The following is a 72,089-nucleotide window of genomic DNA, read 5'->3' on the forward strand; positions in this document are numbered from 1 at the left end:
ATTTGTAAGATAAGGCCTGTATAAGTGGACTAAAAGGCAGGTGGGGAATTGACTCAATTGGTGGACCTGAACAGCTGTGATCAGTGGTGCAAAGTCCAGCTAATGGTCAGTAATTAATGAGGTCCCTCAGAGGTCAATAATGGGACCAATACTGCTTAAAGTCTTCAGTAACAACCCAGATCATGGGACAGAGTGCATCCTTAGCAAGTTTGTGGACAACACAAAGTTGGAGAAAGCAATCAACATCCTGAAGGGCAGGGCTGCTACTCAGAGGGACCTGGACAAGCTGAAAAAATGGGTTGCAAGGAACATCATGAAGTTCAGCAAGAGAAAGGTATTACATGTAGGATGGAGTAACATCATGTAACATTACAGGCTGGGGTCCAACCATCTAGGAAGCAGCTCTGCAGAAAAGGACAGGGGGGTCCTTGTGGACAAGAAGTTGATCACAAGCCAGCAGCATGTGCTTGCAGCAGAGGGCTGCATTAGGAAAAGGGTCACCAGCAGGTCAAGGGAAGTGATCCTTCCACTTTATTCAGTGCTTTTAAGACCACATCTGGAGTACTGCATCCTGTTTTGGGCTCCCCAGAGGAAGATAAGTATTGATATACTGGAGTGAGTCCAGCAGAGGCCACCAAGCTGGTCAAGGATCAGGAGCACAGGCCATATGAGAAAAGGCTGAAAAAGCTGGATTTGTTCAGCTTGGAGAAAAGAAGCTGAAGGGCAGACTGTACTGCTGTCTACAACTACATGATCAGAGGATGATATAGAGTCTCCTCTAATGTACATAGTGATAGGATGGGAGCAAGTTGCAATATGGGAGATTCTAAATAGATACTAGGGGAAAAAATACACCACGAAGGTGATCAAATACTGATGTAGGATGTCCAGAGATCTTGTGTCCATCCTTGCAGGCATTCAAAGCTGACTGAGCATGGACCTGAACAACTTGATCTATTTAGATCTGTTTTGAGCAAGGAATTGGGTAATTTGACTTCTAGACGTCCTTCCAAACCTAAACTATGATTCTGGGATTCTGACAGTGTTATTGAGATTGTGAGAGAAAATTTACAGCTACTCATATACTGATTACTACACAGATGTGAACATTCCAAGCCAGAGATAATCTTTATTTTAAAGTATCTTAAAAACAGTTGTGAGGGTTTTTATTCCCTTTTTGTTAATAACTGTTCAAAACAAAAAAGGTGCTGACATTGAAAGCAAGAGGCTATGAGAGAGGTGGTTCTTCCTGGAAAAGCTTTTTTTGTCAGTTGTAGAGACTACTTAAGGCTCCTCAGCCATTTAAGCAAATTGTTCTCCTTAAAGCTGGGGAAACAAGGCTGGACCAAGATGCTCCTGACATGAAAAAGGGAACAGCATGAGAAAGAGGTACAAATGCAGTAAAGAGTCAAAAAATAGAACTCTGGAAATTTGCTGTCAGCAGGGGATGGGAAGGAGGGGACAGTGACAGTATCTTCTAGAGGAACCACATTTATATTAACAATAGTTGTGATCTTATAAAAGGTTTTATTAGCCATTCTGAAGAGCAACAGGATTTTCAGAATGCTTCCTTTGCCTGGCATAACCCTGTGCTTCTTTTGTGTTCACAATAATCAGGCAAACTCTGTTTTGTGGACAAAATAAAAAGCACTGAAATTCATCATTGTTCAGTCTTCCACATTTTGTTCTCATATTATTCTATGTGTGTCTTCAGTGTCTTATGGGGACTTCTGAAAGTTAGGAATTGCAAAATGTGTGTTTCTACAGTAGAGTGTCTTTTGCCTTAGAACAAGACTAGATCATTTTATTTTTTGGATTTTTGCAAAGCCTTTTGAATTTTTTTCCAGGATGAAATGGTTACATTTACACTAAATACTTGCAAACAGGTGATTTGCCACAATCTTTCTTTGTGAAGTAATTTAAAAGTATGGTCACATGACTTGCTTTCACAGTTTTTTTTTGTTTCCTTTTTTCTTTTCTAAGGACAAAACCTCATTGTTCATTGGTTTGTAATTAAAAAACCACAGATGGCATCAACGGACTTCACTTATCATTGCCTATAATATCAGTTGGCATGCATTTAGTTGATTTTATCACATGACTAGGTAAAAGGGAACCTCAGTAAGTTTACAGACAAGTAAAATTTGTTGGTATGTATTTCAGACATAAAATATGATTTTTAAAATGCCGTTACTGTGGCCAGCTCTTCTTTATTCTCACAAAGAAAGATTCTTTATATAGCAATTTCAAGACTTCATTCGGCAACTGTTGAACTGGTTGGAGTTTTGCCTGCACAATGACATGAGGTCAACTTGTTGTGTGAGTGGACACCAACAATACTCCATAGGAACTTCCCAGCTATCCCCAAGGACTAAAGCCCTCAGGGTTGAACACAAAAGTCTCTACAGTTAGTGAATGTGACAGTCCCACCTCGGTGACCGGGTCCAGTGGGACACACAGTGGGTCACGTTCTTTGTGGTTTCAACCTCCAACTCCAGTTGTTAAATTCAGAGTATTTGTTTTTTGACAATGCATTTAATGTGATTCTTACCCCAGAGTAAATTTATGCCACAAAAATATTTATAAAAATATAGATTTAAAAAATATCTTTAGTAATTTTTTTCTCACTACAGCTGGAGGTGTTACTAACAAGACGATGAACAGGAATTAATTATGTGTTCTACAACTGACAACTATAGTGGTCTCTTTGCATGCTCATTATAAATTGAGGCAAAATATTGATATATATTGATATATATGATATATATTGATATATATGATCCTTGAGGTCCCTTCCAACTTGGTATTCTATGATTGATTTATTGTTATAGACCACGTGTGCAAGATCCAGTTAAAATAGCAACATGACTGAACATGAACATTTTACATGACGGAAAATAGTCTCCCGCATTTTCCATTAAATACGTAAATGCCTTTAAATGCAAGAAATTGTTCTGATGACCCAAATTGTGTTATATACATATTAAGAAATATATACAATCTTCTATAGATATTTATTCATCAACAAATTCCCAGACTTGTGCAGTTCTTTAAAAATACAATTGGGAAATAAAAGTAATCATTTTTATCTAAATGTGTTCTTAAAGGAAGAAGTGGAGAGACAGAAGTGCATTTCTGCCCCTGATAATGAGCCGGGCAGAATTATTCTATTCAGTCAATAATTTGGTGTGAAAATCTGATCTCACTGAAGTCAACAGTAATAGGACTGAATCTTTAGTTTTAATTCTTCCTTCAGAATGAAATTTTCACTTGCACAAAGAGGCAGGATAAGGCTAATGCATCACATCAGTCTCATTTAGACTTTACCACGCCTCCACTTCCCTCTTTACTGAAATAGAATTTACAAGTGATCTTCACCCATCTATGTGAGGGTAAGCTGTTTTCTAATGAGAGTTTTATTGTAAGAACAATTCTAGAATACATTTATTTCTTCTAATAAACAGAAAATACAACATTTCTTAATCAAGATAACATTAAATGCTTGAAATCACTCCAAATTTTCTGGAAACAGACTTTGTCCCTGAGGCTCTAGTTTTGTCTTCACTAGTTACCTTGTGCAGAGCACAGGGGGTCTACCTGACTTTCTTTCTCCTTCTTAAAATGTTTATATCTGATATGTTGGTATAAATACTTTTGTATAACAGAAATAATAATTTCCTCAAAGATGCATAAATCTGTACAGAGTTGATAGGTTCGTCCTGACTGTTCTTTAAAATCATGTTATAACTGTATCAACTATCTTGATGGTTAGTTACATTTTAAATTGCATTTATAATTTTTTCTTCAAATGTAAATTGAGGGAAAAAGGATTTTGAATTTATAATAAAAGAAGGGAGAAAATAAATTTAAGGCTTTTGATCTAGGTAGATGGATACATTACTATATGGAAAAATAAAATATTGCTACATGAAGAGATTTCACCATGCAAGAGCTGCATTTAGTCATCTAAATGAATATAAAATCTATGTATTTGATTAATTTCCAGGTAAATTTAAATTTTGTGAATTTGAATGGTTTCTAGGTCAACTCAAATGCTATGCTTTGTGGTAATACATGGTATAAAAATTTACTTTAACAGGCATGAGTTATTGTCCATACATCAAGACTTAACAAGTACCTGTCACACTAAATAGCTCCTTTAGTTTTGCAGACACCATGCAGAGCAGGATCCCATTCAGGAAATGTTGTGGTGGTAGAATCCACACCTAATAATTTAATGCTGTTCCAAACAATTTCCATCATTTGTGAGGAAGGATCAAATTTTGGAACACTTCTTTCTTTGAAAAATGCATTACTATGTTCAAGTATTGTGTTCAATTCTGGGGTCCCTGGTGTAAGAAAGACATGGACCGGCTCGAGCAGGTCCAGAGGAGGCCATGAAGATGATCAGGGGGCTGGAGCACCTCCCCTATGAGGACAGGCTGAGAGAGCTGGGGTTGTTCAGCCTAGAGAAGAGAAGGCTCTGGGGAGACCTTGTAGTGGCCCTCCAGTACAAAAGGGGGCTACAGGAAAGCTGGGGAGGGACTCTTTAACAGGGAGTGTAATGATAGGATGAGGGGTAATGGTTTTAAACTGAAAGAGGGTAGATTTAGATTAGATATAAGGAATCTGTTCTTCCCTGTGAGGGTGGTGAGACATTGGAACAGGTTGCCCAGAGAAGTTGTAGATGTCCCCTCCCTGGCAGTGTTCAAGGCCAGGTTGGACGGGGCTTTGAGCAACCTGATCTAATGTAAGGTGTCCCTGCCCATGGCAGGGGGATTGGAACTGGATGATCTTTAAGGTCCCTTCCAGCCCAAACCATTCTATGATTCTATATGCCATAATTTCCAGCTTGTTACAAATGTGTAAGATGTGTTAAAGTGCATCAAATTACCTTGAATGTATATATTTAGGTAAATAAACAGAGTGCAATGAAAATTCAATCCTCTCTAAAGGAAGAATATTGCATAAAGTAAATGTGTAAGAAATGAACCATTTGTATTATATTATCTGCCATAAAATCCACCACAAAAGATGAACAGAGTAAATATACTGTATCCCCAATCTCAGTGTATGCAAATATGAATAAGCTGTGAGGAAAGGCTCTAATGTTAATATTTGCTTTTACACAAATATTTTTCTCTCCAATTTACAAGTTTGATTTAAAGATATTACTATTGCCACCAGTACATGCACAGAAATGTGATGTTTGGCTTATGTGTGGAAAATAGAGTATCTTCTTCACCCTCTTTGTTGAGATACAAGAGGGAGGAATTTATCATTCCATGGCCTTGATGAGCTGCTGTGCCTATAGACAAGTTCCTTCTTTCACTATATCTTCTAAGAAATGAATCCTGATCTTCCATAAAGAATGCAAAACTCCCACTGAAGTAAAAAAATGCCTCATTCATGTGTCTGGGAGAAGAATTCAGGTCACAACTAAAACAGCTTGCTCTCACCTGCTGCTTTAATTCCATAATGCATTTTCAATTGATATCTTGTATAAATCATGATTTGAGAACAATGTGGTTTATCAGGAAGACATCATTCCAGTCACAAAGTGCCATCCAAATGAAAAGCCCCCAAAGGTAAGCAAGAATGACCAAAACATTACAACTATACTCTTGGGTTTCTCTATGACAAACTCTTGCATGGACTATTACACATTTACAAGCTATCAGTTTTCATTTTGTCATTGTTGTTTAAAGCAGGAGAAGGCTTGCTCTTCTGACCATCAGTTCCTCCTTTGGATGTGTCCTGGAAGAAAAGTCTTGGCATCCACAGTGACATTAAAATTCGTTTGTATTCATTCCGAAAATTCTGGTTAAGAAGTCCGTATATTATTGCATTAAGGCAGCTGTTGAAATAGGCCATGAAATAACTTACAATGAATAACCATTCAGGAACTTTTGGTGCCATTTCCATAGGATCAATAGCTACAGCCATTCCAATGAAGTTTAGAGGTGCCCAGCAAAAGGCAAAAATCACAAAAACCACAAACATGGTAAGAAAGTTTCTGAAGTCACTTGGCTTCAGTCTTGGCTTTGTTTCTGACTTGACTCGTCTTCTAACTTGAAGCACTAAAACCCAAATTCGAAGGTAGCAGAAGCTCACAATGGTGATAGGGACGATGAAGTGAATTACCACCACAGATATTGTATAGTAGGAGCTTGCAGTCTGAACAAATGTGCATGAATAAATGCGTGGATCATACTTTAAAGAGCCAACAAAAAAATTTGGCACAGTTGCAATTACTGTTAATACCCAGACTAAGCAGACATACAGCATTGTGTTCCAACAGCTATACACTTTGTCATAGACAAAACTATGACATATATAGCAATATCGGTTTATTGCAATTGCAGTGATGTTGAAAATAGAGCCTATTACACTTAGTCCCATCACAAAGCCACTCACTTTACAGTGCATTTCACCCAAAGTCCATCCATTGTGGAAAATAGCTAAGAGTACCAGTGGGTATGGATACAAAGCCACCACCAAATCAGCCAGAGCTAGGCTCACCACAAATGCATTACCTGGGGAAAAAGAAAAATACATAGACATAAGTCTGAAAGCAAGCATAGTTGTGAACAAGAAGAAAATATGATATATTATCTTGGATATCAGTAATGCTAAATTATTGATGATGTCAGCAAGCAACAGGTGTATAGGACCAATAGGTCAGTATTGGAAATAATTTTACAATTCAGCTTAGAAAACCTATAGAAATATCTGCAGCAATATGATGTTTCAAATTTGATGGTGACTGAATTATACCCTCCTTTCTATTTTAATCTTTAATAAACATAACCATCAGCGAGCCATTACATAAGCACATGTTGTTTGAGTGTAGCTAACTCCACAGCTGGATTGAATAAGGTGTAAAAGAAAAAAAATCTAAATTGGGCCAGGTAGGCAAGCCATTATGCCGTTCTGACATATCACTGGAATACTAACAAGCTTGACAAGTATCAAGGGGAAGGATATACAAAGTCTAGGTCTATAGGGATTAGAAGGATGTGTTGGTTTATGCATATTCTAAATTGCTACACAATAGTCTGTAATATAGATATTTTCTGCATGAATGGCCTACCCATACTGCAGTTATCTTCCCATTGGACTGACTAAGGAACAATGAATTGCCTTCACCACTCGATGTAGAAAGACATATTTAGTTATAAAAAGGAAAAATGCATGAATACAAGAGAAAGTATTCAAATTAATGGAAGGAACCTTTAGATCCTTCTAGAGTTTAGAAACTTTAGTGATATGATTGAGACTTATTGTCTCTCTTTAAACAGTGTCCTTTTCATCAGTTTGAAATTTCTGGGCATTGTATCTAAGGATACTTTAATAAAAGAGTGAGATAGTAAACTATATTCCTGAAAAATGAAATGTAAAACCATTCTCTTGGAACTTCCCAGGAGACAGAAAATAGAGGTACTAACTTTAGATTCTTGGCATTTAGGTAGCATAAACCACATTTCTGGTTTGCATACTCACTTTTTTGCTTAAAGTCCTTCACAGCATGAACAGCTACCCAAGTAGCTTTTAAAATTGTGTGTGGAACATAATTATTTTTTAAAAAGAGTAGTTAGATGCTTAATTCTACAAATTCTGACCTTTCTAGTCCTCATCTAGGAAAGCAGTTCTGTATTTTAAGTACAGCAATAATGCTGTGGATAAGGATGTCATAAGCTGGGAGCCATAAAACCAACAACCGTGTGGGATTAAACTCTTCAAAAAATAGAAGTAGTTCACCTACTGTTTGCTCTACCTGCTCTACATCTGTAGCTTGCTTAACCTGAATTAAGGAATGGGGAGTTGTCTTTCTCCCACACACTTTAGGGGAAGACCGTGGTCGTCAGAATTTACACAACAGCTAGTGAATTTGACAAAAAACAGGATTATCCATCTGTAGCTACATAAACATGGCTCATCTCAAGAGTGGTGTACAAATTGTTTTAGATAGTTCCTTGTTACATGTTTAGCAGCCTGTCTCACACTCTCTCTATACAGGCCACACAAGTGTTTTCATAGCTACTGTTCACTGCATGGTACTGGATGTAAGGCAATTCCATGCTATTTGTTTTAGAAGCCCTCCTAAACTGCAGTCATTCCCTGCTTTAGGGTTGGGGGGGGGGGTCTATTTGTGTATGTTGTTGGACTTGCACAAGAAGGTATTTCCTGCTGGCTTTATATGCACTATACTGAATACAATTCAGTAATGTCATGCTATTGTGAAAGAGGTAAACATAATTTTCAGATGCAAAACCACATAAAGTAATTTTTCTCTCTTACTCAGGATTGCTAAGGCATTAGAAAAATGTCTCCAGTTTGGGGCTTCACACTTCAAAAAAGAAGTAAACTTTAATTAGAGCTAATCCAGAGCAAAGCAAATATCTACTAGTTTTATGATCTGTGAAGGATGATTGAACAAACTAGGGAGATGATTGAGTGGGACATGATAAATCAAATAAGTGAGCAGGAAGGATATAATCCATTCTCATGACTGTGGTGAACATCAACAAGCTTCAGTCACAAAGGAAGTTTCAAATCAGACATTGAGAAAAACATCTTAAAGGCAAGAAGAAAGAAGTGCTGGAACATCTTGCTATGAGTCTGCCATTGGAGGCTGTAAGAAAAGGTTAAATAAGCATTTGTCACTACTGGCTTAGATACAACTGACCCCTGTTTTGAGCATAGGAAGGATGAGATGACTTTGAAGGCTTCTTCTACCTATATAATAAATAGGATAAGAGACAAGACTAACAAGGGAGCAGGGGCATCTTTATCAGAATGTATTTACATAATAGCAACAAGAATTTATCTTGTATTTTTCATCACTGTATCTGACATTAGAAGATAGAGAAGTCAGGAGAAAGAAAGAAAGAAAGAAAGAAAGAAAGACAGACTTTTTTCAGTTTTAAAATGCCTTTTGGAGAAAGATAGTGTTTAGTCGGGAATGTGTGTTAAAATTAATCTAATCTCTAAGGCCTCCCAGCATCAGTTTATACTAGAAAAGTAATTGTTCAGTTAAATCAAGTGGGCATTCTGGTCTTTTTCTGGTCTTTCAGTCATAAGGTGTATGCACTGTAAGGTGCATTTGACAAGAAAATTTCAAAATTTTGTGTGCAACTTAGGACTTCCTGAAAATTTCAGCTGCAATGAATAAGGGCAGTTAGCAATGAACTTGTCAAATGCATAATATTCCACTTTACAACACAGAAGAAATATGGTGCAATATCTATAAAGGCCTCAAGAGATTTGTCACTTTTATGGCTGTTTACAAGGTCAAGTGTTCACACTGTGCACTTCAAAGTAAGGCCAAATGCGTTTTTTCTTTCTTTGTATGTGGCTGACTGCGGAATGAAGTTTAATATTATATTACTGCAATGAATAATCTACAAAAATAGAGAAAATTTATAATTCATAAAAAATACATCATCAACATTTTGAGAAATCAAAGGTTTTAGATGGCTTTTAAGTGCTTGGAAAAAGTAAATGTTCCTTGATACACTTAAGACACAGCATTTGAAGTGACTGCAATTACATTCATAAGATAACCAAAGAGGTAACTTTTTGCTGTCTGTAACAAAATAGAAGCTACAGAATGCTTATCTCATTGGAATTATCATTATTTCCATAATTCACCTGATGGACTTTTTTCCTAGATTTCAATTTCATCAGACAGAAGTTTATATTCATTTATGAGAAACACATTTGCTCACTGGAATGGAAAGACCCCTTAATTACAAGCAGTAGCTACTAAAAGTCAAATATCTAGCCGGGGACTCAAAAAGATACACACCTGTGCTGTTTCAAACACTGATATTTGGCTGCATAAAAAAGAAAGTAAGTTCTGATATTGACCTTGTGTGCCATAGAACCAGATCAACATTTCATGAAGCATTCTTGCATATTGGTTTTGTTACCTGAATTAACAGGAAAAAGGGAACTTTCACAATCTCTTGTAAACTTGACATAACTTGATATTGTAGGAATTTAATCACAGAATATACTTTTTGGTAAGGTCATGACTTTTAAGGGCTAGCATCTGCCTTCTGAAAAGACAATTAACTTCTAATATCTACCAAAACCAGAAGCAATTGCAATCACCAACCATTTTTGAAAGGTTTTGTTTCTTTCTTTGGTTTCAAATTGGCTAAAATGATAAATTATATATCATGACATTTTATTTTTTTTATCAGATGATGTTTTGGTTGTTAAACATCTGTTTAACAAGTTGTTATACATTGAATACAGACATCACCCTCTTAGCTCTCTTTCCCCTGGCTAGTCATGTTTGTCCTTGTGTACGCTTCTTTTGTATCCATTACTCTTGTCTCCTTTAGCATACAAAGGGCTAGCTTCAAGACAGGAAAATTGTTTCTACACAGCCTGTCATGCAGACTGTTGAATTTTTCTCTTCTCCCTCCTCTCCTGCTGTTGAACTTGGGTCACTGTGTAGTGACAAATGTAAGGAGTAGGGACAGGTAAGGCAGAAAGTGAATGAATATGACTATAATGTATTGGCAGATTTTTTTAAATACCAAGGATTGATGACTCAGGGTAGCTATTTTATTATTCCATTTCCATATCCTAACCTTAAGGGAAAACTCAGAGTTACTCTTGCAGATTTCTTACTTCACTATGTGTTCAGTTGGAAAGTAAACTGGAAAGCTCTTTGTTTGGGCTTAAGGCTTAAAAACCCCTCTAATAATCAGTACTGTTTATAATTAAATAGCCTTTTTTACTGGCTGAGAATGATAAGAACTAGAATTTTTCAATGATATCACAAACAACTACCTGTAGGTGTTTATCTGTACTAAAGGAAGAGAAGCAAGATCTTGACTTTAATGAAGTAAATGATTCCTACCATTCTATGAAATGAAGCCAATCATTCCTCTGCAGAGTTCACAGTAATAGACATCCTCAAGAAGTTAGACTGTACTCAAAATGAACTTAAAAAAGAGAGTTCTGGAAGGCTTCCAATAGCTTTATTGTTGTGGTTGGTGTATAAAGACAGAATCTAGGCTCAGTTTCTAGACAGCCTTATAGTCAAAGACACGGGATATCACTTCAGGGACATATGGTGTCATCCATTCTGGAAGTTACTTTTATATAAACACTAAATGTGTTTTTGCTCTAGTTTTTACATTGTTCACAAAATACACAAGGTGAGTTTAATCTTTTAGTTCTTTCATGTAAGTCATTAAAGGAAAAAAAGTTTTACAGTCTCGATCATAATTTCAAATTTCTGCAAGTGATATGCCACTTGCATACAAAATCATCCCTCAGCTGTGACATCACCTCTCTCTAAGAAATGTAACCTTGATCCTGATACTAGGCTTGGTATGGAAGTTGCTGGTGGCTTATAATTTTTAGTTTTGACTACCAGCAATTTGTGGAAACAAAATGTTATTATTATAGTTTTAATCTTAATGTTATTGCCTTTAATGATATGATATGATACAAAATGATATGATATATGACATATTAGTGTAAATTATCTGCCTTTTAGGGCTCTTCAATGACTGCTGAAGTTAATGGGAGAATTGACATAGACTTAAAGGAGACATTAATCAGATATAAGAAAATAAATACCTTTTACTAACAAGAATGTGAAATACTAAAAGCATTTGGTTCATTTAACTAGATTGACAACAATGAAAAAAATTAAACACTTGATTTATATTTGGATGTAAAAGAACAAAAATCAAGGCCTAAACCCCCTTCATAGTTCCCACAACTTTTAAAAGAGCAGATCTTACCTTCAGACAAAGATAAATAGCAGTGCATTAATCCCAAGGCATGTTAGCCAGGATTCACTACAGCAAGTGGTTTATTGGATCTATTGTTTGAGTCAGGACCAACATGAAGATTGAAGAGGCATATATAACAGCTTGAAGAAAGCAATCAGTCCTTCAGTCAAGAAGACTGTTCCTCTTTAATCTCCCCTTGTCTATAATTACTAATTAGTAATAGAAACTATGCAGCTCTGATGAGGTATTGTCTTGAAATTTCTTGTGCAACATCGCCTTTTAAGAACCAGGCTTAAATATAATTTCCAGGCTCCAGACCCTACTGAATCTTCATGAAAGTGAGTCTCAAGGTCTGGACCAGATAAAACAGGAGCATACTCAGCTAAGAGCAACTTGGTATAAAACTGACTTCACGTGTCTATGTCTCCACTCCTGGTTGTATAAGAATAGCCCTAGACTGAAACTAAGGACCAATCTGCCCAGCCAAACATTTTAAGTAGCAGATTATTCAAGTGCCCACCTGAGTGAAAACCTGAGCAAGGTATGAGTGGTTTTCCAGCTCAGGGTTCAGGATTTAGGCAAAATAGATGATTACTGTGATGGAACTGTGCAGCTGGTCCCACTCCTGGAGCTTCTTCATTATATGTATGCCCATGTACACATGGATACTTACTACTTATTCACCTGATTATTTTTGCCAAAATTTGAGTTAGTTTTGGCATGTTTTATGGAAGAACTACATAACAAGATAAGGTGGTGGCTTTTACATTGAAGCCCTGGCCACTTTATTGCTGGTTCTTGATGCTCACAGTGACACCTAGATTTTCTGACCCATCATATTTTCCAATGGGCTTCAGTTCCTATAATTCTTGGAGCTCCTTTCAGGCTTGGTTGTGGGAGTTCTTCTTAGGGTTTGCTCTTCAGTGTGGGAAGGAAACATGACGCTGGAGGGACTGAAGAACGGGCCCCAGGTAGGCAGGTAGAACTAAGTACTGGGTAGGTTTTTGTTTCTCTTTCCAGACTGGCTCAGTGAATATGGCTCAAATGGCATGCAGGGAGACATCAGCTGCTCCTGGAGAAAGGCTGACACTTCTTACTTCCTCACTACTAATTTTTGTCTCTACTTTTGACTTATTAGTGGGTTTTTTACAGCATTTGATCTCTTGTAATTCTTGATTTTTTATTTGAATAGGTAATTTAAAAATCTGTTTAAAATCACCTGTGTCAACTCCTTTCTTCACAATCCATCAGAAAAAATAAAACCTGCTAGCCTAATTCAGATGAAACTCCATTCATGTCAGTAGGAATGAAGACACCAGAAGTGGACACCAGCAACAGGTGGAGCAGAGAATTAAGTCTTTCACACACTGACATTTGAATTCCCTGTGACACTACAAGCCAAGACCTAGGGTAATCTTTGATTTACTGAGACATGTTAATCTAGTATAATGTTCAACAGTGTGTTGCTAACAGCAGGTTTAACATAATGCTCCAAACAAATGCCAGATGGGTTTTTGTTTTCTTTGAATATGACAGTTTAAAAGCAGTGATACGCTCCTTTGTAGTTATGTTTCATGATTTCAGATATTAATGGGATATACTGCGGACTTTGAAGAAAGGGACAGGTAATATATTTTCACTAGAAACACAGTATTTCAGAGACTCTAGCAAAAAATATAACATAAACATTGAATTAAGGCTGGTCCTTGATCAACGGAATGTTCAGATAATTTCTTTTTAGGAAACGTATGTTCTATGAAACTGTTTAAAATATTTGGTGCATATATTTATCCTGTGATATGTATAAGGAAAATTCTGTGCCGTCACTTGGAGTAGAATCCTAGAATCATTTAGGTTGGAAAAGACCCTTAAGATCATCAAGTCCAACCATTAACCTAACACTGCCAAGTCCACCACTAAACCATGTACCCAAGCGCCACATCTACACATCCTTTAAATACCTCCAGGGATGGTGACTCAACCACTTCCCTGGGCAGCTTGTTCCAATGCTTGACAACCCTTTCAGTGAAGAAATGTTTCCTAACATCCAATCGAACTTCCCCTGGCACAACTTGAGGCCATTTCCTCTTGTCTTATCACTTGCTATGTGGGAGAAGAGACCAACACCCACCTCACTGCAACCTCCTTTCAGGTAGTTGTAGAGGGCGATGAAGTCTCCCCTCAGCCTCCTCTTCTCCAGACTAAATAACCCCAGTTCCCTCAGCATCTCCCCATAAGACTTGAGCTCTAGACCCTTCACCAGCTTCACTGCCCTTCTCTGGACACGCTCCAGCACCTCACTGTCTTTCCTGTAGTGAGGGGCCCAAAACTGAACACAGGATTCGAGGTGCAGCCTCACCAGTGCCAAGTACAGGGAGATGATCACTGCCCTAGTCCTGCTGGCCACACTATTTCTGATACAAGCCAGGATGCTGTTGGCCTTCTTGGCCACCTGGGCACACTGCTGGCTCATGTTCAGCCGGCTGTTGACCAACATCCCCAGGTCCTTTTCTGTTGGTCAGCTTTCCAGCCACTCTTTCCCAAGCCTTTGGCGTTGCATGGAGTTGTTGTGACCCAAGTGCAGGACTCAGCACTGAGCCTTGTTGAACCTCATACAATTGGCCTCAGCCCATCACTTTAGCCTGTCCAGATCTCTCTGCAGAGCCTTCCTGCCCTCAAGCAGATCAACACTCCCTCCCAACTTGATGTCATCTGCAAACTTACTGAGGGTGCGCTCGATCCCCTCATCCACATTGTTGATAGAGATATTAAACAGGACTGGCCCCAATAATGAGATCTGGGGAACACCGTTTGTGACCAGCCACCAGCTGGATTTAACCCTGTTCACCTTTGGGCTCAGCCATTCAGCCATTTTTTTATCCAGAGAAGACTATGCCTGTCCAAGTCATAAGCAGCCAGATTCTCCAGGAGAATGCTGTGGGAAATGGTGTCAAAGGTTTTACTAAAGTCTAGTAGACAACATACACAGCCTTTCCCTCATCCACTAAGCGGGTCACCTTGTCACAGAAGATCAGGCTAGTCAAGCAGGACCTGCCTTTCATAAATCCATGACTGGGCCTGATCACCTGGTTGTCCTGTATGTGACGTGAATGGCACTCAATATGATCTCTTCTATAACCTTTCCTGGCACCAAGGTCAGACTGACAGGCCTGTAATTTCCCTGGATCCTCCTTCTTGTAGATGTGTGTCACATTTGCTAACCTTCAGTCAACTGGGACCTCCCTGTTATCCAAGATTGCTGATAAATGATGGAAGGTGTCTCAGTGAGCACTTCCACCAGCTCCTTCGGTACCCTTGCGTGGATCCCATCCCACCCTATAGACTTGTGTGTGTGTCTAAGTGGTGTAGCAGGTCACTAACCATTTCCCCTTGGATTATGGGGATTCTGCTCCTCATGCCTGTCTTCCAGCTCAGGGGGATGGGTACCCAGAGAACAACTGGTCTTACTATTAAAGACTGAGGCAAACAAGACATTAAGTTCCTCAGCCTCTTCCTCATGCTTTGTCACTGTGTTTCCCCCCACATCCAACAGAGGATGAAGACTCTCCTTAGCCCTCTTCTTGTTGCTAATGTATTTATAGAAAGAATTTTTGTTGTCTTTTATGGAAGTAGCCAGATTAAGTTCTAGTTGGGCTTTGGTCCTTCTATTTTCCCAGCATAACCTCATGACAACCTTGTAGTCCTCCTGACTTGCCTGCCCTTTCTTCCCAAGGTCATAAACTCTCCTTTTTTTTCCTGAGTTCCAGCCAAAGCTCTCTGTTCAGCCAGGCTGGTCTTCCCTCATCTTTCAGCACATGGGGACAGCCTGCTTCTGCACCTTTAAGGTTTCCTTGTTGAAGAATGTCCACTCTTCCTGGACGTCTTTGCCCTTCAGGACCATACTACAGGCAGAAGAGAAGAGTAGTATTTACTGTGGCAGTTATCCTTTTTTGTGCAGCTATCCAAAGGCTTTGAGAGAGCTTTCTGTTCAGAAGAAATCCAGGCCTAGACACCCTGAAAGTTAAATGCCTGTGTTTTCATAGAAAAGTCTGGAATCCGGACTAAACAGGTTTTAAACCTTAGTCATCCACTTTCCAGATGAAAGTACTATGCTGTTATGTAGAAGATGAGAAGAGGAACTTTTAGTTTTAAGATGAAACAATATAAACACCCCACTGTGGGGTAGTTTAGTGGAGAATATTCTGTACACCCCTTTTTCAAGCTGTGCTGCAATGCAAAGAATGCAGGATTCACAGGAACAGAAGCTCAGCATGCAAAAACGAGTTTGAGATTGTGTCTTAGTGACTTGCATACTGCTGGACTGGGACAGACTTGGGTTCTTGGTCCTACGTCTGCAGTTGAGTTGGTGCTGGAAGCTACATTTGCAGGAGATGAATTTTAGGCTCATAAGCCTTAGCTCTCAGGTGTCAACATAGTCTTACTGAAAAGAGGCACCTAAACTGCATTATTGATTAATATGTTTTTGAGATCATGATTTTGGCATGCTTGTCAGCTAGATATGAATATAATCCAGTGAGCAAAGCCTCCAGTTTTTCTGTGTGCTTAGGTTTCTTCTTCCTGTGGTTAAATATGGGAGCACTGGTACTTGCCGATTTTGCTGCCATGAATTTCATAATGGACTGCAGGTGCAGAAAATTATTTCTAGTGCTGTGCTGTTAAAAACTTAGTAAAGGTTTGATATTTGTAACTCCTAGGTGTATAATTTTGCTTGCTTGCGGCGTCCTCTGGTACGAGCAGGGACAGTGGTGACTCTCTATTGCCACCTAGTGCACCAGCCACACGGAGACAATACATCGCACCGTCTAGCAGGGCAGAAGGCAAAAGCAAATGGTTGATTCTTCCAGAGCAAAAGCCTGATCTCTAATCAGATAGTACGTTTATGGGGTGATAAATACTTTTCTGGGCTTCTGATACTTTCCGAGATTGCAGGAGCTTTCCTGGTACTGGGTGTTTTCAGAGGGAAAAGGGAAAGCAGAAGAGGCAAGACAGGTTCTTCTAGAGAATTCACTATTGCCTAGTGATTAGGACATCTCCATTTCTTTGAGAAAGGACTTGAGCCTATGTGTCCCATAGTCCCAAGAGAGTGCCCTACTCACCAGCCTTGCTGCTCTTCTGGGGTTAGCCTGATTGTCTCTTTCTAGGTTATGTTCAAGAATTTCACCCTAGAACCAGAATACACAGGTTATCACTTAGATTGTAGAGTGCTCTTGATCAGTATGTTTCAAAGAAAACAAAAATCTCCTTTTAATGATTTAACAGGTGGGAAACAGAAATAGACAGGTGCAGGGACTCCCCCAAGATACAGATTAGGAAGAACACTCTAGGTTCATAAGCCTTGCTCTTCTCTATTAAATAATGCCACCTCTATTAGGCATGCTCTGGAAAAAAATAACAGCGCATGTCCAGCTCGCCGCTCTAAAATGACACCATAGTGCCATACTGGTACAGGTGGAATGGAGCCAGTAAACGAGCTAGAGCTATTCAGCAAAGCTAGACAAATTCAAAGCAAAAAAAAGGGGTGTGGTTGCTATGATAGGTAGTAAACCTGTGGAACTCCTTAACAGATCTTGCAGATGCAAAAATTTTACCTGTATTTAAGGGAAGGCTGGAAAAGTGCTTGAAAGAGGCATCAGTTGAAGGTTACTAAACAATACTAGGTTCAGGAAATCCTCTGAGCTGGAAGGAATCACAAGTTGAGAGAATACAGAAGTATCATATAGGGTTGCTCTGTTTCTTTTTTTTTTTTTTTTTCCCTGAGTGCCTGCTTACATCTACAGTTAAAGGCAGAGTATGAGGCTAGCTATGCCCTTGGTCTGTGCCAATACAACTGCTTTTATGATGAGGACAGTGACACCATTCAGAAGCACAACTCCTCAGGCTCCCCTGTTGTGGTGATCTGAGTGGTACAATGTGACATTCTCATTCTGGTCCTTGTCAGCCACTCCTCTACACAACCAGCCTGATCTGTTGACCCAATGTTTTAAGGGGTAATAACCTTGTTCTGTATGTGTAGCCATCTGCAACTGAGCTGCATTTTGCAGAAGGCTCAGGGGTGAAGATCCCTTATACCAATGCCCTCACACTTGCCTTCAGGGTAGTCTGGGATGGTGAAAGGGCCCTGTTGTTGCAGAGAGAAGGTCTCTGTCTAGGGTACTATTGCTTTTCATGCAGGGAATGAAGCCAAGACATTTACTTTGCTTACTGTTATGGATGCCAGTGACTGCCCAGCTTCAAAAACTCCAGTTGCTGAGCACAATCACTGAATAACAACAAAATCAGACTGTTTTTCCACTAATTCATGAAAGAAGTTGTTTTCTGTATCTGTCAGTACACATCAGCTTAATTTTCTTCACTTGAAGGAATCACAGCTGTTGATTGCTTCAACCAAGGAAGAATAGGAAACCTACATGAACAACTGCAAGAATGAAAACTCATTTACTCCTGACAAAGGGGCTAATATGAAAAGCTGTAAAACACAACAGGTGCAATCTAGTCAGATCCTATAAATAACTAGGCAAACTATTATTGTTAGTAACACTTTTTTTTTTCAGTCTCCCAACACAATATTGCATTCCATAGAAAAAAAAAGTTAAATAAGTAGCACTTTGTAGGATGTTATTTTGTTTAAAAAAAAAAAAAAGAAAAACTAAAACTTGGTTCAGACCAACTATAAAAGACTGGAGTGTGGAAGCAAAGTAAGGACATTTCACTGCTAAAAACTCTTGAGAAAATTTTATTGTTCCCTAGTAGATATCAATTTATATTGTGAGAAAGGCTAGCTCATCTTCTATTACCTTCACTATTACCTTCTATTACCTTAATCTTTGCTACTGTCTTTAGCCTGAATTTCTGTCAAAAGAAATTATATTGGGTTTTTTTTCTCTCTTACAGCAACAAACCAATGTTCAGGTCCTTAGAATAACTTCTTTCACCTTCTTTCAGAAAGGAGGACAGGAAACTGAAGAATTAAAATAATTTTGTGCTCACAAAACCCATATTTTGTTTTGTTAAACTGGTTAATTTGTGTGGGTTTTTTTTTTTTTTTTAATATTCAGTAGCAGATTAGTTGAATTAAAGCAAACAAACAACAAACCCCAGAATATAAAATAATTCTACTTTGAAATATAAGGCTCAAGGTATTACAGAAGATATTAAAAATATCCAGCAGATATATCAAGCGAATAAAATCGGGACTATTGCAGAGTATGGGACATACTCAGCACCAGTTAGCCAAGAGATTTGATTAGCTATGATAAGATGAATCCTGTAGTTTTGCCCTGTAGATCCATCTCAACAGAACAGAGCATTTTAACCAGTACAAATGTTTTGATGTTCTCTTAGGGAAATGAAGACATGCAAGTGGTAATTTCCACAGTGATTTACTCAACTGCTCTGTGGGGCTCCAGACAAAGGACTCACAGCATGTGACAGCTACACAACCAGAAACAAATACATGCAAAGCATGTACATGCAAACTAGTTACAGCTGCAAAAAGAAATCAAATCTAAGCCCATTATTGCTGCTATGTACTTTTAAGGGTTCCTGTGTTCCACTCCCAGACACAGTGAGGGATCCTAAGACAATCCTGGAATTCTATAATATGGGATCTGATACACTGCAGTAAATATAGTATCTAAATAGTATAGTATCTAAATAGTACACTATATAAATATAGTATATGGGAACATTCAAGAACAGTTAGGTTGACAAGTTGCCAATGCTTCTAACATTCTCTGGAGCCCCTTCATTATGATCTTCTTTTCCCTTCTCTTGTTTCCTATTTCTTCAAGGAAGAAAATAGATGATACTTGATGAAAATGGCCGTTACAACCTTTCAGTGAGAAAAAGTCTTACCCTTTTGGTTCTGAGCTTTTGGAAGGCCTCATCACTGTACATGCATAGGGAGATAAATGTCTTCAGAAGCTGTTGTCAGTCTGTGCCATCTGCTTCTTTTGGAAACAATGTCTTAAAGCAAAGTACATTGACATGATTCATTTTATAATGATACTCATAGGTTTGTAAACAGCATGTAAACAGATGAGTAAATAAATTGCTTTTACAGGAAGTGATTGCATATTCTCTTCTAAAGTATTGGCTGGTTTGTGTTTCAACTCAGTACAAAGTCTGTAATGATCATTTCCTGAATTCAGGTCTTTTCTGAGAGCCAGTAAAAGCCCTGCAAAATGACTAGACCTGTTCTGGCTAGGCCTGTTCTGGTTAGGCCTGTGAGTCGTGATATTGGTGAGATAGTTAAATGAAGGGTGATAGGTATAGACATATAACCAATATAACTACAGAATCATTTATGTTAGAATGGATCTCTGGAGATCATCTAGTCCAACCCTCCCATTCAAAGAGGGGTCAACTACAGCAGGTTGCTCAGGGCCTTCTCCAGTCAATCTTGACTATCTCCAGCCATGGAGACTCAGCAGCTTCTCTGGGTGACCTGTTCTGGCAAGGAATGGGTATATGGGATATTTATTGTTTGCACTAGGGAATAGGGGGAAGATGCTGATTTTGCAACAGATGAGGGCTCTATTTGATCTACTAAATAAGAGAGGGTATCTATGATCATACCTGGTACTGTGTAAGTAGAGAAAAGAGATGGTCATTAACAGAGAGCTAGAGTTGGTCAGAAGAACAGGTCCCATTGCAGATTAGAGTGGGTGGGGCTTTGCTTTGTTCATGCTTCTGTCTTCAGATTCCTTCTGGCCGCAGAATCTGAACAGTCTCTGACTAGACATAATGGTCTGAGCCAGAGAATTTGGACCAACACACATTTACAGACCTGGGGGGCAGAGGATGGAGTGTGGTGACAGCTGCACAGAAAGAGGGAAGAAGCACCAGATCCTAGCAAAAACATTTTTGGAAAACAATTCTCCCTGGCTTTACCAAGGGCAGAATTTCCCTCCTTAGCTAGATATTCAGATACTAGATTCAGCTTACCCAGGTTGCAGAATCCTTTTCCACATGTTATTTTGATGATCTTTGAGCACTGTGAACTGCAACTAGCCATTCAGACTCACTCCTTGTGGGAGTCCTAGCTGTAACCAAGTGAGCGACCTGGTGGCCTGTGGTCCAGAAAGAGCAGTGGGTGACTTCTGTCTGCCTGAAGTACCAAGCTACACCTCTTTTACTGGGTGAATACACCTGCAAACTGGGTCAAATCAATGTAATTTTTACTAAGTCTGGCTCAAATGGAAATCACTTTTGCATATAATACATGGGAATGTTGTGTTTGAAGGTCATACACTTCACTATTTTGGTTTCTCTTGATAAACAGATTAGATATTCTTTCTTCATATTTAACCAGGAAGCTGACTGTATATCAAGTTTTACAATCTTTATGGTCCTAGTCTACCAGGTGTTTCATGAGAGTGACTAAAGAGGATTACATTGTTTCGAGATTATTTAACTAAATGCATAGGATCTCAAATTAGTTAATTTGTGCTCAACTTTGAAGTAACAAATGTCCTGTGCTGATATTAGACTCTGGATTGTGTAGTTAATGTTTCATACCTGGGACCATAATCATAGGTAAAATCTTTTAAACTATTTCAACCTGCTTCCCAGTAGATATTTTTTTCCAGGCAAATCACTATGGTTAAACCATCTGTTTACAAGGCTTGCTTCAACACCTGATTAACTGTATTGGGTTGGTGTGACAAGGTTTTAGTAGCAGGGGGGCTACAGGGGTGGCTTTTGTGAGAAGCTGCTAGAAGCTTCCCCCATGTCCGACAGAGACAATGCCAGCTGGCTCCAAGATCGACTCACTGTTGGCTAAGGCCGAGCCCATCAGTGATGGTGGTGGCAACTCTGGGATAACATTTTTAAGAAAGGGAAAAAACACTTGCTGTGCAACAGCAGCCAGAAGACAGGAGTGACAATATGTGAGAGAAACAACTCTGCAGACACCCAGGTCAGTGAAGAAGGAGGGGGAGGAGGTGCTTCAGGCCCCGGAGCAGAGATTCCCCTGCAGCCCGTGGTGCAGCCCATGGTGAGGCAGCTGTGCCCTGCACCCATGGAGGTCCACGGTGGAGCAGAGACCCACCTGCAGCCCGGGGAGGACCCCACACTGCAACAGGTGGATGCCTGAAGGAGGCTGTGAGCCCGTGGGAAGCTCACGCTGGAGCAGGGTTCTGGCAGGACCTGTGTCCCCGTGGAGAGAGGAGCCCACACTGGAGCAGGTTGCTGGCAGGACTTGTGACCCCATGGGGGACCCACGCTGGAGCAGCCTGTTCCTGAAGGGCTGCACCCCGTGGGAGGGACCCACGCTGGAGCAGTTCAGGAGGAACTGCAGCCTGTGGGAAGGACTCATGTTGGAGAAGTTCATGGAGGACTGTTTCCCGTGGGAGGGAGCCCACACTGGAGCAGGGGAAGAGTGTGAGGAGTCCTCCTCCTGAGGAGGAAGGAGCGTCAGAGATGTGTGATGAACTGACCACAACCCCCATTCCCTGTCCCCCTGTGCCGCTCGGGGAGAGGAGGTAGAGAAAATTGGGAGTTAAGTTGAGCCCAGGAAGAAGGGAGGGGTGGGGGGAAGGTGTTTTTTAAGATTTGGTTTTATTTCTCATTATCCTACTGTGATTTGACTGGTAATAAATTAAATTAGTTTTCCCCAAGTCAAGTCTGTTTTGCCTGTGACGGTAACTGGTGAGTGATCTCTCCCTGTCCTTATCTCAACCCATGAACCTTTCATTATATTTTCTCTCCCCTGTCCAGCTGAGGAGAGAACTGATAGAGCGACTTTAGTGGGCACCTGGTGACCAGCCAGGGTCAACCCACCACATTAGCATTTTACACATTTTGTTTTTAATGACTGCAAAACAAAGCATAAAAAATAAAAGGAAAATCCTGCTTAACATGAAAACATATTCAGTAAACAATCTGTTGTCCATGGGTTCTAACCCCACCTGTGAATTTAATAAAAAGTATTTTTGCAGTCACTTTAGAGGTCTCAAAGGTAGGCTTTGTGTCCTTGAGTAGAACTGCTCTATACTACCACAGCACAACAGTCACTTTCTGCCACTATATTTTATGCCAGTAAAATACCTGAAATATGCCAATGTACTACCTGACTTTTGGCAGGGGACTTTGAATTTTAAATTTTCTTTCTCTCATGACCTCTAACATAACAAGACAAAGGCATATAAAGATACTGGTCCCCTATTAACCAAATAATTGTTGCATTATCTAAGTATTAGGCCTTTCTATTTAACAGAAAGTTCTTTACATATAGCATTTTCTGTCAGGTGACTGTGCTGATGCAATTAAAATTGTGAGAAAACGTGCTGCTTTGTTTTCATATTTGGAAAATTATTTTTGTTTCAGCTAAGGGTTGGACCTACTGATGCAGAAGAGTCATGAGAGTTTACCTCTCAGCTGCTTTCAGTATCACTGTATACTGCAAATAGAGTTCTGCCAACACAAACTATTCTTTTCCTATTATTTATCAAAAGACTATCCCTTGCTTAACAGATGACATGCAACCAGAGGCACTAATACTACTGCAAACATATTTCCAACTTCACTTTCCTTTCCCCTGTGATCTTTTCCAAACTGGAGCAATAAAGGAATGAAAAACTAGTGGCTGTAAACAATAAAAGACCACATTAAAGGCACAGGAAGTTTACAACCTTTAAACATATGTGTACTGAAAAAAAAATCAAGCTTTTCAGAAATCAGGGATCTCAGAAGTCAGGATGAGTCAGAGCCTACCTATGTCAGTAAGACAGTGCTGTTAATACAGTTTCAAATAAAAATTTTCCCACCGGTACTTAGGTTAAAATACAAGTTTTTTACAGAAAATTATGGTGTTGTGCTGGAACCTTCAAAACCACTGTATCACAGACTCTTTTAGGTTGGAATGGACCTCTTGAGATCATCTAGTCCAACCCCTTCTGCTCAGGCAGGGTCAGTGTGAGCAGGTTGCCCAGGACTGTGTCCAGTCAGGTTTTCAGTATCTCCAGAGATGGAGACTCCACATCATCTCTGGGCAACCTGTTCCAGTGTTTAACCAACCACACAATGAAGAAAAATTTCTTGTGTTCAGATGGAATTTCACAGGCTTTAATTTGTGCCCATTACCTCTTGTATTCTCAGTGGGCACTACCAAGTCTGGTTGCCTCTTCTTCACTCCCTCCCACCAGGTATTTGTACACATGGATGAGATCCCCCTGAGCTTTTTCTTCTCCAGGCTGAACTGTCACAGGTCTCTCAGCCTCTCCTCATACAGGAGATGCTCAAAGATCCTGATCACTTTAGTGGCCCTATAGTGGACTACACTCCAGTAAGTCCATATCTTTCTTGGACTGGTGAGCCCAGAAATGGGCACAGCACTCCAGGTGTGACCGTGTCAGTGCTCAGGGGAAGGATCACCTTTGTCAGTTTGCTGGCAACACTCTGATGCAGCCCAGGAGGCTGTTAGCCTTCTTTGCTGCAAGGGTGCATTGCTAGCTCACAATCTGCTGCTTGTCCACCAGGAGCCCCAGGTCCTTTTCTGCCAACCTGCTTTTGAGCTGGGTGTCCCTACTGGTGCATGAAGTTGTTCCTCCCCAGGTACAGGACTTCACACTTCCCTTTGTTGAACTTCATGAGGTTCCTGTCAGACCATTTCTCCAGCCTGTCCCCATCCCTCTGAATGGCAGCATGACTTTCTGGCATATTTGCCACTCCTCTCAGTTTTGTGTCATCTGTGAACTTGTTGAGGGTACACTCTGCCGCAACATCCAGGTCATTAATGAAGAAGTTAAACAGTAATGGTCACATTATTGACCAATGAGGCACACTGTTAGTGGCTTGCTCTCCTACTGGACTTTGTGCCACTGATCACAACCCCCCTGGTCCAGTCATTCAGCCAGTTTTCAAACTACCTCACTGTCCACTTATCTAACCACTACTTTGTTGGCTAGTCTATGAGGATGTTATGGGAGACAGTGTCAAAAGCTTTACTAAAGTCAAGGTAAACAACATCCAGTGCCCTCCTCTCATCCACCAAGCTAATCATGTCATTGTAGAAGGCTATCATGTTGGTTAAGCATGATTTTCCATTTGTAAATCCATGCTGATTATTACCAATCACCTTGTCTTTCATGCTTTTTGGAAATGGTACCTTATTAATGAATCAGAAGTGGTACCTTATAGCATCCTGTAATTTTATTGACTGTTTGTCTTCCAACCATTAATTAAGTCAAACTTTGCTTAGGTTATGACATAATTGATCTAAAAAGCAATAGCCAAGAATGAGACACTAATTGGATACATGTCACATATTCTCATAGGTTGAGGCTACCCACAGGCTTGTAATTCTGTCTTGAAAATCAATTATACATGAAATTTCTGGGAGTTGTTGTGGAAGGCATTTCAACTCTTTAGCTAAGTTCTTTTGCTCTCAATGATACTGGCAGTGTTTGGGGGTAAAAGAAGGAATACATAGCTGCATCTCTTACAGTTTCCAAAATACTTCTCTCTGTCCTTTGCAGGTGATTTTTATTTACATTTCATAAGTAAAACACTGGAGATCTGAGAAATCATAGCATTTTACTTAGAAGAGAATGCATGATCATTTTGGTGATGCTTTGAATAGTGCAGTTAGCTGGTTTAGTGTAGTTACCAGTTAGTTACTTGGTTAGTTACCTGGTTTAGTGTAGCTACCATTGAAGTTACAAGTTTTATCTGGTAGTTAGCTACACTTTAATAGTGTAGTTAGCTGATTCCTGTAGGAAAACTTTAGGAAAGATCATCTCTTTGCTTCAGAATGTACACAATTTCCTTGTGTAAAACGATTCACATCTGCTTTTTTGGAATGCTAACTCTGTAGATAATGGAATTAAGAAATTTTGCAGATAGGTGTAAAGTGGGGACTGTTTTTGAACAACCTGATGCCCAAAAGTTCCTCAGCTTGTGAACACTTTGGGAAATCTGTTATTTTCATTTCATGCTTATGTAGAAGTAATAGCATGCTGACTCTTTCTGCATATTTCTGTATTCAGTACAGTGGGTAACACCCACCATTCTTAGCAGCTCTTGGATACATGAAGGATGCAGTCCTTAAGCGTGAACTCAGAATTAATGGCCTCAATGACTGAGGCTAAAAGATGTCCTCAGTGACGAGTGGCTTCACTTCAGAGTGGTGCAGCAGCAGGTACTGTGTAGTTTGCTACATCAGAAGGAGTTTGCTGAGGTGCTTTCAAGAAGATAGAGGAATTAACCTTTACCTGAGGGGCTAAAAAGGATGGCCCTCTGTTTTTAAAGGACAACATGGAAGAAAGTTCAAAGGTGTGTTAAAGTTGCATGTTGTCTTGTATTTGCAGACCAGAAGGTTTGTCTGAGTGAAGCTGGAAATTCCAACTAAGGTGTTGCGTGAAACTTTTCCTCTGTAACAATAAAAAAATTACACCCTGTGCATTCCAGTGAGTAATGCCTGATTTCAAATGGGTTGGCTGGAATGCTCAGTCTCTTGAATATAGATTCCCAAGAGTCTTAAGAACCATAAGTTGTAGTTCACAGAAAAGAGGGATGGGATACATCCCAGCTGAAACATAGTGACTACACCACCTGCATGTCTTTACTTGTCTTGAAGCAAAGCAGCATATTTTAATAGAACATCCTTTTACTTGTCAGTAGAAAAACTGAATAGAGTGGTCTACTTCTAAGAATGTCTTTACAACATCCTAAAGACTACAACACTGATAAACTTCACCATGGGCAGGATCTGCACAGCGTGAGTAGCTTGAATAGACACTTTTTTAAAAAAAAAAAAAATGCAGATAACATTCAGTAAGTAGATTATTTTTACTTGAATTACAAGTAGGAAATAAAAATACCTAGATTGATTAGATTACAAATATTCATGGATGATAACCAGCTGCCTTAAGGTCCTTTTCCCTGTTTGAACTCAAATGAAATGCTGTGTATGCTGAAGTAATTTCAAAAATTGCACTGACTTTAGAATGAGAGGACAGTGAGAATTTCAGGCAGGATTTGAGCAAATCTTAGAGACATAAGGATGCCATTTATAGGTCCCTGCCTTTTTTGCAGTTATATATTTTACAATTTGATGCTAGCTTTGAACTTATAATTAGTTAACATAATTATATTTACAAGGCCGATGTATTAAGCAGATATATTTCCTGCTAGTCAGACTGCTAGCTCCAGTGGCTGTGTGTGATATTTTCTGATAACAATTGTTGCCCTTGTTGTGTCAGTCTAAAACAACAGATGAACAGATGTTGTTCTGTAGCAGAAAGATGACAATGTTTGTGGAAGTGTCATGTAATATTATTATAATAATATTCATATAGGTACTTAAACATTGAAAATGAGACAAATGCATAAAAAGCAGATACTTCCTTTTGAGGAAACTGTTTATCTCCTACATCCCCTGTGATGCAGAATGATACAGAAATTATTTTTCTCATGTTTCTGTACTCCTAAATGCTTCTTTCAATCCCTTTAGGCTGATAATTTTCTTACAAACTTTCTACTTCCAAAATATTTTATAATTCTATATTCTTTAGATTTCTTCTCGTCTGGAACATTCTTAGGTCTCTGATTTTTACTTTTTCCAAATTTACTTGCAAGGTTTACTTCCTTTTGCTGAAGGATACTTCCTTTCGCTGAAGGATACTTCCTTTGTTAAAGTAATTTTCCTAATTTGCAAATGAATAATACTGGCTTTTCACTTTGCTCTTCTACTTTTGGAATTATTAACAGGTCAAAAAAGTTTAAAGTTATTATTTTATAATTGAATATAATTCAAAAACTTTGAAGATTTATTTTCTCAGCTGGTTACTCTTTGAACCAAGTCTCACAGTAAAGAGGATCCAATTGGTGATGAATTTATTCTGTTTCCTCTCCAAGAAGAGAACAGAAATGTAACTAGAAGTATGAGATGAGTCATGGGCACATGACTGAATAATTCTAGAACTTATGTAGAAATACTTGGAGTATTGATCATTTTGAGGTATTCTCTGAGAAGAGGTTTCATATCTTCATGGACAGACTTCATATAAGATTCCAGCTTGCAATCCAAGCAGAATGAATAAAAGAACTTTAAATTGAGAGATGGGAAGGGAGCCTAAGAAGGAATCATGTAGTTTCTTCATTTAACAATCAGGATGGAAGAATCTTGGCTTCAGGAAGGTGGTAGCCACAAATATAGAGGGTAGGAGCTCAAAGATTGAGGAGTTCAACTGGAGTGGTAATAACAAAAGCAGTAGAGTCAGTAAAAGAATGCCAGGAACCTATGCAACAAAATAGGGGATCCAAAACCAATGAGAAATTAAAATCAAATTTTATGGAAAAAATTCTGTTGGAATGGAATTGCACCAATGATCAGAGAAGAGAAATATTAACTGAAAGGTGTATAGTTTTCATAAAAAAAAAAATAAAGAAGAAAAAAAGAGAGAGGATGATATCCCAGTAAAAGCCAAAATTACATGGGGGAAGAGTTGTAAAGACAATGTGCAGGGAAGTACACAGAAACCTGCAGTTGGATGAGATCACTTCTGTTTTAGTAGGGAAATACTAATGGAAACAGCTTAACGATGGGACACAGCAGATCCTCATATGTAAAGGAGATAATAAATGTACTAATGGTTGTTGATTTCTGGACATACATCTGATCAATTTCTTCAAAACAGAGTCTCTTTGCCAGCACAACTCAGCCTTTGTTTTGATAAAGAACAAAGACATCCCTGAAGTGACTGTCATAGAAAATAAGGTTGTACTGAAAGCAGATGAGATTATTTTGTTTAAATTAAATGGAAGAATAAACAAAACAGATAACTAAGAAGGGGGTGTGCACATTTTGATAAATAAAAGAAGCTAATTAAGAAAGTGAAGTCAATTGTATTGAGAAGTTTGGGGACTTGAATGTGGAGGAAACTTGGTATTTTTTCATATTAAAGATACAAAAATATTCTCTGGAACTTGCATCCAAAAGAGGGGAAAAAAATAAGAAAAAGTTCCAGATCTAACTGCAGGAAAAGTCTCAGCAATGATACCAGGGGCAAGGAATGAGGCTAGAAGGAATAGGAAAAGACATGTCCACCAAAGAACACTGCTAGAGAGTGCAAAAATGGATTAAATGGGAACTGACAAAAACGCTAAACTTCACTGGCTTTGCAAAGACTTCTAAAATGAATAAAATGCCCTTTCACCACATTAACAGAAGGAAAAAGGAGTTACTGGGGGAGGGGCTATCTGTAAACCGACTCAAAATGGCTACTGGTCTGAAGAAAGACTTTACTACAGTTTAATAAGGACAATAAAGGTGGGCTTGGGGACAAAGCAGGCTGGCAGGTGAGGAATTAACATATCTACAATAAAGCAAAAATGTCAGAGAGATTGAATATACTTGATGGCAGGAATTTTTTAACATCTGTTATCTCGGAGATAGTGTCATGGGTTCTGAAAGGACGGAATGCTACGTGGGACCTGTAGAAATGGGCCGAATGTGTTCTCTGGTCCTCACTGTCCGTAGGGAAGTTCTGATTTCTCTCAGGCTGTGGCACAGAGCTTGACTCCTACATGCATCCCAAAGAACAGTTTTGCCATGACTCACCTGCAGCTGTGGTGCTCTCACACTTTACTATCCATTTCCTTCTCCCTTACTATGGTGCTGGCACAATTGCTGTTTCTTTTTGCATGAATGGTGTCAGAAAACCAGTTAATCAGGGCATAATAAGAAAATTAAAACAGTGTTGCCACCTCTGGAAGATTCATTTGTCTACCATAGGGTATATGCTAAAATGGCATTTGTATTTAAGGCAGTGAATCAGCTGCAAAGGAAGAATGAATTGAGAAATCTTTGGGCTTCTTAATCTCAGTTGTAGGCAAGGCTGCAGAAGCAAAATTGGAAGGAAAAGAAAATTAAAGATGCAGGTAAAGACAAATGGAATAAAATTCAATGTGACCTTGTCCAAAGTAGATGTAACAACTAATCTGATCATCTTTATTTGATAAAAGCTGGATTTAGACTTTCTGTACCTGGGAGGTTGCTCTAAACTGATCTAGTCTTGGAAGCACACACAGTCTGTTGCTACCACTGCCTGCGTGGTGATGAAAGAAAATTGTTGGACTGGACGGAAATAACCTACATTGAACTAATTTTGTCTGATTCAGAAGTATTATGTCACAAAACACAATGGGAACTAATGAAATTTTGTGATGGTACAAAGTTGAGAGCTCACACTGATACAGGGAAATGTCAAGATCTTTTCTTCCTTGAGGACTAAAAGAGCAGAATGGTTACAGTAAAATAGCATGAGGTATGAGGTCAGGTACTGAAGGAATAATTGTGTGGACTGAAAAAGAAAAAAAAAAAAAAGCACTGCACTAACAAGTGACGGCACCAAGAGTCATCTATATGATGCTATCACATGAAAATGTGTCTCCGAGGCACACCAGGTCCATTTTGCCCATTGATGGAAGGACAGAACATAACAGAATGTTAATATTATTTTCTTGAAGGTATTGGTGGTACTTCACCTACATTACTGTGAACAGTTCAATTTTCTCTTTTTCAGGACTAATTCAGCTGGGATATGTGAACTGAGAGGCATAAAACAATCAGGGAAATTAAAAGCCTGGTTAATTACAGGAATCTAGAAGTATTTGTCTTGTTTACCATGAAAAAACAAAGGTTGAGAGGTAAATATGTGTTTATTCTCCGTTAATACAGCACAAGAGTTCTCACCAGGTAGAGAGATGATCCATCCAAGTTAAATGATAATTATAGTTCTACAAATAAAAATATCTACTGTAAATTAGCAATTAATAAGCACAAAGTTAAAATAAAAAAAAAAAAAAGATTGAACCATAGTCTTATTACAAAGAGATAGAAGAGCTTTAAGTGTTGGGTTCAATGAACTTCTGTGCATCTTGAATATTCCCATTAATTTCTTAGTATTGAGCAGCTTCAAGGCTAGAGGTCCTGAATGTGAGAGAGAATGTGAAGGCCAAACACATACAATCCCAGAGCTAAGAAGTCTGTGGATCCAAGGTTCAAGAAGTCAGTAGTACAAAAGTTGAAACCATAAGAATGGGATCTCATGCTCTGCTCATCAAAATATATTCTTGTCAGCATCACTGCTGATATTAAAAGACACTTTTGCCAAGTGGTTTCAGGACTCAGGAAGCATCTTGAACATTTCCATTGTATTGGTAATGATGATTTTTTTTTTTGTTTTTGTCAGCCTTATTTGGATCAATATGATCTCTTGGAGGACAGGTGATGTGAAGGAAGAAAATGTGCAAATTTAAAAATGGGACTTGACAAGTTACTCGAAGAATTATGTGATGACTTCTGACTTCACATGTTGATTTCCTCTAACCCAAATGTGGGTGACTACATTGAGATAGTCCTTATTTCTTTTATAGTGAAGAGAAATAAACACTTTTACGGACTGAATCATGTAATCCTAATGTATATGTCAAAAATAAATTAGATTAACTATGCCCTGAAAATGCTTATTTTTCTCCATTGATTATAAAGGGAGCCCAAGGGAAGACATTCAGAAACAGGTATCTCCACTGTAGTCTTCTGAGAGATGAATTCCACCCCAGAAGACAACTGTCCTCTGTCCCAGTGTACAGGAATAACAGTAGGGGAGGAATAAAGGAGAGGAAGAGAACTGGTGTGGCCAAAGAGATGAAGAATAATCGAAAACAGCATATAACAATGACAAAAACATGCCCTCGGCTATATTACACAGATATGGAGCGAAGATTACAGAAAGGGAAATAGCATATAGCATGGAAAAAGAGTAAAAGATTTGGTTATATTGCTGAACATGTTTATTTAGTAGACAGAAGAGTACCAAAATTACAATTCTATGTGTGGGAACATTTTACTTTGTACGGATGTTCATATGAGAACTATTGTCCATGTCTATAGCCACACACATTAGATAGAACTAAACATGAAAACACACCCATGTTCTTACAGGTAAAAGAAACATGAATTTTGATTCAATTTGTGTTGCAACAGCACCTTGTCCTTCAAATGGAAATCGGGGTCTCCTCGTGCTGTGTTAGCTGTATATATAGTAAGGGAAATAGTGCAGAGAGTGAAGAGGGTTGATAGAGTGCACTAAAAGTATCACTTTCTGCTAATGTATTCTATGGCAGTGCACCAAGGTTAATTGTAGGCCTTCTGCCAAAAGTCAAAGGCTCCCAAATCCTCACTACTCTTTGAAATGATAATGCGTTAAGGTGCCTCATTCTCACCTCTCCCCTATTTTATGCTGGCTTTAAGGCCAATGAAATCCAAATGTTTTGCTTCATATCCCTCCTGTGGAAGGTACCTTGTCAGTTCTCGCTTTCTGAAGATCTTCCATAACCCATACAAATGTATCCTGAAATTCTTAAAAGCATCTAGTAGTTTTGATTGACTTGATGCACCTTCAGCATACTTGACCACCCAGCAGTGGTTGTTGAGCACATGTAAAATTTAGCACTTCAAAAGTTTCTCACCTTAAAACTTGCCTTCAATTAAGTATGCCCAGTTGAAGACACCCAAAATGAATAGTTGCTTTTGAAAATTCAGAACATATTTGACATTTCAATTAGAAAGACAGACTAATTTATTTTATTATTTCAGTATACAAAGTTTTATATAATTCTGTAGCGTGTTGGACAAAGTTACTCCCCTCCCAAATTAGAAATGATAAAAGCATTAATTTCTGTAAATTAAATCACTTTTAGTGATCAGAAGTTGCTCTCACAGAAAGACTGGATGCAGTTGTGTGAGACAAAGATGTTGATTCATACCAATTATGCTATGCATTACTTGGAAGAGCCTTCACAAATTTTCCCCTCCCCCTCCAAAAACAAATTTAAACATGGGATAGAGGCATCTGTATGCTATGAAACAATCTTTCTGTTGTAAGGCTGGCAAAATTCCACTGTTTACAGAGTGGGAGTAATCTCTTTTTCCTAATTAAAGAGTTAAGGAGCAATCTCTAAAAGCACCAATCCTACCCATTCTCCATTTCTCTCCTGCTGAGCATAGTACTTAGCAGCATAAAGGCTAATATGTCATTTTATTTCACTCCATTCTTGTGCCTCATATTATAGAACAGCATTAAAATAGATTTGGTTTTGATCATGCTTTAATTTTAAGGAGAGTGATACATAATTACATTGTTTGCAATTTTCAGATTTCTCTGTAAAGCCTAGGACAGAATGGTGTTGATAAATCCTGGAAATATGCTAACGCCCTGTTTTTCTTTCTGAAGGGAAGATAACTATTTGTTCTAGAGAAGTGGGCAGAGCCGCTTAATTTATTCCTCGTACACCTTTAGCTTATTTGAAGTTCCAAACTCTTATCCTTATCCAAGAAAATCTCTCATTAGCTTCTTCAAAGAGAACTGAGTGTTCACGGTGTTATAGCTCTTTTTTCCTTCGGTCATCTGGACCCCATCTCTTGTCACAACCATTCAATTAACTTCATCCTGTCCCTCTCTGACATCCCTTATTACAAGTCTAACTCCTTTCATACCATTTTTCCTCACCATTTCGCTTTCTACCACATCTGCTACCCTTGCGTGTACAAACATGTTGTTACTGGTTTGCTCAGGAAGGAAAACCTGTAAGTCCACCTGCTTGTCCATATTCTTTCCTTGTCGGAGGCTAAGGGCTCCCAAGCACTGCCTTAGCTCTCCACCACCTCCCCATTCCCTCCATCACTCCACCCACATCAGTTTGCAGTCCTCTTCCACTCTGCTCCCTCCTTAAGAAATTTTCTCTGAAAAGACCTCTGTGGACGTTTACCAAACTGTCCTCTTCCAGTTTCATCCCCAAGAGCCATCTCTCCCTGATGGAAAACTAAGAAGAGGTATTTAACTTTATGAAGATTATGCAGAAGAAACTCCCTGCTATTCTTCATGGTACTTATCAAAGATGAAGAGGTCCTTGGGACAGGGTCAGTGACACCACATTAAGGATGATCCTAGAAAGAGATGAATTAGTAGGTATTTGTATTGGATAAGAAGACCACGTCTTATTTCAACATAGGACTCCACAGAGCACTTTGATTAGTATCCTGCAACTTATTCTTCCAGGAATCACTCTCTTCCAGTCCAAACCCTCCCCTCTGCTGTCCTTTGAACGAAGGAAACGCTTCACAAGAGAGCCCCTCGCTCGCCCCCGCCTCGGCCGGCATGTGCTGCCTCGGGCAGGCCGCGCTCTCCCCCGGGAGCCCGTTCACCGGAGCCCAGGCGCGAATCGCTCCGGGAACGCGCCTTCCCCCGGTGCCGGGAGGGCTCCGGCCGCTCCCCGGGGCTCGCCCAGCCCCGTCCGCCCGCCCCGGCGCCGCTCCCGGCACTGCTGGCGACCGGGGGGTGCTGCCTTCCCGGGCTCGGCACCGGGTAGGGCTTTACCGACCTCGGCACGGCTCCGCTGCTCTCGGCAGCACAGCCCAGGTACAAGCCAAAGGGCCGCGCCCCCCACCCCACTTTCAGGCGTCCCCAAGTTCGGCGCTGCTCTGTGGGGTGCGATCGCTCAGCCCCACGTCCAGGGGACCTGCCAGCATCCCTCGCATGCGGTTAGACGTGTAATGAATACGGAGAGGCAGTCTCAGCCCTCCATAAATGGCTTCTGTTCCTAAGCATTGTTTAATGTAAAACGAGGGCGAATGGGTGACTACTTCCAGTTAGCAGGAGTTCTAGTCACTGCACGTGAAACATGATAGTGCTCAGGAAGAGACACCCGTTAAAAAGCCCAAACAAAACAAAAATAAAAACCCTCCCCAGAGAACCGAGTCAGTGGTTCTCCCTCCCTCCTCTCAGTGGGGAAGCAGCCTGCTGCCTCTTGGGTGTGGAGCTAGACTGGTACGATCCAGAGCCCCTTGGCTCTGCGAGCACGGGGGACGTTGTACTCTTGATTTCCCTCGGCTCTCAGCAAAGTTGTTACCCTGGATGGCATTCAAGATCCGAAGCAGCAAGCAGTTTCTGGACCTACTTGCTGCTGTGAGAATTTTAGTAGATACACCACTATTTCAGGGGGCAGCACCTTATACCACACCAGTACCCAACAGCCAGCCAAGTGCAGGTATGGGAGCAGCAGCTGAGCTGGGCTCATCAGGTAATGACTGGCAGCCACTGCGTCTACAGGGTGGGGGCGAGAGCAACCGCATGCAGTGGGAATTCATCTGTGAACCAGTTACAAAGCTGGCCAGGAGGAAAATGCGAGAAGTGGGTGCTAACTACAGAGTTGTTTAGTTTGAGACACGTGTAACTAGCCCAGCAAAGACAAGGAGAGAAAGCAAGTAAGTTTAGCAAATGAAACATGCAGAGCCACATCTTAGAACACACAAAAGAAAAACTATAGACACGATTCAAGGAAAACACCCAACTTTATTTGCTATTTTCTGGTTGGAGGATATTTGGTGAGGAGACAAGAAGAAAGGCAGTTTCATGAAAGAGTATTGTGAACTCCGATGAAGACTCCGGAGCATGGGCTGAGCCACTTTCCCACACATGCACAGCACCTCATCTTCAGAAGTACTTTTAAGCAAGTTTTAAAGTTCCTTCTTTCTTCCTCCGACGGTTTTGGGCACACTCCTCATCTCTGGTATTTCAATCAGATGGCACCGATTCCCCTCACCAGCAGCTCCACAGAGACTACACACTGCCTTGTCAAGAGGCACTTAATGACCTGCTTCCCCCCTTGAGGGCCAGGGCAGGACAGGCTAAGGGGAGCGCAGGGGCAGTGTGCGAGGAGCGACCGCCACAGGACAGAGCCTCAGGAGGTCCCCGCACACGTTATAGGGCAGGGACCGAGAGAGGGGCTCTCCCTGGTCCCCCGCCTTTAGCAGGTGGCCCGTCCGGAACCCACAACCTGGCGGGTCTCCTCAGGGCAGCTGGAAGCGGGGTCCAGCGTGCCCCCGGGGCTCTGGGCGCTCGTTACCACCTGCGGGCGCCGGGGCTCGAGCCCTTACCTGAGTTCCTGAGCTTGCGGTTCTTGAAGACGGAGACGACGACGAGCAGGTTGCCCAAGATGTCCACCACGGTGGTGAAGATCAGCACGCTGGAGAGCACCGCCGCCACCCAGGCGGGCCGCGGCAGCCCCGCCGCCTCCCGCTCCGCCAAGCCGAAGCGGCCTCGCTCGCCCGGGTCGCAGCAGTTCCTCAGGGAGCCATTCTCCAGCATCGCTGATACCCAGCGCCCTGCCCTGAGCGCCGGCCGCTGCCCCGACAGCCACCGCCGGACACCCCCGGCGCGGCGCCGCCGCTGCCTGCCCGCGCGGGAGGGCGGGAAGGCTTTTAACGGCTCCCTCGCGCGGCCGGGCGCGGGCCCGGGGGCGGGCCCGGGGGCGGGACTGGCCCCTCCAGGCGGCTCAGGAAAGCCCGGGGGCGGGCACTTCGCCCGGGCCCCGCCCCCGCCCCGGCGCGTGGCGGCCGTTGGGGCGGGGGGCGGGGGGCAGTGGGAGGTGGGCGGGAGCGGCTGCGCTCGGCCGGGTGAGGGGAGCCCGCACCGTCGGGCGCCTCTCGGGGCTGAGGGGCGAGAGGCGGCTGCGGCAGCGGCAGGGAGGTGCCGGGGCGGGGGCAGGGCCAGGGCCAGGGCCCACGGGCAGCGGAGGCGGCCGTGCTCGGTCACCCGCGGGGGCTGGAGAGCTCCGGAGAGCCGCGGGGACAGGCGAGGGCGGGGCGCCCGGCGGTGGAGCCCCCCTCCCTCAGTGCCGCTCCCGGCAGCAGCCCCCGGCCCCGCCTGGCTGCAGGCAGCTTCCCGCCGGCGGGCTCAGGCGGGAACCTCCACCTTGCGCGGCGGGGAGGTGCGGCTGTTTGTTTGTTTGTTTGTTTGTTTTTTCCCGAGGCTCGGTCCGTTGTGTTCCTGCCAGTGAAAGGCCAGGGAAGCCCCTTCCCCTTACGGCCCTCAGACGCTCGGTGCGCTCAGACGGGTTTTTCTAACGCATTCCTTCCTTTAGTCTGTGCTGCAGATCTACAAAGGTTACATTGCCGTGGCCTTGTGCTTCGCATTTGAACAAAACAGTCTGTCAGATCAAGACTAAGGACAACGCCCGTAGGGAGATAACTGACAGTCACCGACAGGACGTGCTCTGAGCAGTGTCAACTCTGGAATATGTGTGTATTTCAGAGGTTTTTCCTTTCAAGCTACAGGAATAGACAGTAGGGCGTTGATGGACTTCACTCTAAAATTAAGTTTGAAACATACTGCTTCATTTGGGATCCCAAAGTGACAGCTGCCATCTGCTCACTTGCATTAAATAAATAAGATGCACGTGGCAAAGTGACACTGACAGTGAATCAGTGGGTTCACATGACATGTGCTGACATTTAAGGCTGCCCACACAAGACATAACTCAGCAGGGTTTTGTGTGCATTGTTTTCAGGCCGACCAGACCACACTGGATTGTTGTCCTGCTTCCAGGTTTTGCCCCACTTTTGAGAATGATGCAGGAGATACACGGGTTACTGTGTAGCTGCATTCTTCCTCTTTGTGTCTGTTCAACACAGAGAAAGGTATGCCCCGTAGTTTTTCAAGAATTAGATGATGAGATAGCCTGCCTCGTAGAGTTAATTTGGAAAAATTGGGCAAGTTGCTGTCCTTTCCAACAGCAAATAACTTATGGCACATTGCTTCATTGAGATTTACCTCTACAAAAATGTGCACTGGTGTAATCAAAATGCTACAAATTATTTCGTGGACTTCCTTTTCCAAATTATAAATAGTTTATTGTTGTTCAATTTAAACGTATTCCTAATCAATTTTAGATCTACTAAAGTAGTCCTGGTTGGAACTAACATAAAAAGTGTGCATATGGATATTTGCACCAGTCTTATTTACACTGATTTTAAAGATATAATCATACATCAGATGTTTTCTGTTTAATGGCAATATATAAGTCATCATGATCCTTTTCAAACTACAGATGGAGTTACAGCTTCATGACTTGAACCAAAGAACTGTCTTCTGAGAATTATCACTCCTGAAGAGTTATTTTGCAGTTCTGCCATAGGAAAGTAATAATTGCACACTTGACAGAAAAGGCTCATTATTGATGGATGCTTCTATAGGTATGTTGGTGATAAAAGGAAGACTAGGGAAAATGTGAGCCCTCTCCAGAAGGAAACAGGAGACCTGGGTACCCAGGATATGGGGAAGGCTGAGGTACTCAATGACTTTTTTGCCTCAATCTTCCCTGACAAGTTCTCCAGCCACACCGTCCAAGATGCAGAAGGCAAAGGCAGGGACTGGGAGAATGAAGAAACGCCCACTGCAGGAGAAGACCAGGTTTGAGTACATTTAAGGAACTTGAGGGTGCACAAGTCCATGGGACCTGATGAGATGCATCCACGAGTCCTGAGGGAACTGGCAGATGAAGTGGCTAAGCCACTATAGTTGAGAAGTTGTGGCTGTCTGGTGAAGTTCCCACTGACTGGAAAAGGGGAAACATAACCCCCATTTGTAAAAAGGGAAAAAAGGAAGACCTGGGGAACTACAGGCCAGTCAGTCTCACCTCAATGCCTGAAAAGATCATGGAGTGGATCCTCCTGGAAACTATGATAGAGCACATGGAGAATAAGGAGACGATTGGTGACAGCCAACATGGCTTCACTAAGGGCAAATCGTGCCTGACAAATTTGGTGGCCTTCTGCGATGGGGTTACAGCGTTGGTGGATAAGAGAAGAGCAACTGATGTCATCTACCTGGACTTGTGCAAAGCATTTGACAGTGTCCTGCATGACATCCTTGTCTCTAAATTGGAGAGACATGGATTTGATGGATGGTTGGATGGTCACACTCAAAGAATTGCTGTCAACGTCTCGATGCCCAAATGGAGAGCAGTGCTGAGTGGCGTTCCTCAGGGGTTGGTGTTGGGGCCAGCGCTGTTTAACATCTTTGTTGGCAACGTGTACAGTGGGACCGAGTGCACCCTCAGCAAGTTTGCTGATGTCATCAAGCTGTGTGGTGTGGCTGACATGCTGGAGGGCAGGGATGTGCCATCCAGAGGGACCTGGACAGGCTGGAGAGCTGGGCCCGTGCAAATCTCATGAAGTTCAACAAGGCCAAGTGCAAGGTCCTGCACATGGGTTGAGGCAATCGCAGGCACAAATACAGGCTGGGCAATGAGTGGATGGAGAGCAGCCCTGCGGAGAAGGACTTGGGGTTATTGGTGGATGGAAAACTGACTATGAGCCATCAATGTGTTCTCACAGCCCAGAAAGCCAACCGTGTCCTGGGCTGTATCAAGAGAAGTGTGGTCAGCAGGTGGAGGGAGGTGATTCTCCCTCTCTACTCTGCTCTGGTGGGACCCCACCTGAAGTACTGTGTACAGCTCTGGAGACTCCAACATCAGAAGGACATGGACCTGATCGAGTGGGCCCAGAGGAGGCCATGAAGATGATCAGGACACTGGAGCACCTCCCATATGAGGACAGGCTGAGAGACTTGGGGTTGTTCATCCTGCAGAAGAGAAGGCTCCAGGGAGACCTTAGAGTGGCCTTCCAGTACTTAAAAGGGGCTACAGGAAAGATGGAGAGGGACTCTTTATCAGGGAGTGTAGTGATGAGTGGTAATGGTTTTAAACTGAAAGAGGGCAGATTTAGATTAGATATAAGGAAGAAATTCTTCCCCGTGAGGGTGGTGAGACACTGGAACAGGTTGCCCAGAGAAGCTGTGGCTGCCCCCTCCCTGGAAGTGTTCAAGGCCAGGCTGGACGGGGCTTTGGGCAACCTGGGCTAGTGGAAAGTGTCCCTGCCCATGGCAGGGGATTGGAACTAGATGATCTATAAGGTCCCTTCCAATTCAAACCATTCTGTGATGCTGTGATTCTATGAAAAGTTTACTTGATTTTTCTTTCTTCAGAAGTTTAAAAGTAGGTTTATTCAGGTAAATGCCTATTTTCTGTATTCATCAGTGCAAAGAAGGATTTTTCTCCAGTGAATAATAATCTACCTTTAAGAAGAGCTTTTGTGATACAGTGTGTGCCTTTATGTACCTTTGTTCCAATTTCCCTTTTCAGAAAGTTGATATCCTCACTGCCCGTTATCTATGTACAGCTCTAGTCTTATTGACTTATTATGGAAATGTTACAGATATTATCATTTATTTTCATGCCTTGGGCTGTTTCTGGGCACCTTTCCAGAGTCTGTATAAGTGCTTTTAGGAGAAATGGACTATTTTGTTGTCTGTTATTTCTACGGGATTTATCTTACACTGTTTGTCAAAAGCTTAAACTGTCCCTGAGCATAAATGTGACTTTTCAAGGTAGGCTTTGCTTCTGGCATTCTCCAGGTTTGCAGTTCGTCCACACAAGAAGAACACTATGTATTTTCCCTGCCACACACAATTGTTATGTATCATCACTCATTTTGTTTTATAGCTCCCAAAATTGTGCCAAGTGATTTAGAGAAAAATTAGAAAGCTGTGGCCTGAACTTGGCCTGAAGTATGAGCCTGCTACAAAATATGAAATAAACTACGTGTTGCTGGCTTTGTAACAACAGTCTTTCTTTTGTGGCTGCACTGGCATTTGACAGTAGGAAAACAAGTGGGTAGGAATCAAAATGGTAGCCTGTCTGCCTCAGCAACCTGTAAAGAGCAGGTTCTTCATCTGGTCTGAATTCCCACTCTCTTAATTTATATCAGTGGCATAGGTCTGAATTATTATTTAGAGTTATCTATAAAATGATATCTTTGAAAGCTAATCTTATTTGTTTTTTAAAATGATTGACTAACTGCATTAAACAGTTTATGGATGTCCTTACTCCGCTTTTTAGTAGGCTTATTTCAAATTAACTAAATTCTCTTTGAAAGTGAAATGCATGTTTAAGTATTGATTGTTATAGTTAATATGAAATAACTCGTTGCAGAAAACACTCTGTCTCAAAGAAAGGAGTATATTCTTAACAGCTAGAGTGTTAAGACCTTTGTATTTTTAAGTTTTGGGAAATTTTCTTCTAATTCTATGTCCAGGAATTCTATGTCCTCTGTGCTTCTTTTTGAAAGCAATCTAAGTTTTCTAAGGCCAGCTATATTTATGTTGCAGGATAAGACCAGGAATTGCCTGGATAATGGAACAATCAAATATTCCATGCATCGCTCTGCTGCCGGAGGCTGTACTCTTTTGTTTGCCTTTTTTTTTTTTTTTTTTTTTCTTAATTCTGAAGGCACATGGCTGCTTCCTAGAGATACATTCATGCACTTTGTATTCTGTGTTTTGTTGATTTGATTTTTTGAAGGGACTTATCTTTAACTGGTCATGGAAGTCAAAACTTTTCATGAGCATCAATGAAATTTCAGGACAGAGGTTTCTGTTGGTGAAATCTCTTGAATTTTGGGTATTTCAGTAGAACAGTAGAAGAGATTATGTCTCTTCTACATTAGTTATGCCAGAACACATTTCTACAAGAAGCACACATTTCTACAAGACCAAAGGGCACTTAGAGCTAAAATGCAGTCTCCAGATAATGTTCCTACTTTTAACTGTCTCAGTTTGAGTTGGCTGCTTTCACACTGTACACCATGGCAGAGACTGGATTTTGGACTTCTATACCACTTCCATTTCTATCCAATTTTTATTTTTTAAAAATAGTTCTCTATATATTTTTGAGTCAGCTCGAGCCCAGCCACTGTTTAAATGAAAGCCTGTTTGCCTATCCACTGCTGTCATGAGCCTGTACAGAATATTGGTATTTCCTTTAATAGAGAAGGGTCTGTCTTCTGTAGAGACAGAAGATTAACTTATTAACATTTTCTGGTCTGGGTTTCATCTTTTCCTGTGCAGTGTTAGTATTTTTTTTAGGTAGAAATCAAAGCCTGAGACGGGGAAGGCTTATTTTGTTGACCTGAATTTTCCAACCTTTTTTTCCTGCTGGAAATTGCCCATAAAATTAGATTTGTCATCTCATTCTCAATATTTTTTTGGTATTTTAGACCCATTAAATTTCCATGGCACGTAACTTTTACTGTGGATTTTCAATAAAGACTCACCTGGTTTTGAAACTTTAAATAGACTGGGCAAAACAAAGATTGGGAGTAGGAAGGAATTTAGGTTGGGTACATCTCAACTTAAGAGAGAGAGAGTTCTTCCAACGGACTGTGTGCATTGGTTGTACTGCCATCGTCGGATAGGTGTGGAAGCTAGGAGGAATAGAAAACCTTGTGCGTGTCTTTCTGCCAAAACTGAAGAGGAGCTTTGATGACTGGCATAGACCGGATCCTCCAGTGATAAGTGATTAAAGGTGACTCTCACTAGGTGAAGATTACTCCAAGGGGTCCTAGCAGGGCTAAAACTAAACCTCGACCTCCTGGTTCAGATTCAGTGTCAACATTTCAAAGCCATCTCTAAACATGCTCACCTACTCCACCTTCCCTGTTTTTTAGTGTAAGTAGATATATGTATTTATGTACTTTGTATACTATGCACACACTTTCTGTGTATACTTGTCTACAAGCTACTGTTGCTATTCCACTCCTGGGACTGTTCTGCCAATTTGTGTTGTGCTTTTCTGACATATAAGTGCTAGACTGGAATGGAAGAAACTGTTTTTCATAACCCAAACTAATATTTGAACTTACATTTTTCAGGGGTGAAAGGCTAATTCCATAATCCTGCATAACCCTTTGACTAATCCTTTTTAAAATGGAAAACAGAGACAGAAGAAAATAATTGGTTTATATTATTAAAGGGAGCTACCACAATCCTTTGTTCATGTAGCATTCAGGTGCTGTTATCTCTGTCCTTCAGCTTGTTTTTGCAAGCAGCCAGTTTTGTCACAGCCAGAAGGCCAAGGTGGGCTGGGGAGGGAGCATTGCACTGTCAGTCAGGAGGTTCTGAAGTCCTGGTGGTGATTGTCCCATGGATTTGCCACAGAACTGGGGCTAACTGACTTCATTTTGTTGTCTCTTGTTACTTTAAAATAAGGCTAAGGAAACACTGTTATATTCTTCTTGGGAGGGAATTGAGACTTAATTAGTTAATGAATTAAAATATATTTAATTTTGCTATGCAGCTTATTGTCTTTTGCTTAAGTTAATGCGAAGCTGTCATGAATGGCCTAAGCTGCATAAAAACTGGTCTGTAGTTTTCTGCCAATGCCAGCAGTAACAGGTGGTCTGTTTCACAGGGTTGACTATGAGTGCAACATGAGCTGAAATTTGGAACCAAGGAACAATTGGGTTTGGTGAATCAAACGAGGTCATAACTTAAATACAACATTTTTATAAAGAAGGGGGTCAAGTTTCATTCTTCACCACCAGTTTCCACCAGTGTTGTCCCAAAGACAGTATGAACTGTGCTGGCTTGAGCTCTGTCATGGTGGCAAGGTGTCAAATGAGATGTGAGGTATTACCTGAGATCAATCAGGTGACTGACACAATATGCACAAGACACAGACTTACAACTCCCTTTTTCTCAAAGGAGTGGAAGTCTGGCTCTTTCTCTTCTAGCCAGCTCCTGATTTTCACAAAACCTCTGGGAGTATAGTAACCTCAAAACTTGAAGCCATGACTTGAATCTGGTGGAATTTAGCAAAAGTTGTTGGAAAGGGCTAACAAAGGGATAGATGTGTTAACAGAAGGCCTGATTATCTTAAGTTCCATTTCCATAGAAAGTTTAGATTACAGTGGTCCAGTATTTAGGGCACTTCCATCTAGACTACCTGGTGCTATATCCACTTGTTCTTGTATACCAGGGAAATAAGGACTGGGACTGGAGCTGGAACGTGATGGACTCATGGGAATAAAAAACACATCAGACTTGGTAATTGCTTGATTAGAACAGATTGTTTTCTGATAACCACCATCACACCAACCAAATAATGTGCTTATCCAGATTTGCTTTTCCACTGTTACCTATGATTCAGAGGCAACAGTCTGGCGCTTTCACTTTGATAACCAACAAGAGTACCAGTGAGTCAACAGTGGTTGATGGTGTGGTGCCATTTAGTTGCCAAGTAAGATGGATCATGTCTCTCGGGGTTGAGAGACAGAATAATAGATCATTGTGTAAATTTGAACTTACTGTCTGGATTCATTGCCTTGCCTGAATACCAGAAGCTGAATTATCTGCCACCCTAGTTATAGCTGCTGTTTAGGGGTAATGCATTAAGAGCCATGTGTCTCTCTTCAGTGACAGTTAACATAAAATCTAAACACCACTTCAGTTACTGTAATAGTGTTTAAGAGAGAAACATTATTGTGGTACTTCTAGTGGTGTAGTGCTCTTGTGATCATCTTCATTCCAGGTTAGTTTCATCTATTGAAGTCTTTGAGGTGAAGTGTAGTTTTATTGATATTAAATAATTCACTGCACTAGAGCCTTCTACTTGAAGAAGTAATTATACATAGACATACACAAGTCTATGGGGCCAGATGGGATACACCTGAGGGTGCTGAAGGAGCTGGCTGGGGTGCTCGCCAAGCCTCTTTCCATCATTTACCAGCAGTCCTGGCTGACCGGGGAGGTCCCAACAGATTTGAAATTGGCCAGGGTGACGCCCATATACAAGAAGGGTCGGAAGGATGATCCGGGAAATTACAGGCCTTTCAGCTTGACTTCGGTGCCTGGGAAGCTGATGGAGCAGCTCATCCTGAGTACCATCACACAACACATGCGGGACAACCAGATGATCAGGCCCATTCAGCATGGGTTTATGAAAGGCAAGTCCTGCTTGACAAACCTGATCTCCTTCTACAACAGGGCGACCTGCTTATTGGATGAGGGAAAGGCTGTGGATGTTGTTTACCTTGACTTCAGTAAGGCCTTTGACACCGTTTCCCACAGCATTCTCCTGGCAAAACCGACTGCTCGAGGCTTGGATGGGCAGACGCTTTGCTGGGTAAACAACTGGCTGGATGGCCGGGCCCAAAGAGTTGTGGTGAACGGAGTTAAATCCAGTTGGCGGCCGGTCACGAGTGGTGTCCCCCAGGGCTCGGTTTTGGGGCCACTCCTGTTTAACATCTTTATTGATGATCTAGACGAGGGGATCAAACGCACCCTCAGTAAGTTTGCAGATGACACCAAGTTGGGTGGGAGTGATGATCTACTCAAGGGTAGGGTGACTCTGCAGAGAGACCTGGACAGGCTGGAGTGATGGGCTGAGGCCAGCTGGGGGAGTTTCAATAAGGCCAAATGCCGGGTGCAGCACTTCAGCCACAACAACCCCCAGCAGAGCTACAGGCTTGGGGAGGAGTGGCTGGAGAGCTGCCAGTCAGAGAGGGACCTGGGGGTGTTGATTGACAGCCGGCTGAACATGAGCCAGCAGTGTGCCCAGGTGGCCAAGAAGGCCAATGGCATCCTGGCTAGTATCAGAAATAGCGTGGCCAGCAGGGACAGGGAAGGGATCTTGCCCCTGTACTCGGCACTGGTGAGGCCGCACCTCGATTACTGTGTTCAGTTTTGGGCCCCTCACTACAAAAAGGACATTGAATTACTCGAGCGTGTCCAGAGAAGGGCAATGAAGCTGGTGAAGGGTCTGGAGCACATGTCATACGAGGAGCGGCTGAGGGAACTGGGGTTGTTTAGTCTGGAGAAGAGGAGGCTGAGGGGAGACCTCATCGCCCTCTACAGCCACCTGAAAGGAGGTTGCAGAGAGCTGGGGATGAGTCTCTTGAACCAAGTAATAAGCGATAGGACAAGAGGGAATGGCCTCAAGTTACACCAGGGAAGGTTTAGACTAGATATTAGGAAGTATTTATTTCCAGAAGGGGTTGTTGGGCATTGGAATGGGCTGCCCAGGGAGGTGGTGGAGTCCCCATCCCTGGAGATGTTCAAGAGTAGGGTCGACATAGTGCTTAGGGATATGGTGTAGTTGGGAACTGTCAGTGTTAGGTTAATGGTTGGACTAGATGATCTTCAAGGTCTTTTCCAACCTAGATGATTCTGTGATTCTGTGAAATTATACACCTAGTTTAGGATTTTAGTGTGTCTGTTTCAGAAAGGGTTCAAAAGAATCTCCACTTTTTCTTCTAGGGTGAAGTAATAAACATGCTTTTCTTCTGGCACTCTCCTAGCACAAAGGAGAAAATCATATTAGAGGACAAAGTTATATTTATGGTAAATGTTAACTATTCATGCATTGACTGGAATTCATTAACTGGACAAAATGCCTGGAGGTATATTTGTGGAAGTGGTTCAGAACTGTTTTTTAACTCAGTATGATTATTAACTCAAACAATAAGAGATGGAATATTGCCAGACTTGGTATTGCTGACATGGAGGATATGACTGAAAGCAGAACATCAAATGAAGAATTCAGGAAGCAATTTGGAACATGCTGTGGTGACTCTATGTTTAAAACAAACATAAAGGAACAAAGCGTATCTAGCTTTATGAATTGAAGATTGGCTGGCAGTAGATAAGGGCTGCATGTGTTACAGGGAAATGGTACGGGACATGGATAAAAATTAGGAAAGGAAGAGGTAACAAACTGACTTTTTTTTCTAGTTTTGAGTTTTAATTAGTACATTACTAAAAGCAGGATCCATACTTGAAAAATGCACTAATATGAAGGTGTAAACTGATTTAGAGTATCATAAGAGGATAGGCAATTAAAACTATTAGACATTTAAGGTTTCACAGAAGGGAAGAAAAACAAAAAACAATTCCAATTTTAAAAGTTAAGGTCCTTAAAGTAAAGTATAAACAGAAATAGAATATAAATAGTCTTTTTCAGTCAAGGATCTCAGAGGGGCCATATTCAAAAAACAGTAGGCCACGGACAAATTGACAATAAGTGATCATTTTGGCAGGAGAAGACTAATAATCATTTCCCCCACTGCTGACATGGTCTAAATTTCATTCACTTGTAGAACAAGTCTGTCCATTACAGATAATCAGCGGTCATCCAAAACTGTGTCATAGGGTAACACAAAAAGGGTTGGATTCAGATTTCACCAACCCTAATTTTGATATTTGTCTGACACTTTCTTGACTTACAATCTTAAACTGCGATTGTATGGAATTCTTTATATTTCCTATCCTAGATTTTTTTTAAAGACATGATTCTGTGATTCTGTATAGATTTAAAGGTACCATATAGTAAGTTAGTGTGAATCTTGTCATCTTCGAATCTGTAGTTAAGTTGCTATTTCAATCATAATATATTTTACTGAATTATTTTGTAAATCTTTAAATTGGTTAATGATTAAGTGCTGCTAGTCATGAATAAATCTTGATTTTCTGCTAAATCATTACCATGTTAATATTTTCATCTGCGACAATATTTCATAGTATTCATTAGCTAATATCCTCATACTATTGTTTATAAGTTCTCAATTCATGTTTATTATCCATTTAGTATCTGTTATATATAATTGATAAATTTGTTTTAGCTTAAATTAGCATTTCTTATTTATGCATAGACTTCTGACATCTTTTCTTTCCTTTTTTTAGTTGTCGTTTTTGGGCTTTTCTATTTTCTTCTCTGTACTCTAAAAAACCCACTGGTTTTCACATATCACTTAATATCATACATTATAGTGTTAACTTCAGTTTTCATGGGTTAGGTCTCTCTGAGTTCAATAAAATACCTGATATGTCTCTCTCTATCTGCCTTTGTAGGGTCACACCTAATCCACTATTCTTTCAGCTCTTAACTACTTACATGCTGATAGCACTTTGTTGGTGTTTGTTTTCAAACTTGTCCTTTTTGCTTTTCTTGTGGTTTTGTTTTTTTTTTTTTTTTTTTTTTTTTTTTTCCCCCGATTTTGTAGCCAATGGAACCCTCCCTGTTAGTTTTCTTTCTTGCACATGCTCACATGCTTCACTGAATCTAACAATACTGTCTGTGAGCTTGAACTGATTGTTTTCATGTTAATTGTATTGCACTTGTTTGGATTGCTCTGCAGTTTTAAACATTTTACCTATTCTACCAGTTAGGTATTCTTTTGTGTGTGGTTCTCTTTTCTTTTCCAAACTTTTCAGAATGCATGTTAGAGGAGCCTCAAAGCTGATGCTGCCTTTTCTTGTTTTCTAATTCTAATATCATATTTAGGTCTTCTATTTATATGATGCTTCACTCTTATCCCTCTTTCTTAGGTCTGATTGCTGCAGAGCATTGTTAGCAAATGTGAGCCCTGACTCATTCCTGTGCTTATTATCCCTTTGAGTCTTTTATTAATCTCTCAAAATTTTCCTTGCTTGTTGGATCCTCTGTGCTAATTCAACCAAAGAAGTGGTTACCAATCTGATTCAGTGGCTGCTGCTGCTGAAACTAGGTTCTCATACTGCTATCACAATGTTTTTTTCTCATTTAACCCATCACTCCATAGAGGTATCTCTGTTTAAGAGCACTGTCATTTTTGTTATTCCTTTAATCTGCCTGGGACTTCAGTTCCTTGTGATAGCAATTTGCTTTTACACGTCTAGCCCTTCCCTTTTACTACAGTCTTGATGATTAAAAGAGCTATTTGTTTTCTCTGCATGGCTGTTTACATTACAGAGCAGGTTTTGCGATAGCGCATAGTGTGGTGAGTAACTGTTCTTTTCCAGATTCCCCAGCACAATTATTAATATCAGTCCATAGTCTAGAGGGGTCTGGATCACTCTGTCTCTCTACATCCTAGTGTTCTGGATCTCATTTTTATATCACTACTGTACCATAAATTCAGTCTCAAAAGAATCCACTAAGACTTAGTCTGGTTTTAGAAGGCAGGCATTCTCTATTGCAGCACTGGATGCATGGGGGATCATTCCACCTAATGTGCATACACTAAAACAAAAGTTTACCCTTTATATACCTTAAAGACATGAATATTCATACATTTTTCAAGATGTCTTCACCTTTCTGCCTATCTACTACATTTACATAATGCTGGCATGGCAAAACTACACTACTCATATGTGGGGGTCTTGGGTGGTCATTGGTGGTTGTTTGGGGAGTTAGCCCCCTACTCCTTTTTCCCTTTTATGATCATGAGTCTTTTGAGGACAATTTCTTCTCCTTGGATGTTTCCCAGCTCTGTTGTCCAGCCAAGCTGTTCTTTCTTATTCGCCTTGTTCAAGCATTTCTGCCAGGATGTATCTATTTTCAAGGTTAGGATATCTTCTCTATATATTGTAATCACTCAGGCCTTGTTAAATACAAAGTTAAACGTTGTTTGGTAAAAGAATTTCTTAATATTCCCCCCTTTGAGACTTCCAGGTATACAAAACTGGTTACAATGTGACCACGTAAGGTCTAATGGAGTGCTTCTCTTATCCCTAATTTTTACAGACCTCAACTTGCAGGCACCAACTGCTTGCAGGCATCAGCTAGCAGGCATCACAACAGTCACATTTTAATAGCTCATGTCACACACACCACCTACTTTTTGAGACTCCTCATATTTCTTTCATTATCCCAGCTTTCCACTACAGCTTTTCAAGTTTAGATTAATATTTGGACATGAACAGTCAGTGTATACAACATTCTAAGTGGGTTATCTCTTACACAATGCTTTATGATATGTATGAGAAACTCATGGACTGATTTACTGTAGGATAACCTTTTCCACTTTGATGGCTTATGTTTATCCTGAGGAATAACCAGAGCTTCATCTCCTTCATTTGCTTCCAGTAGATGACTTCTTGGCTTTCAGGCAAAATTCTCATTAGTTTGATTGGTACCCAGAGTTCCATTCTGTACTGTTCAATGCTCATCCTATTTTGGTTACTCAGAGTCACCTCTTCATCTGTACCATGGTATCTTTCACACTGCTAATACCAGGTCAGTCTGTGTTCATTTCAGTGTATTTATCCACTCTAATCTCCCTCCAGTTTGTCTTCCTTCAACAGCATCTGTTGTCACTCACTCCTTTGCCACTGTGCAATTTTTACACCTCACCTACGATATAACTTTTATGCCACTAGTTGGAAAGGCACGAGCTTATGAAAGTCTCCACTTCTAAATCCAGAAGTTGGCAAAAGCGCAGCATAATTGCAGAAAAGAATGGATGGCTGGAGACAAGTGCAGCCCAGAAAATGTGAGACAAAGAGCCAGAGACTTGTGCAGAGCCTGAACAACTGCTGTAAGCTTATCGGCAAGAGCAAATCACCCTAAACCAAAGAAGGCCCCCTTGCATAGTAAAATCATGGAAGTTTCAAAGTTAACATTGTTCCATGAACAGATTACAGTGAACAGCTGGACACCAAACCATCCACAAGAAAACCTCGGGAACAGTGGTTGTTAACTTGATAGTATCTTACAATGGAGAAGTCACTGGAGGAGAAACATCAGGAGCAGGTTCAAAACTATGGCCATGTTGAAGAAAGGCTTTTGACACTATCTTCCATAACATCCTCATAGAGAGGGGAGAGATGGGCAGACAATATGGTAGATTGAAAACTATCTGAACAGCTGAGCTCAGAGGATTGTGATCATGGCAGAAAGTCAAGTTGAAGGCCAGTAACTAGCAATGTATCCCAGGGGCCAACACTGTGTCCAATTCTGTTCAACATCTTCATTAATAATCTGGGTGATGGGACAGAGTGTACCTTTAGCAATTTTGCTGATGACATAAAACTCTGAAGAGTGGCTGATATGCCAGAGGGTTGTGCTGCTATCCAGAGGGATTTGGATAGGCTGTAGAAATGGACTGACAGGAACCTTATGAAGTTCAACAGAGGCAAGTGCAAAGTCCTGCAACTGGAGAGGAACAACCCCAGGCACCGATATATGCTCAGGGCCATCCAGCTGAAAAGCAGCTTGACAGAAAAGGACCTGGTGGTCTTGGTGGACACCAAGCTGAATGTGAGCCAGCAATGTGCCCTTGTTACAAAGGCAGCCAGTTGCATCCTGGGCTGCATCAGACAAAGTATTTCCAGCAGGGCGAGGGAGGTGATCCTTCCCCTCAGCACTGGTGAGGCCACACCTGGAGTGCTGTGTCCAGTGCTAGGCTCTTCACTGCAAGAGAGACATGGACATACTGGAGAGTCCAAGGAAGGCCATGAAGAAGATGAAGGGACTGAAGCATGTCACCTATGAGCAGAGGCTGAGAGATCTGAGACTATTTGGCCTGGAGAAGAGAAAGCTCAAGGGGATCTTATCAATGTATATAAATACCTGAAGGGAGGATGCAAAGAAGACAGAGTCAGACTCTTTTTAGTTGTGTCCAGTGTCAGCACCAGAGACAATGGGCACAAACTGAAACACAGGATGTTCCCTCTGAACATCACAAAACATGTTTTTACTGTGAGGGTGATTGAGCACTGTAGTAGGTTGACCAAAGAAGTTGTGAAGTCCAAGCATGGGGTTTGTTGGAAGTTTTCGAGAGTCAATGGGATAAAGGCCTGAATAACCTGGTCTGATCTTGTAGCTGACCCTGACATGAGCAGGAGGTTGGGCTAGAGACCTCCTGAGGTCCCTTTTAACCTGAATTATTCTGTGATTCTATGAGGCTCTCATACATTTATCTTTTAACCTCTCAGAGATAATGCTTGGATTTTTTGTTCTAGCCCATGGCTACTTTCCCTGTGATGAAAATTTTTCAAGTACAAAAATGTACCCACAATTAGTTCATGGCAGAACCAGAACAGCAATGAGCATAAAAGCCCAAACATATAACATGATAGTTGTATGCTGTTCCATATTTCTCCTATGTTTTTCAGATTTCAAAAGATGTATCTGATAGCCAGCAACAGACTCAAAATCTGCAAAAAGAAAAATGAGACTGTTTTCTTGACCATTTCATTATCTTCACCAAAAAAAAAAAAAAAAAATTGTTTCATTAGAATTTTGCTTTCAATCCAGGAGAGCTGAGTGTGGCTTCCTTAGCACATGAGAACCAATGCAACTTAATTCGAAAAGGAAGATATTTTGCCCAGTAAGTATACTGCCATCTCAAAAACATGGGGGGAACAACTCTGCTAAGTAAGAAAGTGACATTATTAGATATTTTCTTGGTTACATTTTAAACATGCTAGACATGAGAAATATGTGTTTTAGCTGGTTGATGTATCATTGTGATGACAGGGCTAGTTTTCATTTTAAAGGGAAGGATAGTTTGAGTGTTTGCTTGCTACCTATATTTTGTATTTTCACCATGGTCACAGTGATAAAAAAGGAACAGTGAAGAGGTCTATATGATTGATACTGCAGAAATGACTCAGGTACGTAGTACTTCATTTGAGTCAAGGCAAAAAAAACTCAATGTCAACCATCACCAGGTACTTAATTTAATTTTAATGACAATATAGAGGTGCAGAGAGAGATAGAGCAGGGAGGCATTAAAGACATTTCGATAAGTTAGATGAGTTCAATTTGTTCAGACCTACTGAAATTCACTCTGAAATCATTAAAGAATTTAACCATTAAAAATTGCCTGCAAGAATTTCTGTAAGTGAGGAAACTCTGTAAGTGAGCAGACTGCAGAGAGCAAAATTTAAAATCAACAAGATTAATTTCAATAGAGGTAATTGTGAAGAATGACCATGAGGAAGAGGAAATCAAGCACACAAATAGAAAAATGGTAAATAACTCAGCTGAAGAGCAGCAGACAAAAGATTTAGGGGTGCAGTAAATCAGAAACAAACCCAAGTTAGCATATCAGAGAAACTGAGGCACAGTGCAATGTTTTTTTCCAGAAATGCAAGTTGAGTTGTGCATTAACAGAATAGGAAATGATAAGAGAGATTTTCTTTCAGTCTGCTAAGCACTTAGCTAAGCTAAGCCTTACTGAAATACTGTGTACAGTCTGAGCATCATATTTTAAGTAAAACATAGACAAATTCTGGTTGCTCCCAGAGCTCAGAATAATTAAAGGATTAGATAACATGACCTAAGAGGAAAGTCTAAACAAATTAAATATGTTTAGACAAGAAAAGAAAACATGAGAGAAAGTATGAAGATAGCATTCTGGTTGTAACAAGTTGCTATAAAATAGACAATGAACAATTGTTCTCCATATTCACTATGACTGGGGCAACAGGAAAAAGAAATCTGAGTAATTACAATAAAGAAAACTGAGTTAATATTTTAAGAAAAGTTTTAAACTGGGGATTGGAGACAGTTTTGTGTGTGGAGATAATGAAAAATCTAGATTAACAGGGGGAAACCAAGCTCAGAGAGCAGGCTTAAGGTTTACTACCAGAGAGCTAAGTCCTAGGGACAAGGCAAATTTGTAGACTAAAGCAGAATTTGTGGAGGGTCTTGAGTATAAATCAAAGAAGGTCATAACTCATTCATATCCTCCCATGGACAAGCCTGTAAAATGTGCAATTAATCATTCATGTGCCTGGAAATGCTGATGTTAAAGACTGTGACTGTATAAGAAATGACATGCTCTGTGAAATGTGGAATCTGATATGGAGCAGAATGCATATTAAACGATGAACGGAAAATGAATGGAAATACAGAGTGCAAGATGGCACATCACTTCCAAAAGAAAATGGAAATATTTTAGCATCACTCCTACTCTCTTCTGCATTGTAATTATGTTCCTATTTTGTTCCATTTGCAGTTTACATCAGACATCAGTAGGAAGGGGAAAAGGGTGGAGAAGCAGGAGAGGACACTGTTGGAGGAGTTGACAGTATATTTAGGGCTGCACTCAAAGGCAACGTGTGTGCCTGTGAAGGCAGGAAGGACTACAAAACTGTTACAGAATCCTTTAATTGAAAGTGATAGTACTGTCAAATTAACACCCATCACCGCTCTCTGTGCCCACCTATGAATGTCAGTAGGGATGAAATATTACTGTCAAGGAGATTTATGTGACAAAAGATGCCTGGGTTTATTGAGGAAAGGAGGGATCTAGGAGCAAAGAAGGAAGGAACAGGATCTCTATATACCAAAGTTAGCCGGTTTAGGTAATAACAGAACAGCAGGTGTTGGAAAAGGTAATTAAGGCATGAAGTTTACATTACTGTGAAATATTCTATAAGGATGGATAATTGTATCAGAAAAACACCTCTGATGCTTGGTGGGGAGCAACTCTGTGCCTGAAGAGTCTTCAGAAGTGTGAAATATGATGTATAAGTAAATGTAATGCATAAAATACCAATTAGCTCAAACTTTGATTTACATGAGGAAGACCGACATCCCTGTGAGTCAGGTATGCAGATCGCATGTGCAGAAAGGATTTAGTTATTGTTTGAAGAATTGCCAAGGTTTATGGAATCTTGCCTTTGATACATTCAAAGGAAAATTTCCTCCAGAATTACAGCTGGTCTGTGTGTCTATAGGTCTGCATATGCTTATGAGTCCACCTTATTTGATCAGTAGACTGCATTAAGAACTATTGTAAAAAGCAGGGAATAGGAGAGTACCATTAAACATTGCTACATTAAAAAAAAAAAAAGTCCAAGTTACTCATTTAAAGAAAAGTAGATTGCAGCATATCTTCATGCACTGCAGAACTCAGTCTCTCCATCAATCAATGTTATTAGTAAGTTCATGAAATAATTTATGATGCTAAAGGAAATAATGTGTTTAAAACAAAGTGGGTTTTTTCCCCCGTTTTGCTCTTATAATGATATATCAGCACATTTGTCCAGAGGACAATAGTTCGTGGATTATTTCTCTATTAATAGGGTAAGAAATGATAAGAAGGAGGGTTTATTATCCTCTGAAGATGAGGCCTTGTGATCTCAGTGAAAGTTTACATCAGGCCAGTGTGTCCATATGTTCCAAAGTCTATCTACCAATGTCAACATGATTGAATGCCCATGCATCCAGAATGGATTACCAGTAAATCTGAGGTTAGCATGAATAATCTCTTCCCTGAAGGATAAATTTGTGAAGTCATAGTTTAGCTGAGGACCAGAATAATTATTCAGTTTCATGACATTGTTGTTTATTTTCCACCCTGGGTAACGGGTGGCAGGCTGTACATAAACACAGAGAACAGGCCAGAAGGTATTTGTGGTAATTCAGTACTCTTGCTCATGCTAATTCTTTGATGCCTTGAGTGGCTGTTCTTCCAGAATATCTGCAAGATGATGTGGAGTATTTATGAATATTTGCAGAAGGTGTCTTTCTCGTTGTAATTATGCTGATGCTAAACAGCTGAGAAAAGCATGTTAGTTTGCTGTATCATCACTGTGCTGATGACAGTCACTCAACCATATTCTAAAGGAGACTGTGCAATTTCTTTGCTGTCTCATTGTCTTGCAAAGGTGTCCTGCTTTGAGCCCAGAGGGCAACTGAGCACCATGCAGCCGCTCACTCACTCCTTCCACCTCAGAAATGGAAAGGACAAAATAAAACAAAAGGCTTGGGAATCAAGCTAAGGACAGGGAGGGATGATTTATCCATTATGGTCATGAGCAAAAGACAGACTCGTTAGGGAAAGAAGAGTAATATCAACTTAATTCAAACACCACCACCACCACTTAACAGAGTAGGACAGTGAGAAGTATAGCCACATCTTAAATACACCTTCCCCTCACCCCTCCTGTTTTCCAGGCTCAGCTTTGCTCCTAATTTCTCTACCTCCTCCCCACCAGCAGTGCAGTGGGGCAGGGGATGGTGGCTGTGGTCCATTCATCGCCCATTGTCTCTGCCACTCCTTCCTCCTCAGGGGGAGGACTCCTCACGCTCCTCCCTTTCTCCAGCATGGGGTCCCTCTCATGGGAGACAGTCCTCCATGAACTTCTCCATTATGAGTCCTTTGCATGGGCTGAAGAGCCTCCCGAACTGCTCCAGCGTGGGTTCCTCCCGTGCATGGCAATCCTTCCAGCAACAGACTGCTCCAGCATGAGACCTGGCCTTCTTCAGGCACAGCCACCTGCTCTGGCATGGAGTCCTCCACAGGCTGCAAGTCGACATCTGCTCCACCGTGGACCTCTATGGGTGGCAGGGGGACAGCCCTGCCATCTCACCATGGGCTGCAGGAGAGTCTCTTTTCTGTCATGTCTCCACCCCTTCCTCCTCCTCCTCCTCCTTTCTTCCATTGACCTTGGTGTTTGTATAGGTGTCCCTCTCACAACTCCTCCTTACAACTCCCACTCCTCCTCCCAGGTTCCTCTTCTTAAATACGTTATCACAGAGGTGCAGCCACTGTCACTAATTGTCTTGGCCTTGGCCAGAGGTGGGTCTGACTCGGAGCCAGGGGACGTTCGAGAAGCTTCTCACAGGGGCCACTGCTGTAGCCCCTCCCCCAATACTAAAAACCCCACCACCCACACAAACCCAACACAACAGGTTATCCATATTACACAGTGTCTGTTGAGCATTGACAGTGTTTAGTCTTGTTTAAGACATGAAACATAGCTATTCCTGTTAGAAATTAAAATTCTAAAGGAATCTGGTATGTAATATGCAATCTCACTGTGAAACTCCCAAATAAAACTGATCGTAATTTTTAATTATGCATTTTTATAGCCTTTATTGACCCTTTTCTTGAGGGCAGTATGGATAAATATAATGCAGCTAAGATAAAGCTTAAGAGAACTGTGTAATTCCATTATCTATATTTTTATGTTTATTCTTTAACATATCAGGTAAGTGTCTTCTGCACTGAAAACAATGTGTCAGAGAAACAGGGATGATTCATCTGACCAAGTGTGGTATTTTCAACTGTTAAACTACTTGATCACAATCCCATTAACTGCAAATTACTGAAGTAGGCATTTCTTTGGTGAAATTCCTTTTTTTGCTGAAATAGATATTTAACGTAAGTTGAGTGAATCACATTTCAAGAGTGCTTTCACCATAGACATCTACAGTTGAGTTGTGTTAGATCCTTGATGGCTTGCTCATAATGACTGACTGCTTGCTCTGGCTGCGTGCGAGAAGAGGTATCCTGGTCACAGAACAGACCTTCAAAGAAGCAAGTAAGTGGGAAAAATGGAGAGTAAGCTGGCTTTTTAAGAATAATTACATACCAGATCTTGCTGAAATTAATGTTATCCATTTAACTGCTTTCAAACAGTGCTATGCAGGTACTAGAAATGAAACACAGAATAGCCAGTCTCTGATAGGGCAGAAACACAGGGTGAAGAACATTTTGCCTAGATTGACATCTACACTTGAAAAGTCAGTTTCTCTTTAAAGGAAGTCTAGTCCCACTTGCTCTAAAGTTAGGCAGGATGAGTCTAGCACAGAGAATGCTAAGAGGTTCTTGCAAAATTGTAGGACCTGTGTGACTGCAAAGTTAAAATTCAAGTTAGATAAGGCAAGCATGAAGTAGAAGAGGTGAGAAAGGCAGCATTTGTCCAAGCTGAGGGGGGAAGCAAATGTCCGCTGAGTGGGAAAAAATGCATCTATCTTTGCTAGCTTGGCCCAGTGCTCTAGCTTGGCCCAGTGCTCTAGCTTCTGTGGTCTGAGGACACAACACCCATGACCAAGGAGAGTTTTTCTTACTTTTTTCTTAATGCAGTTTCTTTCTGGAAATGTATTACATCAGACATATCTTACTTCAGTATCAGCAACACTTTTTTTCGCATAATACATCATGTGACAAGTATCACTCTCCACAATTTTTTTTTTTCTGTAAAAGAAAAGAGCAACACAGCTCTGAATCGTTCAGCTCTTTCCCATTTTAAAGACCACAGTCTCAATCTCAGAGTATCTTAGGCAAACTGATGGCATGTACTCTTGCATTCAGGCATGTTCACACAGGGACTCATTACTTCTCAAGTCTCTCCAGGGGTTATTAGGGTTTTTGCTGGTGTACCTTGTAGAGTTAGAGAAGAAGTTTTAAGAAAGATCATGTCCAGTGCCAAAACATTGATCAATACTTATGCATGGGATCTACTGTTGTACAGGAACACAGAACTGGTGTCATCAAGTCAAATCACATCCTCTGTAACTGAGGTCAACCATGTAACTTGTGTTAAACACACAAGATACCACAATACCCCTTTGGTCCAGAGTATTCCTTTTCCATACTGCAAAAATCCTTTAGCAGACCAAATGCCAAGAAAAATTGCAGTATGCCCAGGATGATTCACCAGAGCAGGAACAGTTTGTCCATATATACCTGACATAAAGCAGTAAGCATTTTCACCATGGTCCATGTGATTTTGGCAGCTAGAGCCCCAGTAACATTTATTCCTTGAAATGATGATAAGAAAAATCTCTCACACAACATAACTGAGTGTGTGGCATTTGGCTGCTGGCTGGGTTTAAACCATGACCTTGGGTTATCACAAATATGACTGAAGTCCATCCTGTCAAATTATAGTTATAATTCAAGCTATGTGGAAGGTGAAAAGTTATTTTCTTTGATGACTTGCTAATTAACTAAGCTGACAGATATGTACCACATTGAAAAGGGTGTCTGACTGGCCATTTATTTTTGACAAACAGAAATGTTTCTCACTCTCATTTTTCTTTTTTATTTTTCTTTTCATAGCTTTTAGTAGAAATGAGTTTTATAATCAGAACAAGAGCTAAACAATGTAGTTTGCAGCAGATAGTAAATAAAAGTTCATGTAATGTGTTCACCATAGTCTAATGACTGATATAGTGTCAAAGATGAGTGAGACACGACTCGTAACTCAAGATCACTAGGCCACCGGACTCATGTATTTCACGCTGTCTTCCTCAGGCTGTCAGTGAGAGTGTGACCAAGTACTGCAGTCACCACTGCCATTACACTGAGTGTCACTGCTCCGCATTATACCATATAATGGGCATGAGTATAATCTCACTGTCTACACAGCTACTAGTTTTGCTTTCTCTTGCTTTAAGCCTCATTGACTGATTTAGGTCATCTTACAGTTTTCTGAAGCTGGCTGATCTCATCTATGGCATCTGGGTACACAAGCTTGGTAAAGTACACACCAGAGTTAAGACAAAACTGTGAAGGATTCAGTTTGAAATTAAGTACTTTAAATTAGGGTGTCTTCCTGTAGATGTCTATATGTGAGCTATGTGTCTAGGCTCCGATTAGTCTGGAGAGATCTGGGGCTCCTTTCAGTTGACTGCACTTCAATACGTGGTGTTATTTGAGATCCTTGAGGCTGTCCAAAACTTCTGCTCATGGCTGGCAGATGCGACAATGGTCATACAGCAAACCTGTGTCCCTTTGGAGTGGCACCTCCAAATAGCAACCCTATACCACCTCAAATGACATTAGACACATTTGCTTAGGCACACTATAGCCAAGGGAGCCTGGATAGAGCAGTTCATTTGGCATTAGCTAATCACACACAGGTGTCTTAAATATCACAGGGCATCTGGAACAGCACTAGAGCTTTATAGCCATGGGAGACCAAAGACTGTAAAGGGAGCTTACTTTGTATGCAGACATGCACAGAAGTGTCTAAGATTGGAAGTCAGCCTCAGATTGGAAGTCTCACTCAACTGTGGCAGGTTGACCCTGGCTGGATGCCAGGTGCCCACCAAGCTGCTCTATCACTCCACTCCTCAGCTGGACAGGGGAGAGAAAGCATAATGAAAGGCTCATGGGTCAAGATAAGGACAGGGAGTGATCATTCACCACTTACCATCATGAACAAAACAGACTCAACTCAGAAAATTAATTTATTACCAACCAAATCAGAGTAGGATAATGAGAAATAAAAACTAAATCTTAAAACATGTTCTCCCCACTCCTCACTTCTTCCCAGGCTCAACTTCACTCCCAAATTCTCTACCTCCTTCCCCTGAGTGGTGCAGGGGTATGGGGAATGGGGATTGTGGTCAGTTCATCACACATCTCTGATGCTTCTTCCTCCTCACAGTCTTCCCCTGCTCCAGCATGGAGTCCTTCCCATGGGAGACAGTCCTCCATGCACTTCTCCAACGTGAGTCCTTCCCGTAGGCTGCAGCTCTTCATGAACTGCTCCCGTGTGGGTCCCTCCCACGGGGTGCAGCCCTTCAGGAACAGGCTGCTCCAGCGTGGGTCCCCCACAGGAGCACAAGTCCTGCCAGCAAACCTGCTCCAGTGTGGTCTCCTCTCTCCACGGGGCCACAGGTCCTGCCAGGACCCTGCTCCAGCGTGGGCTTCCCACGGGGTCACAGCCTCCTTTGGGCATCCACCTGCTCCATTTTGGGGTCCTCCCCAGGCTGCAGGTGGGTCTCTGCTCCATCGTGGACCTCCATGGGTGCAGGGCACAGCTGCCTCACCATGGGCTGCACCACGGGCTGCAGGGGAATTTTTGCTCCGGGGCCTGAAGCACCTCCTCCCCCTCCTTCTTCACTGACCTGGGTGTCTGCAGAGTTGTTTCTCTCACATATGGTCACTCCTGTCTTCTGGCTGCTGTTGCACAGAAAGTTTTTTTCTCCCTTTCTTAAAAATGTTATCCTAGAGTTGCCACCACCATCACTGAGGGACTCGGCCTTGACCAGCGGTGGGTCCGTCTTGGAGCCGGCTGGCATTGGCTCTGTCGGACATGGGGGAAACTTCTAGCACCTTCTCACAGAAGCCACCCCTGTAGCCTCCACCACTACCAAAACATTGCCACACAAACCCAATACACAACTAAATCCTCAAATACTCAGCTTTCTATTTAGGAACAAAATTTAGCATTTAGGGTCTCTGTAAATATAATCACTGGGTACCATCTGAGGCACCAAGATGTTTGAGATATCAATACCTGGGGCTGGCAGGTACGACAGCTGGATGCCAGGCAAGATACACTTGGAAATCTCAAGTGGCACTAGATGCTTATATTTATCCAGGTTATTAGTCATCTCCAGAATCTCTGCTCCACTGTTGCCTTACCCAGTTGGTAAATCCCCTTTCTGGATATATTTCTATAACTAATCCTAACCCTTCCAGACACACATTCACAACGAAGTGTGGGTTACAAGCAAAAGCCCCTTTTTTGGGGCTTTCATCTGTTTAGGACATGATAGAGTAATCACAGTGAACATAAAGACCCTGGCAGGAGCATTGACAGGCAGAGGAACCCTAGCAACCTAATCAGGGAGAAGGTCACCCCAAACTCGCTACCCCTAGGACTGTCGAAGGAGCAGCATCAGCCCATCCTCCCACTAGCTGAGGCAGCCAAAAGCAGTCTTTCTCCAAAAGGCTGTGCAGACTGAGGGGATTATTGCCCACAGGGTGTGAGATGACTACAGGGGTATAGAGTTCAGTATGGGATGTAGATGGAACTGTGCAAAACTTATGGGATGTTCTAAAGAAATTGTGGGAATGTGTGAAACATCTTATGGGATGCTTAGGGGAAGGATCAAAAGCAAGAAAAGGGAGGGATCGAGATGGACTGGAGAGGAAAAAGCATGGGGAAAGAGACAACAAGATGCTAAAATGTTGGATGTGAACAGGGGCTGGAGAGCACACTTGTCTGACTGAGTCCTGTGCTTGGTCACTGCAGTGTATCCTGCATTCTTATTAAATCCTCTTTCTATCTCCTTGGTGGAGGCACCCTCTCTTCTGGGCTGGTGTGTGTGAATGTGAGTGAGGAAGGTGAGAGGTCTCAGTGTCAGTGTTGGGGAAATGCCGAGGACCTGCAAGGACCCAAGGTCTGGGTACTAGGAGAAAGCAGGTCTGGGTGCAGCTCCTGGGTACACCAGGGGTCTCAGACGGGATCCTGGAGAGAGCCACAGCATGTGTGTGTCTGTCCACTGGAAACTTTCTATGTTGTCAACAGGAGATGAGGAAGAGGGCAGGGCATTGAGGGCTATTAATTGTGTGAGCATGATGTTAATTTCTGTGGATGCTGACAGAGACAACTCGTTCTGTCTGTGTTGATCTGTGTGGCCACTGTGTTAGTGTGTGTGTGGGGTGTGTATGGACACAGAGCTGCAGCAACCTCCATCAATACCTCTGGGAGGAAGGCCACTGAGGATTGTAGCCCACTGGAGTTGGCCACTTCTATCAGTTAGATGTCCTGGTGGACATGTGGTGCTCTAGTTTTATCTGCACCTGCGATTGCACCCTGCAATCCATCAGTCTACACACTGGCAAGAAAGCAACCCACACGGACACATACCCGTGGCGTGGGTCCCTACTTGTTGCACCTCATGATGTCAGTCTACCAGCTGGATGAAGGCTGCTCATAACATCCAAGGGGAGGATGTTCTCAGGCCTTGACAGAGGTTATGATGCCAGTGGTGTGACTTCTGGCAGTGTCAAACCAGGCTTTGTCTGCTGCTCTGCTCCCACTCCAAGTTTCAGATTCTTTCCCCCTGTTACAAAGGATCATACCACTTTTATAGTTTCTTTCATGCTGATTCTTTCTTTATTTCAAAAGCCTCTTTCTATTTCCTTAGTTACTGTTTAATTCAACCTTTCTTTTTAACATCATCCCAGTTTTTGGGCAAACACCCTTTCAATCAGTTTTGGGTATTCCATTCATGCACACACTTTTTACACTTACATTCCTATTTTATCAAATACTCTTATCCAGGTCACTTTGCCAAGGCTGTGCCTTGTGGGCACTCCCATGCAGAAGAAAGACCAACCCAGGCAAGATGCAGGCTAGAAACGTGTCTCCTGTCTCTCAAGCCAGTGCTGAAAATGCTGGAGTGGTTTGTGAGTTATGACCATGGCATACCTGTTTTGAATACTCTCTTCTTTCTCCCATGTCACTGGAGATTCAGGCCTGCACTCTACAGGAATGTGATTCAGCAGCTTGGCTAGAACTAACACCCCTTCACACTTCCTTTTCTCCAGCACAGTGGTGTTGGACATTTGCTATGCTATTAAGTCAGGTCATACTTGGAAAGTAAAACAAAGTTTTAACTTTTTCAGTATAGTCTTTTATTACTTTTTCTCTAATGTGCCTACTGTTTGTGTAATAATAGACTGCTCAAAGATCATTATGATAAATGAGGTAAAAATCTTTCCTTAGGTCACTCTCTTAAAATATCCTAATGATATTATGATAAATATATTAGCTAAAATCAATGAAATTGACTGGATATTCTCTAGAATTAGTCACTGGAGTTGTTTTTAATGTTGATTTAATTAGACTTTCTAAGTGCTTCGAGGTCTTGATAATATTTTTGTTATTATTTCCCAGAACACAAAAAATAATTCGAATTCCAGAAACTGCAATAAGCCATAAATAAAGAACTGCAATAAGCCATATAGTGCCTTCATAGATTAACACATATTTTAATGTTGTTTTGAAAATCACTATGTTTATTTGCAGCCATTCTTAACTGATCTATCCATAAAGTTTACATTATAATTAATCACAATTAGCATTTTTTTCAAAAGAGAGTTTTGGAAGGCACCTGCCAAAGGGATATGAGAGGAGATTTAATCCACCAACAGTCATCTAAAACAACAATTACTATCTAACAGGCAAATACCACTTATCTGATAAACTATATGTTGGTACTTAGTGTGCTTCTCCAGACTTTTTGGCATTATGAAATTCATAGTGTTGCAGAGGTTTTAAAGGCATTTAGTACTTAGCATTCAAAACAACAGGAGCTGTTGTAAACTCATAATAAGACTCAGAGCTATGAGATGATCCCACTTATTTAATTTTTATTATCTCAGGAGAAATGCTAGATGCTCTGCTGACATAAACTGTTGCATCTTCATTGACTTATAAAATATACCAGCTGGTGATTTGCCCAATATTTTTTTGCTTGTAGTGCTTAGGATTAGAGTATTCATGTCTCAGTCTTAGCCAACTTGAATAAACAAAAATTATGACATAACCTTACAATCTCTATTGACTTTTCCACAAGCTGAGGCAAGGACTTAACTCTTGGAGTTGGCAAGATCAATTCCGAAATGAAATTACGGTGAAACTGAAATAAAAATGTCCAGATTCAAGCCCTTTTTTATTTTAGGTCTCTTTTCTATGCTAAGTTGTGCTAAAATCTTTCATTTAACTGAAGAATTTGTTGAGGAAGCTGAATGTGTGAATGGATTGGGGGACTCCCTAAGATCACTAGCACACTTATGCACCAAAAGGTAACCAGGTGGTGTGTGCCTCTGTTAAGGGGAGCTGCAGGATGCCTTTCAGTCCCAGCATTTAATCAGTTACAAGATCATTAAATGAACATACCTCACAGAAATGTTCTGTGCTGAATCATGCAAAATCAGCTTGGAGTAAGATGCACACAAGGTGATATATTCTTTACCTTAGGCTCCACAGGAGAAAATGAGGAATGTATTAATGATACAGTTTAAAATAGAGATTGATATCAGCTTTCGAAAAAAATGTATCTGGTGCAGAACTTTTCTAAACTTGAGGCATACTAAGGCACAGGTGTTTCATATTAGCTCATTAAAATGAAGTATATCTGTTGCCTCTTTTTGAACCCGCAGGTATATAGAAAATTATATTAACCAACTTTCATAATTGACAAGTGAACATCTTTTTAATAAACTGTCTTTCGAGTTAAATTTAAAATGAATTGGCCTGGCTTATAAAAAAGCTGAATTCCGCAAGAGTTTTTTCCGATAGGTTGCTTTTAATCAGGTCTCAAGTTATGAGTAACACTGCATGGCTGATTCTTTACTTCTGTGATTCCATCAAAGTCAGGCAGTATCAACTTATGCAAGTGCAGCTCAGACTGTCAGCTGTTTCAAAATTATTTCTAAATGGTGGATCTTTTATTTATGTACGTGTCCTTTTCTTTTTTATAACATAAGTAGTGGTTTTGCTCCTCTTCAATTCTTAGGTAAAAATGGTTCAGAGAAGACAGACTCTGTATAATTTCTGGGGTGAACTCCATTAGGCCTTGCCAACTCAAATTCATTATTTAATATGTCCTTTCTGCATTGTAGCCCACATTCTATCTCCTTGTTGAAGTTCAAATGAACCATTAGTAATCTTTTTTTTTTTTCCCAAGCAAAAATCTAGGAAGCTACTGAATACTTTCGTCTTCTCTGTATTATCTATTATTTACTCTACAAATACTAATTGGTCTTACTAGACCTATACTCTCATTTGTTTTTCACCTTTCAAACATATTTGTAAGAGCCTTTTCTCATTGCTTTTACATAAGCCACTAAGTGAGACTCATTTGTTTTTCAGCTTTCTGGGTTTTTTTATTCATATAACTTATGGCATTCTTTATCCCTTGCCATAGTCATGCTCTCTAGTTCCCACTTGGTATGATTCCCTACTGATTTTCAAGTCTTTAAAGACCTCTAATGCAGTCATAATGATCTCTAGAAGAAGGGTTTTCTATGGTACGTCTATTTCAGTAACTTTCCGATCTTCTGTTCTGATATAACTCTTGGATTATCCCAGGGGATTGTATCTCATAGCTCCCTGACTTTGACACAAACTGAAGTTGTTTGTTAATTGCAAGAAAACATGACAACAGTAAAAGAATCACAAAATCATTTTGTTTTGGAGGGACCTTAGGACATCACTAGTGATGCCCTGCCTAAAGCAGGGTCAGCTAGGAGATCAGACCAAGTTATTTAAATTACTGAGGGTTTTGTCCAGTTGGATCTTGAAAACTCTTCAAGGATAGAGATTCCACAGCCTTTATGGACCACCTTCTCCAGTAACTGACTGTGCAAATATTGAAGAAGTTATTATATCCAGTTGGAACCTTTCTTCTTACAGTTTATGTCCATTGTTTCTTGTCCTCATGCCATACACAGCTGTGAAGAGCCTAGCTCCATCTTCTTGAAAACTTACTCATAGGCACTGGCAGGCTGCTGTTAGGTTCCCCTGAAGCTGCTTCTTCTCCATCCTGAACAAGTCCAGCTTCCTCAGCCTCTCCTCACAGGTCAAAGTGCTCCATCTCCTTACCATTTTGGTGGCCCTATGCTGGACTTGATCCAGTTTATCCACATGTCTGTTTAGAGACCTGACAGGTTCTCACAGCATCTTTTCCCCTCAGCGCTGTCTCCTATGGGATCCCACCTCCCACCTTCCTGGACAGACTGAAGTCTGCTTGCCAGAAGTCCAGGCTCTGTACTCTGCTCCTTGCCTTCCTCAGTCCCCTCAAGCCCTTGAAACCCACTATTTCATTGTCAGTATCACATTCCCAACCAGTTCTTCCTTAATAGTGAATAGCAGTCCCAGCTGCTTATCTCCCTGTTTAACTCATCCAGAGACCTGGAACTCTCCAGAAATCTTCTGGATTACTTGTATGTCATTGTGTTTCTTTTTCAGCAGATGTCAAGGAGATTAAAGTTCCCATTAAGAAAAAAAGAATATGTTATTCAGAGACTTCTTCAGTTAGTTTCATAATTATTCCATGGTTGTAATGATATGGACACAAAACATATTTGTCTCTCATATAATAATGATAAGCATTACTAAAAAGCCTCAGCAACCTTTCACTTACAGTTAGGTGTATTACACTTTATACACTGGTGTCTTTTTCTGCACATTAATATATCTTTTTGCAATGGGGATAGTAAAACATGGACTACGGCCTCCCCATTGTAGTGACAAACTTTGTACTGATTTGTACTCACAGTTATACTAACAAAACAACGTAGGGTCAATTCTGAGAAATGAATATACTTCAGAGCATGGGTGATCCTTATTCTGAAGCCTTTTAAAGCAGATGAGATACATTACACCTTCAAATATGTCCATTTTTCCCAGATAACTGAAAATTGTTCACTGAGAGACTAGCTCATCTGTAGACATCTGCACTGGTGGCATACATAGTGAATTCCAGCTAGTGCTTCAAAATGTAAGCTATTCAGCTGAAAGCTTGATGTCATGGGAATCACAGAATCACAGAATCATCTAGGTTGGAAAGGACCTTACCTTGTGTAATTACCCTTACCTTGTGTAATTAAAGAAGGCGTAACAGAAAATAGTGAGTCAGAAGAAAGCTCATTCAATACTTTTATGAAGTTTACAAGGAATAAATAAGTTTCAGGCTAGAGGCCATTGTCCAATTGACAATAAATATGAATTTACATGATGTTTATAATTTATATAAGCTACCTATGTGTATATATTATATAAATGATACTGTGTATAATCTTTTTGTTGAATCTATGTACACCTTTCTTCTGAAGTTGGCTATTTGGGGATGTAAAGAGTAGAAGATTGAATTTTTAAAAGTGCATACTCACCTTGCATCTTGCTCTCATCTTCCTCTATTACTATTTTTGGGCATTTTCCCCTCTTTATCCCTCCACTTGTTGTTTTTGGGCAAGCAACCTCCTTTATGACACCTATACTGTGGAGCGATATGACATAAATGGAGGTCCATGAGCTACTCTGTTGCAAAGAAATAGAGTGAAAACAAGTCCGACTTCTACTCCAAGCCAAATAAAAATTGGATAGACATTCTACAACACAAATATGTTTCCTGAGCATTAAGACATGTTCAGGAGATGAGGATGTATAGGAAAAATCATATACAGCTCTAGAAAAGTCACCTGGTGCTATATGCAGTCATCATTATTTGTGTATTTGTTCTAGCATAGCAAGGTACCAGATACAGGAAATGCCACTGTGAAATACCAGATTATGAACTAGAGGTAGTTTGTAAGTATCTCCTCCAAGAAAGTGTAGGAAACTTGTGAGGCCCAGTGAAACCAGAGAAGAGATATAGCATACATGAAAAAGTGTAGTATATGTTCCTAGAACAGTAGATACAGCTTTACAATGTGTAGGTATTGACTCCAGGACTAAAAAGGAGCTTAGTTGTGTTTAGTCTTTCTATGAGCAAAATAACTAGTTCTCCTAAAGTCTGAGATGCTTGTATAGTACTAGTAAAACTATTACATGTTCCAGAAGCATGGCTAAAACCAGTAATTATCTTGTCAGAAATAAAGGTTTCAGAGAAATGAGTGCCAGTATATGTTGATTCTGATGGAAAATGCCCAAAACCTACTGTGCAATTTCTACAACAATAGGCAGTTTGGAAGGGAGGCATCGTCAGCTTATGACTCATCTGTGTCCTTTGAGAGGTCAGGGTGTGTGGGACAAACTGTCTGTGGGTTTTGTTTCTTCTTGGCAGGAATGGAGCCACAGGACATGATCAGCTGATGCAACACCACATATAATCTCCCAGACTGCATTAACAATTACATACTACAAAGAGACAATGCCAGAATAGACGAAAACCCGCTAAAACCTGGAAGAGGCAGATCATCAAAGCTGGTACAGAAATGTCATTGTAACTTTCTGCTTCACCCTGATTTGCTATATTTTATTAGTATTACAGCACTTTCAAAAGGGAACATGCCAATGAACAGCTGGACTACAAAGCAGACTTTGTAACTGTTGATATGCAACTGTAGGACAGATATGCCAAGAAAGTCAAAAAGTGATGATGAACATTTACCACTTGTCTAAAAGTATGTATGCAGCCAAAGTGTGGTCTAATGTAACTTAGATATAGGACATAATTTACACATTTCTTTGGCAAGTGTGAGAACATGATTGATGCCATCAACTCGGTGACCAAACACCATTTAAAAACTTTTGGCTTCAAAGAACAATTTTGTTAATGGTTTTCCTCAGTGTCACTTTATGGAGTTCAATGAGTCTATCATGAACCTCCCACTTGAACATGACACATTTAGTATTCTCTAACAGTCTTTCACAAAATACCGCCCTGGAGTGGGAAGACCAGAAATCAAGTACCAGTGGCTATCTCCTTTTTCTTCTTCAAATCACTATCTATCTGAACTACACGAGACTCACATGAACATACTATGAGATCAAGAAATAACTTTGGGTGATTTATTTTACAGAATGTTATTGCAGTTAACAGGTATGATGTCTTAGTGATAAAGCCACCAGGACTGAGCTGAACATCTGACAGCTTTGCTAAGATTAAACTGTCATGTTTACTATATGATTAATAGATTTATTAAGTGAATAAAAATGCTGAACATGCTGGAAAACAGCTGTTTTCATGTCAACTGTAAAAGATCAAAGTATCTTCTATGAAACCAAGCCAGGAACATTTAGAATGGCATACTGGCAAACATGGTAAGAAGCAATATTCAAAGATATTCTATTAATGATGTGGTAACACATGCAATAGCAAGGGAACCTGTATAGTTTTTGAGAATATGATTGCTGCTGAAAATTCAAAAGGACCTCCAATATATTAGTACCATATTCTTCCTTAGCTTATACATGAAAGAGAAATCACATGCACACACAAAATAATACCTTTTGAGGGAAATATTGATTAATATTAAGAATGTCATATACAGACACAGAACAAAAGAACATTTCTCTGTCTTGGTATTCTAGATAATCCAGGAACTACAAACGTTCAAAGGAGATGTGACTATTTGAGAAAAATCATTGTTATGTAGTTCTGCATATGTTTCATAAGCAGATGATATGAGCCCACAAGCACAAATGTAGTGGAAGATAGATTGCAATGTATGCCAAATAAACGGTAAGTCTTCAATCTTAATTAGGTCTAGCATTTCACTACAGCAATCCTACAACAATAGCAAAGAACTTTTTCTTCCCTAATATAAAAATATACATATTCTTTTTCTGTATGTGCTGAAATGCTCTATTTCAACAGAAAATGTGTAGTTCATTAATGAGTGTGCATAAACATTACTCCATTACCTGCCACCACAGTGACTGCTTTCCAAGACTTTGATTTGAAACACATGACAAGCTTTCTCTGAGGAAACAGGAAAATGGAAAGAGCTAGGAGAATGGAAGATGTGCTCTTTAAAGTGTAACACTAAGAAACATTGCTGGAGCATGCTGAAATTCTTTGGTATATGATATTTGTGCAGCAAAACTCTTCAAGGGAAGGTGACTTTGTCCCTCGTAGCATGTGGTTCTATAGCACTTAAGGCAAATTAATGTCTTCCACCATGGAGAGTCAATAGAATGCTTGAGGAGCTCCAGCTGCCTTATTTAAATGCCTTAAGTTGCATTTGTGAGCAGTGTCCCTTGCTCTTCTTCAAGCAATTATAATGCTGCTGTAATGGTGATTATTAAATATACTGGGCTAAAAAATGAAGAAAGTTACTCCAAAAATCTATTGGGCAATATTATTCTTTTCCATCTGGCATCTATTTTAGTGACAATCTGATCTTGCATCCTAAGTCAGAAAACTGTCAAGATATCCATATTGCAAAAATGATGGTACATGTTTCTGTTGCTACATCAGTATGTAAGCGAGGCACAAATAACATAATAGTGTTACATTGGAGGAGGAGATTGAGCAGAAAAAGTCCAAGACAGCTCATTATGGTTTAGTTTTCAGTTTCCTTCTTGAAAAAAACTACAAATACTTTTAGTGTATAGACAATAAGTAATGAGAATAATTTAGGTGGGGCACAGAACTGAATAGAGCAGCCATCACTAACTGAATTAAGAAAAAATATTTAGAATGAAGACTAGTAAAAAGAAATTCTAACAAGAAAGTGTAGTAGACAAGAGTCATAAACTGATAATGGGTATGGGCAGAATCAGTAGTGCTTTAGCTCTGTAAGGAGTGACAGATTTATTCTCCCTCTAAGAGCCATATATCTATTTTCAGCATGTATGTTTTTTTCATTGGTTTTGGTCTGTGTATTAGACTGGTCGGGATGGGAAACAGTGAAAAAATTCCCTGCTGTTATTGATCTATGATCATATTAAAAACAGTGTAGAGTCCCTTTTTGGAGCAGAGTCATTCCATACAGACATGCCTGTGGCATGAGCTAGGAATAGAATAGCTGGGCTAGGAAGCAGGATATCTGGGGCATTGACCTCAGGAGAAAAACCTCTATAAAGAGAACCTGCACATTGGAAAGGTGATAGAGTCCTTCACCTGGCAAGTCTCAGTAATAAACAAGTAATGCTAACAATAAGATTTCCAGCCTTAGGCTTGTTCCCTATGCCTTTGATCCCTTTACAGAGGGAGGGAAACACAAACCTGCTGCTGCTCTCAGTTCCAGCCCAGGGACCCCAAGGCTCCGAGATGGAGCAGTTTTAGCCTTTTAGCATCAGTTCAGTGTCATCAGCAGGGTCATGTGCAAATGCAAAGGCATAGTGTGGAACAGCTGTCTACAGGACAGACCTGGTGAAAAGTGTCTTTCCCACTGGTTGTCCTGATTCACTCCAGGATGATGATATGATGTGCTCTAGATTTCCTCACTCTGACCTTGATTTCCTTCCTCCCTTTGCCACTCAATCTATAGCTACTGAAACTCCACCTTTCCAAACCTCACAGTATACTGTCTTCCCACAGCTGCGATGTCCATACTATTCCTCCTTTTTCTCTAGCAGTCTTGCTCTCCCCCACCACTGTGTTTCAATACTTTTCCCACTAGCCAGTCTATTTCCAGCAACACCGAGATGTTTCCTACATGGCACGTTTCTCTCCACCACGTCCTCACTGAACTTGAGTGAATTGTCACCCCAACTTTTGTTCGGAGAGTACTTTCGCCAACTCTTCCTGTGTTCCTGCTTTAGAGATGCCTGGCCTTCTCTAGTTTCTGTTTGCACTCCTCCTGCACTCACATCCTATTACTCCTCTCTTAACTCTCCTACAATGTTCATGTCTGGTATTTTTTTTGTTCAATGGACTACACAAACTGGGGACTAGAGAGAGCTCTGTGTCTATTTAGAATATTTGACTTTTTGCACAGACATCTGGAAGAGAAATTTAGAGAGGTTGGCCCAAATTCCTAGTTAGTGCAAATCAATGTAGTTCCACTGAAATCACTAATATGCATTTATTTACACCCCTTCAGAAATAGGTCTTTCTTTTCAGGAAGAGTATCCTCTTATTCTACTTACTTTTGTATTCAACACTGAGCAACAGAAGTCAGGACAGACATACTCCTTTCCAAGAACCTAATTTTCTTTTCCATGTCTATTCCTCAAATACAACACCAACTCACACAGCAATCTATTTTTTATACATTTGATTCACACTAAGACAGTAAACATGGCCTATTAGTCACAACCACTGTAGCTGTACAAGATGAAATAGAAAAAAAATGCATTTTAAATAAATACTAGAATTCCCTTTATGATTCATGCAGTGAATTTTCACTCGTGTTTCTTATGGCTGAGGTAACTGGAAAGTGCTGGTGTGGTGGCAAAACCAGCATCTGGACAGACTGTAGGTTCTTTGCAGGCAGATAATAGTGCTAAACTAATATAAAAAAAAAGTTAATACTATTCAAAGGGGTTTTTTATCATTACTAGAAGTCAATATTAGTGTACACAGAGACAGGAAAGAGCACGAAGATTTTCCCAGGAAATAAGTAATCTAGCCCCAGAGAACGCTAAATGCTCTCTCCTGTTCACACTCTATAAATTTTAATATGGTGAGCTTTGCTGATAAATCTCTTCTTGGTAATTAATTTATATAAAATATTCATATCTCACCGTAAATGCATGTAATGCAATCAAGGGTCAAGGTAACTTCCTCGCCTTGAAGACTTCCAAGTGTAAGGAATCAAATTCAAACATGACAAAATTAGGACAACAGAACAGTTGAAATTAAAGGCCTGAGAGAGGAAGGAAAGAAAGAGAGATGAGATGAACAAGGATATTTGAGAGTACCTGCATCTTGTTTTCATACAGACTATTCCCCAGACAACCTCTCAGTTGTCACCAGCCA

At 40.8% G+C, this 72,089-nt stretch overlaps 1 protein-coding gene across 1 annotated transcript; it reads right to left on the minus strand.

The window, feature by feature from the left end:
- Positions 1–5,411: 5,411 nt before the first annotated feature.
- On the minus strand, positions 5,412–35,969 carry MTNR1B (melatonin receptor 1B). The gene is made up of 2 exons (XM_074861056.1): positions 35,728–35,969; positions 5,412–6,536 (listed from the first exon to the last, which is right to left on the minus strand). Exons 1-2 carry the CDS (start codon positions 35,936–35,938, stop codon positions 5,668–5,670), a joined length of 1,080 nt encoding a protein of 359 aa, XP_074717157.1. The 5' UTR covers positions 35,939–35,969; the 3' UTR covers positions 5,412–5,667.
- Positions 35,970–72,089: the final 36,120 nt, after the last annotated feature.

The sequence above is a fragment of the Strix uralensis genome, chromosome 2 (genome assembly GCF_047716275.1).
Source record: "Strix uralensis isolate ZFMK-TIS-50842 chromosome 2, bStrUra1, whole genome shotgun sequence".
In the NCBI taxonomy this organism is placed as follows: domain Eukaryota; kingdom Metazoa; phylum Chordata; class Aves; order Strigiformes; family Strigidae; genus Strix; species Strix uralensis.

Excerpts from the sequence above, each read along its gene's own strand:
- MTNR1B (XM_074861056.1), bottom strand. The coding sequence starts at position 35,938 with ATGCTGGAGAATGGCTCCCTGAGGAACTGCTGCGACCCGGGCGAGCGA. Across the intron at positions 6,537-35,727 it reads CCGCAAGCTCAGGAACTCAG|GTAATGCATTTGTGGTGAGC; the intron begins GTAAGGGCTCGA and ends CTTTTTCCCCAG.